This window comes from Colletotrichum karsti, assembly GCF_011947395.1.
Source record: "Colletotrichum karsti strain CkLH20 chromosome Unknown Scaffold28, whole genome shotgun sequence".
Lineage (NCBI taxonomy): Eukaryota > Fungi > Ascomycota > Sordariomycetes > Glomerellales > Glomerellaceae > Colletotrichum > Colletotrichum karsti.
Window position 1 is genome coordinate 1 of NW_024065928.1, and position 67,998 is coordinate 67,998.

The 67,998-nt window shown below is 53.3% G+C and overlaps 18 protein-coding genes across 18 annotated transcripts; 11 read left to right on the forward strand and 7 right to left on the reverse strand.

Annotated features, from left to right (window-relative positions):
* Nucleotides 1-1,044: 1,044 nt before the first annotated feature.
* CkaCkLH20_08363 (uncharacterized protein) lies at nt 1,045-2,285 on the reverse strand (the record flags this gene model as incomplete). The annotated part of the gene is made up of 3 exons (XM_038891078.1): nt 1,045-1,388; nt 1,449-1,777; nt 1,849-2,285. 3 exons carry the CDS (start codon nt 2,283-2,285, stop codon nt 1,045-1,047), a joined length of 1,110 nt encoding a protein of 369 aa, XP_038743452.1.
* Nucleotides 2,286-2,843: 558 nt separating this feature from the next.
* Nucleotides 2,844-4,309, forward strand: CkaCkLH20_08364 (uncharacterized protein; the record flags this gene model as incomplete). Its single annotated transcript, XM_038891079.1, has 2 exons — nt 2,844-3,991; nt 4,078-4,309. The coding sequence occupies 2 exons, from the start codon at nt 2,844-2,846 to the stop codon at nt 4,307-4,309; spliced, it is 1,380 nt and encodes a 459-aa protein (XP_038743453.1).
* A 1-nt stretch (nt 4,310) lies between these two features.
* Nucleotides 4,311-7,234, reverse strand: CkaCkLH20_08365 (uncharacterized protein; the record flags this gene model as incomplete). The annotated part of the gene is made up of 4 exons (XM_038891080.1): nt 4,311-4,561; nt 5,834-6,153; nt 6,234-7,020; nt 7,087-7,234. 4 exons carry the CDS (start codon nt 7,232-7,234, stop codon nt 4,311-4,313), a joined length of 1,506 nt encoding a protein of 501 aa, XP_038743454.1.
* A 2,131-nt stretch (nt 7,235-9,365) lies between these two features.
* On the forward strand, nt 9,366-10,724 carry CkaCkLH20_08366 (3-isopropylmalate dehydrogenase; the record flags this gene model as incomplete). Its single annotated transcript, XM_038891081.1, has 5 exons — nt 9,366-9,416; nt 9,490-9,510; nt 9,576-9,647; nt 9,713-10,433; nt 10,489-10,724. The coding sequence occupies 5 exons, from the start codon at nt 9,366-9,368 to the stop codon at nt 10,722-10,724; spliced, it is 1,101 nt and encodes a 366-aa protein (XP_038743455.1).
* Nucleotides 10,725-11,835: 1,111 nt separating this feature from the next.
* CkaCkLH20_08367 (uncharacterized protein) lies at nt 11,836-12,318 on the reverse strand (the record flags this gene model as incomplete). The annotated part of the gene is made up of 1 exon (XM_038891082.1): nt 11,836-12,318. The coding sequence occupies one exon, from the start codon at nt 12,316-12,318 to the stop codon at nt 11,836-11,838; it is 483 nt and encodes a 160-aa protein (XP_038743456.1).
* Nucleotides 12,319-13,404: 1,086 nt separating this feature from the next.
* On the forward strand, nt 13,405-14,494 carry CkaCkLH20_08368 (uncharacterized protein; the record flags this gene model as incomplete). Its single annotated transcript, XM_038891083.1, has 2 exons — nt 13,405-13,594; nt 13,656-14,494. The coding sequence occupies 2 exons, from the start codon at nt 13,405-13,407 to the stop codon at nt 14,492-14,494; spliced, it is 1,029 nt and encodes a 342-aa protein (XP_038743457.1).
* A 79-nt stretch (nt 14,495-14,573) lies between these two features.
* Nucleotides 14,574-15,560, reverse strand: CkaCkLH20_08369 (class II Aldolase and Adducin domain-containing protein; the record flags this gene model as incomplete). The annotated part of the gene is made up of 3 exons (XM_038891084.1): nt 14,574-14,654; nt 14,713-15,229; nt 15,277-15,560. The coding sequence occupies 3 exons, from the start codon at nt 15,558-15,560 to the stop codon at nt 14,574-14,576; spliced, it is 882 nt and encodes a 293-aa protein (XP_038743458.1).
* Nucleotides 15,561-16,927: 1,367 nt separating this feature from the next.
* CkaCkLH20_08370 (uncharacterized protein) lies at nt 16,928-18,188 on the forward strand (the record flags this gene model as incomplete). The annotated part of the gene is made up of 2 exons (XM_038891085.1): nt 16,928-17,188; nt 17,241-18,188. 2 exons carry the CDS (start codon nt 16,928-16,930, stop codon nt 18,186-18,188), a joined length of 1,209 nt encoding a protein of 402 aa, XP_038743459.1.
* A 46-nt stretch (nt 18,189-18,234) lies between these two features.
* CkaCkLH20_08371 (flavin containing amine oxidoreductase) lies at nt 18,235-19,714 on the reverse strand (the record flags this gene model as incomplete). The annotated part of the gene is made up of 3 exons (XM_038891086.1): nt 18,235-18,992; nt 19,047-19,347; nt 19,397-19,714. 3 exons carry the CDS (start codon nt 19,712-19,714, stop codon nt 18,235-18,237), a joined length of 1,377 nt encoding a protein of 458 aa, XP_038743460.1.
* Nucleotides 19,715-20,677: 963 nt separating this feature from the next.
* Nucleotides 20,678-21,821, forward strand: CkaCkLH20_08372 (uncharacterized protein; the record flags this gene model as incomplete). The annotated part of the gene is made up of 3 exons (XM_038891087.1): nt 20,678-21,057; nt 21,116-21,419; nt 21,468-21,821. 3 exons carry the CDS (start codon nt 20,678-20,680, stop codon nt 21,819-21,821), a joined length of 1,038 nt encoding a protein of 345 aa, XP_038743461.1.
* Nucleotides 21,822-26,641: 4,820 nt separating this feature from the next.
* Nucleotides 26,642-27,936, forward strand: CkaCkLH20_08373 (uncharacterized protein; the record flags this gene model as incomplete). The annotated part of the gene is made up of 3 exons (XM_038891088.1): nt 26,642-26,947; nt 27,002-27,169; nt 27,220-27,936. The coding sequence occupies 3 exons, from the start codon at nt 26,642-26,644 to the stop codon at nt 27,934-27,936; spliced, it is 1,191 nt and encodes a 396-aa protein (XP_038743462.1).
* Nucleotides 27,937-29,200: 1,264 nt separating this feature from the next.
* Nucleotides 29,201-29,824, forward strand: CkaCkLH20_08374 (uncharacterized protein; the record flags this gene model as incomplete). The annotated part of the gene is made up of 1 exon (XM_038891089.1): nt 29,201-29,824. One exon carries the CDS (start codon nt 29,201-29,203, stop codon nt 29,822-29,824), a length of 624 nt encoding a protein of 207 aa, XP_038743463.1.
* Nucleotides 29,825-30,039: 215 nt separating this feature from the next.
* Nucleotides 30,040-31,884, reverse strand: CkaCkLH20_08375 (major facilitator superfamily transporter; the record flags this gene model as incomplete). Its single annotated transcript, XM_038891090.1, has 3 exons — nt 30,040-30,879; nt 30,928-31,444; nt 31,502-31,884. The coding sequence occupies 3 exons, from the start codon at nt 31,882-31,884 to the stop codon at nt 30,040-30,042; spliced, it is 1,740 nt and encodes a 579-aa protein (XP_038743464.1).
* A 692-nt stretch (nt 31,885-32,576) lies between these two features.
* Nucleotides 32,577-34,933, reverse strand: CkaCkLH20_08376 (chromatin remodeling complex subunit; the record flags this gene model as incomplete). Its single annotated transcript, XM_038891091.1, has 3 exons — nt 32,577-34,692; nt 34,757-34,835; nt 34,894-34,933. 3 exons carry the CDS (start codon nt 34,931-34,933, stop codon nt 32,577-32,579), a joined length of 2,235 nt encoding a protein of 744 aa, XP_038743465.1.
* Nucleotides 34,934-36,503: 1,570 nt separating this feature from the next.
* CkaCkLH20_08377 (uncharacterized protein) lies at nt 36,504-37,277 on the forward strand (the record flags this gene model as incomplete). The annotated part of the gene is made up of 1 exon (XM_038891092.1): nt 36,504-37,277. The coding sequence occupies one exon, from the start codon at nt 36,504-36,506 to the stop codon at nt 37,275-37,277; it is 774 nt and encodes a 257-aa protein (XP_038743466.1).
* Nucleotides 37,278-45,170: 7,893 nt separating this feature from the next.
* Nucleotides 45,171-47,107, forward strand: CkaCkLH20_08378 (uncharacterized protein; the record flags this gene model as incomplete). Its single annotated transcript, XM_038891093.1, has 3 exons — nt 45,171-45,432; nt 45,480-46,744; nt 46,796-47,107. 3 exons carry the CDS (start codon nt 45,171-45,173, stop codon nt 47,105-47,107), a joined length of 1,839 nt encoding a protein of 612 aa, XP_038743467.1.
* Nucleotides 47,108-55,753: 8,646 nt separating this feature from the next.
* CkaCkLH20_08379 (uncharacterized protein) lies at nt 55,754-57,995 on the forward strand (the record flags this gene model as incomplete). Its single annotated transcript, XM_038891094.1, has 2 exons — nt 55,754-55,809; nt 55,901-57,995. The coding sequence occupies 2 exons, from the start codon at nt 55,754-55,756 to the stop codon at nt 57,993-57,995; spliced, it is 2,151 nt and encodes a 716-aa protein (XP_038743468.1).
* A 5,962-nt stretch (nt 57,996-63,957) lies between these two features.
* On the forward strand, nt 63,958-67,737 carry CkaCkLH20_08380 (bromodomain and phd finger-containing protein; the record flags this gene model as incomplete). Its single annotated transcript, XM_038891095.1, has 4 exons — nt 63,958-65,436; nt 65,489-66,525; nt 66,576-66,741; nt 66,811-67,737. 4 exons carry the CDS (start codon nt 63,958-63,960, stop codon nt 67,735-67,737), a joined length of 3,609 nt encoding a protein of 1,202 aa, XP_038743469.1.
* Between the last annotated feature and the right edge of the window lie 261 nt (nt 67,738-67,998).

The window sequence follows — 67,998 nt, forward strand, 5'->3', positions numbered from 1 at the left end:
TTAACTAATTACTAAGCCCTTTAAAGACCTATAATTACTTAATTAGACCTATAGAATAACTAATAACTATTACTATTATTATTACCTAACTTACTATTAATATAAACCCCACTATTAGTTAGCTAGCTGTAATATATAGTAAGAAGAGAAAAGCTAGAATATTAAGGAGAAGACCTTTACTACCTTTTATTAAAGTAGCTGTGGGGCGTGAGAATCTGTGGCTAATAGTGTTATAGAGATTTCTATGCCTAGATAAGAGTTATGCCTAGGTATTAAAACTTTATACCTAGGTATTAATTGCCTAAAATAAAACTAAAGTTTTTACTTATTTTAAGCTAAAATTAAGTATCTTATTAAAAATTTTAAAAGTCTACTTAAAAGTATAATAAGAAAGTAGCTTACTTACTTATCTAGCCTACTTGCTTATTAACTACGTTATAGGGAGAAAGAGTCTGGCCGTTTGTGAGTATCCCTAGACGCCGTCACATTGCTCGTGAGGGCCGTGGACTAAGGGCTGTTTTCGTAGGAAGACCTAGGTAGTATGATGTTGACCTTGCTTTTGTCCTTGGGTTCCTGGTCCCAGACCTATCTCTAAGCTGTCTAGGTCTAAGCAGGTCGAGTTTGGATGCGGCGGGCTTGTGGCAGAGGAACTGGGCCTTGGCTGATGTTCCGGCATGGAGTTCAGGGGAATCCTTAAGCCTTCTTCAGCCTCGTCTCCCCATGAGTAGAGAGAGATAGCTACTTGAACAAAGTGCAGCGAGTTTAGACTGTCTATACTGTAGAAAGCTTAACTAAGCAAAAGAGGAAGACAGAGCGTGACGGGGAATCAAACGTCATTGCATTTGTTAAAGAAAATAAAACGACCAAGGCGAAACTTGAGGTATCATAGCAAACAATCAAAAGACCAGTCAAAAAGACCATAACGTGGAATCACTCATCTAGGAGATGCCAGTGACCAACCACCATGTCGAATGTGCCAAAACACCTTGTCCCAAGAACCACCCAACACCGAGGAAAATACACAAACGCACCACCTCGCTATCATTATTGTACTCTTTGGCGGCGGGCATTCCATCGTTGGGTATCCTGCTCATCTTGAGCCTCTCTTTCTTCTTCTTCTTCCTCTTCCTTCTTCTCGTCTTCTTCTTCTCTTTGACGCTTGCAGCAGCGTGGAAACAGTGTCTCCAAGAGGCGCTGCTGGAAAGACAGGTACGGCTCGTACGGAATTTTAGTGACACGGATCTGTATGGACGAGTTCGGTGGGGGACGTATGTGGGGATGCGCGAGCTTGTCGAGGTAGGCGTCGGAAACATCGGCCGTGAAAATTCGCAGGACGGACGTGTCCTGGACGTCGCTGAGAAGAAGACGGACCTGCAAAGCGACAGGGACTAGTTAGTCTGGGCACAGCAAGAGCCGAGGAGAAAGTCTTGGGGGGATGCGAGGTGCACCTGCCTGGAAAGTGTCCCCCGTTGGAGATGGCGAGAGGCGCCGCATGGCCTTGCGCTGGGCCTGGGCAATTGCAATCAGGACAGCGGCGATGTATGGATCCTGCCAGGGACAGACATCGCCGAGTCGGGCGAGGTGTATATTGAGGAGAGAGTGGCCCGGCTTGCTATATCGCGGCAAGAAGCGACGCTTCAGAATGGCGGCACGGCGTTCTCGGAGGTCGTTGGCCTCGAGGAAGACGATCGAAGGGCCGGCCGGGGTAAGCGAATCGGCATAAACGGAACAGGGGATATGTTGGGAGAGTTTTTCGAGGCGGAAAGACACTTTGCTCCTGTCATTTGTGGAATTCATTAGCTGAGACTGCCTGCTAATCAAGAGGGAGGGGTTTAGGAAGAGACGAACGCGACTTGTTTGATTATGAGATCCCTGTTCCTCTGCTGCTGCTTCAATAGACTTCTCATGGCCACATCTCTAGCCACTAAAACGGGGCTCTGAGCAATGCGCCTGGCCCATCTTGCGTGATCTGGGAGGGTTGCATCATGGCTGGTGACTGTGGGCAATTGGGGGGGGGTGGGAGGAGGGGAGAACCCGTTTGGTTCTGCCGTTGGGGAAGGCAGAAGCTTCCGGACGCTGTGTCTCTTGCGCTGGGGTTTTGTGCTGGTCATGGGAAGGGCGTCCATAGCAGTAGCATCAATGATGGCGCAGTCAAGCAGAGTGAGGTGGCGCGATGTCCAGAAGTACGGGTGGACCCAGAGTCTTTCGCGAGGGTACTGCCGCAGAATTTCGTGCACAGAACTGCCCGAGCACTGCAGTTGTGATGGTGATGTCGCTGGCATCATGAGGAGGTAGTGGTTGTGGTGGTGTGTACGGGCAGGGGTGCTTGTTGTCATTTGCTGGTTGTTGCCAGAGGAATGATGACAGAATCCAGCGAGGTGTCGCAGTGTCACAGTGTCACAGTGTCACGTGCCAAGACGGAGTGAACGGCGGTGCAAAGGCACGAAGCCACAGAAGGGCTCAGCCACAACGGCCGGGTGAGCAGCCTTTACCCCTAAGGTGTGTACCCAACCTTGACCTTTAAACAAGAAAACACCAAGCAAGACGACTCTGCCTTCTCTGTATTTGCCTGCCTTCTCTGTATTTGCCTGCCTTCCTTTGAGCTGAGTGAATTTTCTAGGCTGCCGCTTTAGTGTCAACTCATGGACTGCTCCAGAAAAAAAAAGATGCTCAGTTCTGAATCCGTCGGGAGTCTCAGGTATTTATTCACTTTATCCCCATTTCCCACTTTCTCTTCTAACTCAACGTAGTTCCCGGCGGCCTTCTTTTCGCTCTACCTTCACTCTAAGCTGGCTTTCTCCCCTCAAATTTCTCAACTTTACCGCCTCTGTCTCCCGGTCATCATGAATTCTCGGTATATCGACCACGTGACCAACAAATCGGTTCTTGAAAACCTTCCCGGTAGCCCGCCCACTTTGAAAGAGGCCTTGGATGAGAGCACTAGCTCATGGGGCCGCGACCAGCTGCGCGCCTGCCGTGTGATCGTCACCAAGAGTGAGGAGACTCTGCTGCCCGCCATCAGAGAAAACCAAGAGGCCTTCCAGAACACGCGCAAAATCTCCGCTGACATGCCTTCGTGCGGGGATGCTTTGGCCGGCTTCTATTCCGACTATCCCGCGGCACTACGCAATCTCACCAGCCTGATTCACCGAGAGATACCCGGGACGCTTGAGTCTGAGCATGCCTACGTCCGTCAAGACATTGTGAATGGCCGCTTTTGGTCCTTGTTGGATCGCTTCCGGGTCACGTCGCCCAAGACCCTGACCTATGCTGCCGCCCCCGTGGAAGAGTCGCCCGGCGGACTGGGCAGCTCGCCGCCCATCATGGGCCTTAACGAGCCTGCGCCGTTCAGCCATGTCGCTTCCTCGCCATCCATCGGACCGCACGCCAGCCTAGTTATCCCTGGTCTTAACGACAACGACGACAACGGCGTCAACAACGTCAACAACAACGCCTTTGACGCAGATGACAACCCTGGACCACAGCATCTCCCACACACACCCAGGCCTCAACGCTGGACAACCATCCTCAATCCGCCCTGTTACGTGCCGTCCTCCCATCCAAGCTCCGAACCCCCTGTCATGACATCGCCGCACTCCGACTTCGTCCCGCCTAGAGAGTTCTCTGCCGTCGCGTCAGCCACTGAGGACCTCACTGTAAGCCTCATCAGCGAGTTCATCCGTCAGACCCTGCTCTGGGCCCCTCCGCAGCACGGCGCCAGATGCCCGGACCCTGTCGTCGACTTTGACGTCCAGAGACGTAACCTGACGACGCACCTGCCCGGCAGCAATGTCTCCTTCGGCTGTTTTGACGACGGCGGTCTTTACGTCCACCAGTTCGGCCACCTCGGCGTCGGCCGTACCCCGCTGGAAGCAAAGCGAGCCCTCGGCACCGTCGTAGAGGGCAAGCCCAAGTTTGACGACTCGTGGCTGGGCCAGGTCGTTGGCGAGCTGCTCGCAGCCCGTTTCTGTCCGGGTGACAACAGAAGCACGTGAGTACCGGCGCCGCCAACATGAAGGGGGTTGGCCGACTGGCTGATTGGATGACGGCCTTGAGCTGAGCTGAGTCTTTGTTTAGTGTCTTCATCATCGTCGCCGCCCAGACTTATCTGCGCTTCTTTTCGGCCAGCACGACGCCCGAGTACATCGACCAAATCGTGGCGAATGCCGCCGACAGCTCGTCCCCCTTTGACGAGTGCCTCAGAATAGCCGGCACTTGCTGGTTCAACCTGCAGGACAAACACGACCGCGTCCACGCCTTGCGCAACCTTTCGGGCATTGTGACGCTCACAAAGGAATGGATCAAATGAGTTAGAGCAGGCTGGCAACAACGCCGTCGCAGTCCAGGACAACCAATGATAACAGTTGGGATGAATAGGCAGGGAGACGGCTGCGGGTCGTCATATAGTCGGTCGATGGCGCAAGCCGGGCTTCGAGGCTGCGGAGGGACGAGAGGATGTGGAGGCCGCTCTCGATCATGTTGGTAAAGGCGGTGGCTGTCTCGGCTGCGAACGCGACGAGTTCAGCGTCGATGTCGAAGTCGATGTCACTGTAGGGCAGGGCTGTTGGCGGCGAAGATGATGGAATGGACGTGACTTTTTTTATGTTGGAGGACGGCAATGTGGAGGGAAGCCGGTTGTTTTCGGGGTGTTAACTGAGAATACGAATCGATCTTGATGATGCTTAGAATACCTCTGAAGAAAGAAAGGTGTGGACGATGATGATGAGGTGTGCAACCTTACGTCATGGGGATTCATTGTTCATTGATTGGCCAATGCTCCGAATACGTGGATTATGGTGGAGAAATTTATCCATTAGAATCCCATTGATGATGATAGGGTTGAGAAATCCGGATAAATGTGGGTATGAGATGAGAATGCACCAGAACTCAATTTGCTAAGGTACTGAAGTGGACATCTACTCGGGAGAATTGGAAAAGGCCGAGGTAGCTCGCTATGGGCTGGGCACGTCCAGCGCTTCTGGCAACGGAGCTGCTACCATGTCTGGCGCAGGCGTGCAGAAGAGGACGGCACAAAATCGGCCCAGAGCTGCACTATAGGCGCTGAGGTGGTCGCCTTAATAGAATACCCACTGTACTGAGGGAGCTAATAAGGCTGATTGTGACTTATAGTTGGAGCAAGATGTGGATAGGAAATTGAAAAACAAGAAATTATAAAAAAAGGGTGATGAGGTGATAGTAGTGGTGTGTGGTAGGGGGAAGGGCGTGTTATAGTGGAAAGTTAGACTAACCGTTGCCAAACGGAGCTGGCAGATGATTACGGGGATGCTCCGTTTCAGCATATATTAAGGATATTCCGTCCAGACGCTTGCTTTGGGACAGTCATCGTCCGTTGGTTGAGGTAATATGCTTCACCCCTAAGACGATGAGTACCCATAGGTAAGAGTAGTGAGGGCTGGATTAGTAGTTGGGTTGGTGACGACTAGCGAATACCTGGTGTTGTATGTTTTTTTGTTAATTTCTAATCCTCTTTTTAGTGGAACTAGGGACCAGAAACCTTAAGCTGTTGTTAAGCTAGACAGACTGTTGAGAGCCAAGCACTGCGTGTTAAGAGATCGAATAACGCGTTTCTTGAAGTTTTTGGTTGTAGATGTTGAGGATTGTTGATGAGAAGCTAGAAGCTGACGGTTAGTGACTAACTCTTGTCGGCAGGAGCATACGGGTGGCGAACTCGGAGTTGAGAATAACGCCGGCGTCGAAACGGGAAAGACGTTCGCCGATTGAGGATCTCCTGACAGATATCTCAAGGTACCCAAATACTCGAACCACGCTCCCTGGGGGAAATGACCTCACTATCGGCTGTGAAGCTTCCAACCATGGTCCGTCAGTCCAAGTTTCCAGCCGACACCATGACCTTCCTTCAGCAAGTCGTCAACTTCTTCCTGCTGCTTCTTCAAACCCTTCCCATTCTCTAACAACTCCCTGTCGTGCGTGTCTATGACGAAAAAGGCCGGAAGAGTGGAGCTCTTGACGATTCCAAGTCCAGCATTCCTCGCCTGGATAATGGTTACAGCTAACACGATGGTTGAAAGCACGATCTGGGACGATATGAATGCCAGCCACGCCCACCGCACCTTGACGTAAGTCTCGGTGATGAACGCCTCACCCGTCACGTTTGCTGGGTCGGTGGAGAGCCTGTGTAAGCTGTGTTTCCAGGTCGATCCTTTAGCTCGGCTGTCACGGGTTGTTCAGAGTAGGCAAGAGCAGGTACTCACGAGTTCGACAAGCTCCTCGCAACGTTGTTCGTTATATTAGTGACTGCATCTCCCATTTTGTGCTTGGTGTCAGGGGTGTACATCTCATCGAAGGCGCTGAAGAACCGGGACGGCGCTCGGCCTCGCTCACTGCCCGGACTCGATATCTGCGAGAAGGTGCCGTTGAGCGCGTGGTCAAGGCTGTCCCGAAGCAATGGCACCACTCTGCCGCCGTACGGGAACTTCGTGTTGGGCTCTCCAGGGACCTTGAGCCCTGTGAGGTTGATCGGGCTAGAGGTCTGGGTTATGTTGAACAAGAAGTAACCCGAATCGACCGTCGCGTCGATAAGCTCTCGCGACGCGATGTTGTTATGGACTGAGACGTTGTATCTCTGAATGCAAAAGTAGAACATGGCCTCGACGGCGCGGACTCCTTGGTTGTGAACGGAGTAAATAATGCTGAATTCGGAAATTCGAGTCTTGGGTATCTCTGACTCATCAAAGGCAGTGTACATGGGCTGCTGCCCATTGTTGAGGCTTACCATGCCAGAACTGAGAATGCTCAGGTTTGAGTACGCGCCGTTAGGCAGCGAAGCAAACTTGAGGACGTGACTGCTATCTCCATCCCCATAAGTCACATTCAAAAATGCGGTGACGTTCCAAGTCTTGACGCAGACCCCGAGCGTACTGACCACATCCCAGACACACTCGGTGGTGGGGCATCTTGGTTGGTCGAACGGGAACTCCGAATCATGACTGTGACTGAGTCCAGCCTGGATGCTTGCGTCGAACTCTAGTTCGGCGTGAACTGTCAAGCATAGCTATTAGCAGAGCTATCATCCACTGAAATTTGAGATGCATGAATGGTACACACGATAGTAGTACAAGTTGGGTGACCATGAATACAGCTTAACCGCGCGAGGTATGACTGGCTTCGGAAGGGTTGGAGTCAGGCGGGTAGGGTAAGTCACAGTGGACTGCGTCAAAGTTGACGTCAAAATTGCTGTCAAGATGACGATCATCGAAAGTAGGCTTGGGGACCTAGAAAACTTATTAGCCGGAAAAGAGAATGTATAAGCAATTCGATTAGCACTTACCAGCCCTTAGTAGTCTTCACTAACTGGATGCTTCCCCAGACCCCTCGGCTCGCAGCATCGAAATCTTGGAAGTCTCTTAACGGCCTTTCCCTCCGGTACCAAAGCCATTTAAGCTGCGAAAGGCCCTCTGACACTGGTATGATGAACGCGGCTCTGGCGAAGGTCGCCAGTAAAGCAATTACAGTGTTGAGAGTGAGGCCCAGAGGCCATTGGGGCAGAGGCTTGTCGTCGAAGTGACGGAGTACACCAGTCAAAGCGCCTACTGAAGCAATACTTACAAGGCACCAGACTAATTCTTCCCACCAAGACAGGATGACTGTCTTCCACGGTTGTGGATTTGAAGGGATAAGATCGAAGCAGTCGCCAGGAGGTTCTGGCTCAGGATTTCTTCTCTCGCGAATCGTTACCGTTTCTGAAGATCGAACGGAATGAGTATAAGAATGTGGAGACTGGTGAGGGTCGGCATAATTGGCTGTTCCTGACAGCGCAGAAACATCGTCGGACCCAGGCGCGTCTCCTGCCTGGTCGTTATCTGCAGCAGCTCGCCTGGTCGAAGGCGTATTCCCCCTATACTCCTCAAGTTGAATGAGAGGGATCAGGTCGTCCTCCGGGAGTGCCAAAGAATGGTTTACATGCGATGCATGACGTCGAAGTTGGCTGTGCGAGGGAGACGGGACGTTGTCGACATGAGGTAGGCTTTGGCCTTCCTCTGGTGCTTGGGGCACCGGCTTTCTCTTCACTCTCCACCCCTGCCCAAGTGTTCCTTGTTCCATATTTGAGAATAACGAGCAAATAGAAGACACGCTTCCTTGAGTTGATATCGTTGGACATGCAGTGAGCAATGAAGATGGTGACGAAGCCTGAGCAGACGGGAACGTGAATTCTGGGAACTAACCAGCCACCTGAGGGCGTATACGTTACACAAGTAATTTTGCATCGGGTACACCAACCGATTCTACCATGTCAGAAATCAGGCTGTGACTGTCGTCGGAATAGTGAGTGGCACCGTAGACCTTGTGACCAATCAAACAGGCGTAAGCAGGCCAAGACAACTCCAGCCCTCAGCTGATCTCGTAATTGGCAGGCTGGCTGGGTATCGAATAAGTGACCAGGCTGTGGCAGTCGACTTGCAAAGTTGACCTTGAGCGGTGATTGAGAACTGTTTTGCATATGACTGAGGGCGGCTAGGGTTAAGCTATCCCCCGTCCGCGATAGAAGCATTGCTAGCTGGCAGAGTTGGCATGGTGTTTACTCAAAAGAACGTTCTGAGGGTAGTAGAGAAGCACTAGAGGGGACAGTATCTCCATCGCTGTCATCTGTTCGCGGGCACCGAGGAATAGCCTACTTTATGGACTTCATAGACAAGCTGTCATCATTGCCATCGCGCATCTCGGACACCGCGAAGGACTCCACGAAACATACCAGTTCGAAGGACTCAAATTCAACACCAAGCCTCGATTCGGTTTGAGTAGAACAACACCTCGAGAATAATTAGTGAGAAATACCTGTCGCCGGAAACTAGTAAGGAGTCAAGGTCTTCGTAACTGTGGGAAACTGCGCCATGCCACATTTCGGAAAAGCCGGTCCGGCTAGTAATACGGCATCGAAGTCGGCAGGGCATTGCACCACTCGGCCTGATTCCTCCCGAGCCAGGTATGCGAAACAGAAGGAGCACGCCGGAGACAAGACCGGAAGGGGGAATATTAGTGGGTCACCGGGACGAACCGGCGCCGATACAAGCCGAGCGAAGCTCCGATCAGCTTCGTGGGGTGCTGGGACCCAGCGGGGACACAGGCCTGGCTTCAGCTTTAGCAGGCAGTTCAGGGCGAAGCTACCCCTCCGACTTCGGAAGGCGGGGTCGAAACTGCGCCTAACTTTTTCAATCTTGTGCGGGATGCGGGGCAACAGCTCACCTGTTTACCGGACGGACTCATTTCCTTCGTACTGAACCTGACTTGTGTCTTGCTCCTTCTCCTTTACATCTGCTCAATTGCATCTGATACCCTTTCCTTCTTCCAATTCTTCAACACCCATTCCTATTTTCAACAAAGACAAAATGGCGACACACAACATTGTGGTTTTTGGTGGTGACCATTGCGGTCCTGAGGTGAGCTCTCGAATGGGGTAGCTCCGGATTGGCGGAGAGGAATGACGAACGTAGCTAACGAAACTCTGTTCAGGTTGTCGCTGAGGCAGTCAAGGTATGCCTACCGAACCTATCGGAAATCGTAACACCCCGAATCGTGAAGCTGATTTTCGCCCGTAGGTTTTCAAGACAATTGAGACCAACAGCCCCTCCGCTGGCAAGTTCAACCTCCAGGACCAACTCCTTGGTGGTGTAAGTCCCTCCGATCCCGCCCAGCATTCAACCCCTCTTCAGTCGACTGATCAGCAATCCACCAGGCCTCTATCGATGCCACCGGCTCCCCCTTGACCGACGAGGCCCTCGCCGCCGCCAATGCCGCCGACGCCGTCCTCCTCGGTGCTATCGGTGGCCCGAAGTGGGGTACCGGCGCCGTGCGCCCGGAGCAGGGTCTGCTGAAGCTGCGCAAGGAGATGGGAACCTACGGCAACCTGCGCCCTTGCAGCTTCGCCTCCGAGGCTCTCGTCGACTTCTCTCCCCTCAAGGCCGACGTGTGCCGCGGCACCGACATGGTCATCGTCCGTGAGCTTACGGGCGGTATCTACTTCGGTGAGCGCAAGGAGGACACTGGCGATGGCAAGGCCTGGGACAGCGAGCCGTACTCCCGCGAGGAGGTCGAGCGCATTGGCCGTCTGGCTGGTTTCCTGGCCATTGCCCGCGGTGAGAAGACTGTCTGGAGTTTGGACAAGGCCAACGTCCTGGCCACCAGCCGTCTGTGGCGCAAGGTCATCACCGAGCTCTTCGAGAAGGAGTTCCCCCAGCTCAAGATCGAGCACCAGCTCATCGACTCCGCCGCTATGATCCTGGTCAAGAACCCTCGCGCTCTGAACGGTGTTGTTGTCACCAGCAACCTGTTCGGTGACATCATTTCCGACGAGGCCAGCGTTATCCCCGGCAGCATTGGTCTGCTGCCCAGTGCTAGCTTGAGCGGTATCCCCGACGGCAAGGGCAAGTGCAACGGTATCTACGAGCCCATTCACGGTATGTCCACCCCTAAACTGCCTCTGACTTGCCGCGTGCTGACATCAAATTACAGGTTCCGCCCCTGATATCTCTGGCCAGGGCATCGTCAACCCCATCGGTACTATTCTCTCCGTCGCCATGATGCTCCGCTACTCCCTCAACCTGCCCAAGGAGGCCCAGGCCGTCGAGGACGCCGTCAAGGCTGTTATCGACAACGGCCTGCGGACGAAGGACCTCGGCGGCAACGCCGGCACCAAGGAGGTCGGTGATGCGATCGTTGCGGAGTTGACCAAGATTCTCAAGGCATAAGAGGGAGGTCTGTGTTGTGATTTGATGAGAAATGAGATGTTTTAGGCTGATATTGCAAACTGGAAAACGGTAACGGAAAAGCAGATTGGCTTGGCGTGCGGATGTTTGAATAGCTCGCCATGTACCGCGAGAAACTGAGATAGAACAAAGGCTCAGTTGAATGACCGTATTGAGGAGTTCTGCTCTGCGTGACTGCTGTTTCCGTGGCTGGATGATCTCCTGCAATACTGTCCGTCATACTGGATGTTGGCATCACATCCGCGGTTCAAGAAATCAGCCTAGATTCTCTGAGTCTATACGTGTCAGGCAAGGCGGACAGGACTAGTGGACTAGTCTATATACGCTTGGTTCACCGCGCCAGCTGGTCATCAGATCCATATGCATTCGGGCAAAAGTACAACGGACTCGACAAAATACGTAGTACAGGAAACAACTTCTCGTAATGACAAGCATTGCGTATGATATAGGCTAGCTTCACGCTATATCGCATCTCCCACAACAGCCCTGTACTACCGTTGTTTACATCAACTGAGCACAAAGTGGGCCATTGGGTCTCGTCATTGTGTATTGGAAATGTTCCCACCAGTAGCTCACCGTTCACACTGCCTGTTCCGGCTACGTCAACTATCTCGATGACTTGCCAGGCTGATAAATCAATAGTGTCATCTACGAATAATCACACGACGACGACGACGACGACGACGAGAAGTAATGTCAAATCAAGGGCTTCAAAGCTATAATCTTCTTGGCTCCAGTCGTGTGTTGCTTGAGGTTAAGCAGCTCATCCAAAACAAGTCACAGGCAATTTAATGTGCGTCGTCTAATCCTATGTAAGGCATGTTCTGCAATAGCTTTTATACCGAAAGAATCGAGCGCGCGTTATCCTCCGAGCCACACGATACAAATCGCGACCATATGCTCACGAGAGCTGCTAATGATTCGGGTGTCTTCTTTCACAAACCCTTAAATGGACGAATAGCATCGAGGATACAGCGGTAATCTAATTCTATCATAGTTTTGAAGGGCCCGCGAAAGATTCCAGCTCGATATCCAGAACAGTCGTCAATCGAGAGAAGGTATAATAGAATCCCTGATCAATCAGCAATCATATTCAACCAGAGTACCCGGGAAGACTTACCTGAAGCGTGATGATTTCCACAATCTCCCTGTCAGAGAACTCGGATTTCGCCCTTTTCCAGATTTCCTCGCTGACCTGCGGCCCATCGATGATCGCCTCAAGAAACACCAACAGCGTCTGCTCCTGCAAGGTAAAGAGATCGGCAGTCTGTGGCGGTGATCGCAGGAAGAAACCCTTCTGTTTGCCGGCCTGAGCTAGGACGTCACGCTGGGCGTCGGTCACGCCTTCTTTTGTAGACACCGGTACGTGATGCGTCCATTCATACGAAGCACGGAATTTAGAGGTGCTGAGGAGGATGGCCAACTCTCGGTTCTTGCTCGAGAGTTTGAGATCCTTGAATTGAGCTGCCCCGACTTGCGACCATGGGTTGGCTGTGGCTGGGGTGTGTGCGAGTAACTTGAGGATGTTGAGAGGTGCGGTTTTCGGGTCGACGTTGGGGTATGGAAGACGTGCCATTGTGAATTTCTGATGCGGCGATATTGGAAGACAGGAAATCGATATTGTACGTGAGTTGTTGATTTCCCACTCTCCTCCGTAACCCAGATGTTTTATGAAGTGATTCTCAAGCCCCCTTGTTGGGTGCCTCGGCATCTCTCAAAAGCGCAATTGATCTCCGCATGACCTCGACCTCGGCTCGGTGTGGGGTTTTCAGATCCTGGACGAAACTAGTGTTGAGTGGCTGCATCGCAATGAATAAGCTGAGTAGAGGATTAGTGAGCCTTAAGAACGTCGAGTGCCATTCTGAAGTGCTTGGTAATCATGGCTCTTGACCATGCTGCCTTCGTCTTGACTCTTATCCCGTTTCAATGGATATCAGCCTTTCGCGTGACGTATACGTGCACGTTAATCTGTCACCTGCAACATTAGGCAGAGATGTTATGTGCGACCAAGAACTTAGATTTCGCAGACTTATGAGGTTTTGTAACGATCTCTCAAGCCATGTATTCCTGTATCAACCATGGACTTGAAGCCGGAGCATGTTCTGAGACTCCGGACCAGGCCCGATTGCATAGCGGCGATGCGGGGTAAATAGGTCCACTTTTACCGCGAACGCATCGGAGGTCAACCCCGGGGTTACTCTCGCGACGGGAATCCGAATAGGAAACATCGACACATGGCTTCTCAATGCGAATCCTTGGCGATCCGAGAAGAGTTATGACTCCAGTATGCAGATACAAGCGGAGATAAGACACATGTATCGCCGATATCATTCATTTGGATTATTCAGAAGCCATCGCCGGTCGCTTACTCCTGCTCTGTAGGAGTAGGTGCGGGGCATTCTCGCTCTCAACTCCCTCTTTGGAACTGCTTAAGAAATCCTAGCCAATCTTGATTAACTGAATGTCGGCATGTAAATGAGAGCCATTTGAAGTGCGGTACTCCGTTTTTCGAGCATTAGGAATGATTACTCGCACGTGAGATGCACATGAGTTCTTCAACTCTGGACCTTCACCAACCAACATACGGGAAGAAACCGACTCGCAGCTTATCGATACTTTTCTTTTTCCGCCTTCCGCCTTCCGTCTGTCGATCGCGATCATCATGTCCAAGAGCAGAATATTGGTCGTCGGTACAGGAGGAATTGGCACCATATGCGCCTACGCCTTAGAGAAAGGCGGCTTGGCGGAGGTCACGGCTGTGATGCGATCAAACTACGATGCAGCCGTGGAAAATGGGATTGATATTGAATCCGTCCAATGGGGAACAGTGAAAGCTTGGAGGCCAGCAGCCAGTAGGTGCACATGCGGGAATCGACCTAGAACATGCAGCTGATCATAGTTCTCCGCCTGAAGTTGTCAAACACGTCCCAAATGTCTCTGATGGAGACGCAACACCCTTCGATTTCATTCTTGTCACAACGAAGAATATCCCAGACGTTCCGCCCACGGTGGCTGAGATCATCGCCCCAGCTGTGACTCCAGGAAAGACGGCCATCGTCCTGTCTCAAAACGGCATCAACATTGAGAAGCCACTGATATCCCGGTTCCCTACCAACCCTCTTATTAGTGGCGTCATTTACACCGGTGCAAATGAAGTTGCCCACGCGAAAATACGCAGCGACGATCCCGACTGCCAGAAGATCGGTGCCTTTTCATCTCCTGGAGTACCCTCCACTTTCGCCGAAGAAGCTGCAAAGCGCTACGTTAAACTATACAACCCCCACGGCGAGCTGGATATTGTCTACGAGCCCGACGTTGCAGGAGTTCGATGGCGTAAGATTGCTTACAACGCCTCGATGAACCCAGTCTCCTCTATCCTGGGCATGGACACTCCGCGGATGCGAATGAGCCAGCATGTCATTGACGACTTGGTCTTACCCATCGTCCTGGAGATTCGTGCTATTGCCGAAGCTATTGGGGTGACGTTGCAGCCCGACCTCGTCGACGCAGTCATACACCAAGATCCTGATGACACTGCCTTTAAGCCTAGCATGTGCCAGGATTACGAGAAGGGGAATCTGATGGAGATTGAGAATCTTATTGGAGAGCCAATGCGTGAGGGTGAGAGGTTGGGTGTTCCTACTCCTACACTGCGTGTGATTTATGGTATCATGAAGGGTTTGCAGCTGAAGGTGAAGGAGGAGAAGGGTCTTTGGACGCCTGATTTCAAGACGGGAAACCCGTACAATTAGAAAGATACACTAGAAGAGAGACAATTACACTATAGGTTAATTCCAAAACAGCATGATTTACTTCCCCTTCCCCTTCACCTCAGACATCCTTACTCAGTTCCCCGTTGGACTTATAAACCTCGTACTTGAAGTCTGGCTGAAACTCAATATAAAGGGTTGCCTAGATGATATGTATAAGCCACATGCGTCACCATGTAAACGAAATCATCGTTACTCACTGGATCTTGGTAGATCTTGGCGGTATATTCAGCCTCTTGCTCGCTGATGAGATTCTTTGTGAGCCGCGTACTCTCGACCATGATCTGCACCTCGCAGGACTTCTCCATCAGCGTAAATAGATATGCTGCCTCGTCAACAGTGGCTCCCGCCGTGAGGATCCCGTGGTTTTGCAGAATAGCAACCCGGTTTTTTTTGCCGAGAGCTGCGGCAATGTTCTCACTCTCATCCTCTCCGAGAACGATGCCCCCAAAGTTTGAGTAGACTGCCTGGATACCTGAGAAGGTGCACGTATCCTGACTAATGATATCTAACGGGCGACCGAATGTTGACCACGCCTTCCCCGCGGGCGAGTGGGTGTGACAGGCAGCGTTGATGTCTGGGCGGGCTTTGTGAATAGCGCCGTGGATGCGGAAGCCGGCCGTATTGACAGCGACTTTGTTTCCGCCAATGACTTGACCTTCCTCGTTGATGTGGACCATGTCACTTGCTTTGAGCATGCCAAAATGTTCCCCGAAACTTGAAGAGTGTCAGCCGTGTGATGCAAATGTTGTATGACAACTTACGGGTTGATCCAGAAGGTGTTTGGTTGAACTGGATCGCGGACACTGATATGTCCAGCGGTGCCTTCTGTGAAGCCCTTTCGGGCAAAGACTCTGAACGCAGCAGCCATATGTTCCAGTTGCCATTGTCGCTTCTTGTACAAGTCGTCAAACTGCGGAACACCTGGGAATGGATATCCGCCCGTTGTGAAAGTCTGGTCGAGCTTGCCGTCTTCCACGACGGATGGGCTGATTTGGTTCACAGACTCATTTCTGATGGCAACTTGGGTGACAGTAGTGGTAGACATGCTTGACACGATGTGAACGGCAGGTTCAATAGTGTAAAGTTTATCTCATTGACCTTGACTTACGCTTCTGTAGATAAGACTCAACCGAGCCATTTGGATACTTATGCAGGACATCAAAGATAGCACTGATAGCTAGGTGAGTTCTGTGTTCGATGGTCTGATTGATTATCAGGGTCGATATGCTTATCGATCAGAAGATAGGAATGTGGCTAACAAGAGCGAGCAGGGCAATGAGGTCCGAACAACTAGGTAGGGTGGGTCCGGAGTGCGTCTCGTCCTTACCCCGCCCGGATCAGTCCCCGAGTCGGCATCTTGTTAGCATCACCCAGTATTGAGCACGCCTTACAATTCCACTGATTCCTCATCGTTGCTCTCGGTCCTGGTTTTCTTCTCTTTGCTCGTTTAACATACAATTTGGTTCACAACCCTAGTCTCATACGTCGACCTCCTCCATGCCGGGCAACCGTCGCCCCTCTTATCGGCTCAGGAAGCATGCTAAGACTTTCTCCGGTTGTTGGACATGCCGAGCACGCAAAGTCAAGTGCGATGAAGCGAAACCTTGTTGCCGTCAGTGTCGTCGAAAAGGTACCGAGTGTGAGGGTTATGGGGTGAAACTCCAATGGGTGAATGGCAACGGCAGCGAGGACTCGACCTCACCGGCTGCGGCGAGAAGCAAGATAGCGCCTGGTATACACTCAAGACAAACGTATCTGATGTTATTTCTGACGGGTGACTTAGACCCTCACCGACGCATTCTGCCTTACGGTCGAGTGGAACATATCCTCAATACTCTCGACTCTGTCGAGTCTCGCGGGGACGCCACTGACAACGAAGGTGTCTCCCTACTAATCGAGTGCTTCGGAGTGTTCGGCTCAAATACTAAAAATCGTAACGAATACTCTCGGAAAGATGTCCAGCTGGATGATCTTTTCGAAATTGGTCTCACAGACGCTTCATGTGAATTGAGTCACATTCCGGATCTAGAGCAAGACAGTTCGGAAATCGCATCCTGGGACTCTCTGAATCTAAACGTGCTGGATCATTCACAGATTCTCGAGTTTGACATTCCAACCCCCGATTTACCCACAGAAATATCTTGTGTTCCTGATGACTCTACTATCACACCCTGTATCAACTCCCACACCGTCGAGGAAGCTGACGTTCGCGCCTTGACTGCCCATGGTGACGAATCAACATCGCCTTATTTAACCCAAAACCCTACTTCGTCCTCCTGCCTTTCAGTCAACGAAAGATTCTTGATGCACCATTACTCCAAGAGAGTTCTCTACATTTTTTGCGTCATAGACCACGAGAAAAGCCCATGGAAAACAGTTCACCTCCCCAAGCTTCTCGAATCCGCTGGGGAGATGACCATATACGGATCGACTTCTACGATACGAAATGCTCTAACGAGCACACTGCTCGGCATCAGTGCGTTCTTTCTATCCAACGACAACAGCGCAGCATGCAGAACAGATGAAGCCCTCAACTGGAGAGCGGCAGCAAATCGTTACAGATGTCGGACTATCAAACTGCTGAGGGACGCCGCCAACAACGACTTCCACTCCAAGTCAAGGCCTAAATACAAGGATTTTCTGGCGACGACTCTCTCGATGATTACTATGAACGTGAGTCCTGTTTTCCGACGTTTGAGTACACCTTCACTAACAATACTTTGAGGTTATCTCGGGGGACACGGAGACCTGCGGTATTCATTTAGACGGGGCCTTCAATCTCATCAACCAGGCGCGGAAATGGAAGAGCAAGTACTCGCATAAAGCCCAGTCTCTCCATCGCATATACTTCTACTTACGGGCAATCTTCGAAAGCACGGCTCCAAGGCTTCATCGTGCGAGTCGACGGTTCCTGTCTTCTGTCGACACTGTCGATGTTGATACTGACGCTGGTTCGGACGACCAAGATGACGTCTTCTGCCAGAGACTTCTCTACAACCAGATGTTGGGATACAAGTCGACTTTGGACCTAGACCTCGAGACCCGCATCAGCAATTGCGAGAGAATCTACGGCATACCACATACTCTGCTCTTCCTGTTGACCAAAGTCATTGGTCTGATTGACAAATTGTATGACGCGAAGGAGGCGAATCCTACCGCAATCATACCAGATCACCTCGTCGACGAGTGTGACGACTTGGAGAAGAGCATCATGGACTGGCCCACCAACGCATGTCTCGAGCAATGCGCCGCACAGGCGATCTCGACCAAGTCCAAGATCATACACCAACACACCATCGCCTTTCACAACGCGCTCGTGATTTACTTTGCCCAGCACGTGCGCCTAGTCGGTCACCGATTCCTCCTGCCATACGTCACCGCCGTTCTGGAGAGCATGGAAGCCATAGAGAGGCTTAAGTCGGGGACGGAGGCGCTGGCTGCGCCGTTGTACTGGCCGGCTTTCATCGCGGGCAGCGAAGCTTTTGATGAGGGGCTGCAGGCTCGTTTTAGATGCTGGTATGAGCATGTGGAGGTCTACAGGATCGAGGCGCTGAGGACGGGGGTGGGGGTTTTGAAGGAGGTTTGGGAGACTGGCCCTTCGGCGAGGAATAGGACAACGAGCTACTGGCGGGAGATTGTGGAGAGATCAGACGTACGCTTGATGTTGAGTTGAGAGAAGTACGTGTATTTGGATTACCGACTGTCAATATGAGATTCTTCTACAAATGAGCCTTCGGATTGTGTCGAATGGCATCTACAACTTCGCGTGCGCCCTCAGCCCCCGATGTCAGGGCACCTTCCATGTAACCCTTCCAATGGTTCGCATACTCCGTCCCGACGAAGTGTAAGTTTCCCACCGACTTCCCATAGACAGACGCGAACTTGGTATAGTGCCCCAGAGCAGGAATAGGAGCCAGAGCGCCCTGGCTGTACTGCTCATGCTTCCAAATCTGCTCGAATATCTCCAGGGGGCGCCAAAGATCGGAGTCCTTCCCGGCCTTGTAGACAGAAGCCAGCTGATTCAATACTGCATGCCGACGCTCGTGGGCGGGCAGCTTGCTCCATGCCTCACCGGGGTCTCCGTTGATGAAGCACGTCAGCGCATAGTGGCCCTTCTCGGGCACGCTTGAGTTCCGGGCGATACTGATCGGGCCGACGTAGCTGAAGAAGAAACCGTTGTATCCGAGATCTTCCCACCAGGGCTTGTCGTAGAAAAGAATGGCTTTGTTGTAATTTCCAAGCCGGGAAGAGTTGGCGATTTGCTGGACGGGAGCCGGGAGGCTGGGCGTGAACTTGAGGTCCTTCAGCAAGGCACTGGGCACAGATATGATGCACTTTCGTGCTCTGAAAATCTTTCCCGTTGTGGTAGTGACCGCGACCTGTGTGTTATGGTCATGGATCGACGCCACGGGCTCGGAAAGGAAGATGTTCTCCTCCCCAACCAGGCCAGCCATACCGCGAGCGATCTGCATTGTCCCTAGGATAGTTCAGTGAAATGCCAGGCGACGGTATACTGCATTCGTAGACTTACCTCCTTGAAGACGCATATAGTTACCACCAGTCTGATCATCCGCTCGGATGGCGAGAAGACCGTGGTTACTACGGCAGTAATCGATGAAGTAGGCAGCCGATTCCTGCGTGGATTCCAGACCATGCATGGCGCGCGCCCAGATGTTGACCATCTTGGCGGTCTTGTCGTTCGCGCCGAGGTTGCGGACGTATGTGTCGAGCGAGATCTCATCATCCTCGGATCGAGGGGCTTCCTTCCTGGTTGCGACAGTTTCGATATGGTCGCGGATTCTGATCAGGTTCTGCTTCTCTTCTTCTGGAAACTAACAAGGTATCAGCGACGGCATGTGTCGATATTCCGGGGCGACTTACATCAGGCACGATGCCAAAGGGGAACTCGAGCCGCTGGTCCTCTGATACTTGCATGATGGCGACCCCGTCGATGGCTTGCACGGTTGTGTCCAGCCCGAATTGGCGAACGTAGGCCGTGACGCGGGGTTGCAGCTTGTCGTTTATCCAGGCGGCTCCAAGATCGGCGACGCCCTTTCCGGATGCTAGGGGAATGCTCCAGACTTTGCCTCCGACACGGTCTCTTGCCTCGAGAACGACGATGGACAGACCTGCTTGTTTCGCGGAATATGCAGCTTGGAGGCCGGCCATGCCAGCACCGATAACGACGACGTCGAACATAGTGGTGGATTTTTGACGTTGTGGAGAAGTAGACACTATGGTTGGTGACACGGTTGTATGTTGAAGATGAGAATGATGAAGAACACACGACGAAGAGAGTTTATACTGCCAAAAACGGATTATGCAACTGAGAAATTGTGATAAGATAGGACGTCGTCGGCCAGCCGGAACTCAAGACTATTTCTTGCTTGTGTGTTATCAGGATCATCAAACCAAGTGAGAAAAAGAGAGCGAGGGAAGTATTGATTGGGTCACAAAACGACATCGAGACAAGAAAGGCGGTTGCGAACAATCCAAACGATCAACGCGTCTCGTCGGCCCGCCGGACATTGTTCTCCCTACCTTACCAGAGATGCTCTCATGGAGCCAGCAGTGAAACGCTGGACATTGACAACACATAATGATCGAGATAGGAGATAAGATGCTTCTTTTTGCCCGATGCGGCATGATTCCAACTTGAGTTGTGCCGCCAAAATGGTCACGGATGATAGTCCTCGGTCCCAATGTCCTTACTCGGACCTCACTTCTTATATGGGGTACAAGTGAGGCTGCGATTTCGCATGGCCGCCAAATCTAAGTTTGACCGATACGAGCGGGGTCACATCTTGATCGTCAAGTTAAGGCAGAAATACACGTCTGTTTATCTCTGCCGAGACAGCTTCGCGTCCAGTCGGGTTGAGAAACCGTGTCCGCATTCACGAGGTTGGTTCTGATAACCGGATATCACGGACGTGATATCCGCCTCTTCGAGAACCACCTAGAGAAAGATAAGGCATCCGAAGACATCGCCACTGACAGCAAGGAACACCATCTATAAATGATGAAGCAATATCCTCGATGCCTTTAGTAATACCATAAGCTCGAAGATCAACTTTTTCTCACTATCAACTCTAAATATCTACCATAATTATACCTCATTAGAGCACCTGGTTTTCCACCACACATTGCTTGAAACTAACCAAAATGCCCGCCCTCGATATCGAAGCTCCTCAAGTCTCGCCTCCGGAGGCGCCTTATGTCGAAGGACCAAAGGTGAAGAAGCCAACTCGTCCGACGCAGGAAATCCCCGACTTCATCGTCGACGAGGCTCGCACGACGAAGCGTGTCCGTTGGAACGCGAAAGAGCACCTCGCCTTCGAGCCCCCCAAGAACATCGTCACCATGAAGGAAATCGGCCTCGAGGGCCACGGCATCTCGAAGAACGCTGTGTCAGACCCATTCCCGCTCTTCACCAAAGACGCCATGCTGCAGATGCGGGCCGAGCTCTTTGATGACTGGACGCTCGAGAACTGCCGATTCGCGACGGATTTGACGCCGAATTTGATACGAGGCCTGAAACCCGAGTAAGCTCGCGTCTTGAATGGTATGAAGATGTGTGATGGCTTGCTGACGTTCGCGGAGGATGGCTCCTTTCTGCTTCGATGCTTGGCTATCCCCGGAGGTCCTGAGAATCGTGTCGGAGGTCGCCGGGGTTGAACTTGTGCCCGCCTTTGACTACGAGATTGCGAACGTCAACATCTCGATCAACGACCAGAACATCCCGACGGTGGGTTCGGGCGACCAGACATCCTCAGTCGGTTGGCACTACGACAGCTACCCGTTTGTTTGTGTGACCATGGCCTCCGACTGCACCGGCATGGTGGGTGGTGAGACAGCGATCCAGCTGCCAGGCGGAGAGATTAAAAAGGTCAGAGGGCCGGCTATGGTATGTTTCCGTTCACGTATTACCCTTGTCCGGACTGACGACTCCTAGGGTACTGCCGTTGTGATGCAGGGTCGGTACATCCGGCATCAGGCTCTGAAGGCCTTTGGTGGACGTGAGCGCATCGCCATGGTTACTGCGTTCAGACCGAAGTCACCTTTTGTTAGAGACGAGTCTATCCTCACCGGCGTCCGACCTATCAGTTACACGAGCGACTTATATACTCAGTACACTGAATACCGACTGGAAAATCTTGAGGAGCGCATCCGAGGTAAACTCAGGGAAGAGCGCCGCCGAGAAGTGGAGAAACGCCCCTACAACATCGCCAAAACGAGGCAGTTCTTGCAAGAGCAGATAAACTACTTGCAGTCCATGATGGGCCAGATCATCGAGCTGGAGTCTTAGGTCGTGGGTAGAGACTGTAAGATTGGGATCACTTGTATTGTTCTGTTCCTCGTGTTAGACGCATGGTGTTTTTAGGAAGCCATATGACCTTTAACTGCGCATTTGCTCTTCACTTGACATCTGTCTTGATCTTGAAGTTGAGAACGTTTTGAAGATGTTCTACACATTTGACAGGCTATGTTGGGGCATAACTTACAAATATGGTCCCGTTCTAGAGTCTGGCGAGATGGTCAGGCTAATTAGTACTTTCGGAACATGTCTCCGGCACCTAGCATCATCGAATAAGACCCGTTGACAGCTTTGGAAAGACCAAATCGCCGATGTTCCTGCCAAGATGTGCAGAAGCCGGGAATGCTCAGGAACAGTCGGAGAAAAGAGAGAGAGGTCAAGTGGTAGTGGAGCTCTGGCGATCACTCCAGCGGGTCGCTGGTCAAGTGTGATAGGCTTTCTTATGTGACGAAGACCGCATTATTAGGTAGGCATGGATAGTGACAACCTATGATAGTGTGGAGACGAAGAAGTCTAGACTTGGGCCAAGTCGGCGGGAACGGTTGAGCGGCGCAATCACCAAACAAAAGAACATCATTATCTGCTGAGGTGGGTACCGATGCTGACCTCTCGTGGCGATCTGCCTGACGGAGACTTGGTGTCGTGTGCGCAGTGCCTGGAACGACGCAGGCGCTCGTGGCCGGAGAGAACCAGTTCTTGACCAAGTGGCATAACTGGCAATTGGAAAAGCGGAAGAAATGCGAGCGAGAGCTGTAGAGAACGGTCACGTTGCTACCTACCTAGCTAGGCATCCGTACACTGGTGCGTCTTAGCCCTCGTCTGACATTGGTCAGTCAGGAAAGCTGCGTCGTTGAGGGATTTTCCGAAGTCGGCGTTATGGAAGTCCAAGCAGTCAAGAGGCAGAAAAGCAGGCGATTTAGTGTTGATGACGCAAGGCAAGCTGATGCCATGATCCATCCGCAAGGAAGCGGCATAAATTTGAAAGCGCAGAGAGAAAGATGGAGGTTGGGCGGAGACGCTGGAATGGAAGGTACGGAGTACGTACCTTTTCCACTTAAGAATGACCCACTTGTTTAAGGTAAGCGCACAGACTCGGATTAAGGTAAGGTAGGTGCACCCGCGCACGAGCCTAGGAAGGCGCCAGAATCAACATGAGATGGATGGCAGAAGTCACTTTTCCAGACGTGGTAAAATGGGAGAAATAGAACGACGGGAGAACCAGGGCGTGGCTGATGACCAGCTCGCGGATAACTCAGACAATAAGGCTAACGAAGATGGGGTTAAGGGCGGCGGTCGGTACCTGAGGGGGGAAATATGCCGGGAGGGGCGGTGGAGGAGGAGCATCACGATCTGAGGTGGCAGCACCTCGGATTCTCGGGTCCCACTGGGCGGATTCATAAATCGCCCTACGAATACCGACCTTACCTTAGGTACCTTATGCAAATCTCCCGGGAACCCCGCCATCTTATGCTTATTCAAGAGAGACAGTTGGTTTCCTCTGTCAACGTCCGATGCTCGTATAGGCAATTTGGATGCAGTTTTCTGCATTATGCATGCCTGGCAGAAAAAGCACATCTTGTTCGATTCGCATTGTGGCTGCATAATAGGCGTCCAGAGTCTAGACAGTTCGCTGCTTCTGCAGATACAGCAACGGCGAACTGCTGCCCTAATTGTTGGTATTGCTGTCGGGTTTGGGGGCCGGAAACTCTTGCCGTGTCGAAAGCCAAGATCACGGTTGAGTGGACAACAGGGCAGCCATCCCGTCTAACTCAACCTTGTCTTCCTTTCCTTTCTTCTCGCCTGGTGTTTTCCTGCCTGGTTCTTGCTCATCCTTTGGTGAGCTGTTCGTCATTTCTTACAGGCTATCCCCAGTCTAGGATCCAATATTCCACGTCTTCCAGGTTCCCCACACCTCCCACATCACCCACACCACACCGACTTGCGTCGGGCTTAGGCGCCACAACCCACTTCTCTCGACTTCGACCCGTCCTCGACTGCATATTCAACCTGCAGCCAATTTCTGATCAGAGTCTGGGCATCTGTGCCGCACCCGACAAAGCCATCATCACGCCAGCCATCTTGCACGACCGCCGCGGACCACCCGTTGGAAGTATGCCACGCCGCCCCGCCCCGCCCTGTCTGTTGTCGTTCATCCTCCTCTAGGAAGAAGTCAGTCACGAGAGTCGCCCATGTTAGTGGTATCAAGCAGCCATCGTGGTACCGTAGTCGCCCATCCAGATGCCGGTTGTAGGGACAGGCGACGGACGGACGATGGGCTCAATCTCACAACCAAGACAGCGTATGTCTCGGAACGGCCCAACGCTGCGCAACTCCAAGACAACTGAGGATTACCTATCGCGGGGACACAAGAACAAACATACCGACCTCACGAGACTAGGAATAGAGAGACATGGCATGCGAGAACAAAATGCTGTGGATTTCTCACCTGCTGACCGTCAGCAGCTTCAGCTGGGATTTTCGACTTATACATGAGCAAGCCGCGGTGCTACCGAGCTCTGGCTCATTTTCGTGTACCAGGTAGCTTCCAAGGGCCAAGGGCTTGACATCTTTACCATCTCCACCATCCGCTGTGCTAGTCGGCATTGATTTCATTCTCACCACGTCGAGTCCTCAATATTTCAATATTTCGAATCCTGCTGACCAACGCACCATCAGCATCCCCGACCGCAATGGCGTGCTGTGTTCATCGAGCCCATCTACCCACATTAAGCCGCATACTACCTGGGTTCCTTTTCACTTCATAGTATTTTCGCCCGGGTCGGCAAATACTGCTATTTCTGCTAGCAATCACCACATGGGTTCAGTGCGACTGGTGCCAGCTCGGGCGAACCAGGGGTGTTCCGCGGGAAACGTTGAGCCACTCAGGCGGTTGCTGGGAATACTCGGGCAACAGCGGCACTTCTGAGTTTTCCCCCATTTCTTGACGTCGGATTACCCTACTTTACTGTACGCATACTTACCAGGCGTTGGTTGCTCTTGGCGTACTCTGGCGGCAATTTTGTCCAGCTAATCTGAGCCGTTAAGCTGACATCACCAGCCACATCTTGCTACCCGCAGGAAGATGGGAAGCAGCTCAATCACATCCGGTTTCTCGATCCTCCTGGTGCTGACCTGGTTACCATGGACGCGGCTCGTCTACAAAGTTTGCCGACCATGCCAAAGCAAGTTTTGTACCTCGTCCGGACCTGAGCTACATCACTGGTTGGACGCGTTCCTGTACACCAAGCACTTTAGCTGCATCATGCGTTCTTCTATTGGCCCTATTCCGCAAGCTGCAGATCCTTGGCCGTGGTGCCACGACCTGGACACGAGCCCTCCTCTACGCAAGTAGAGGAGCGTTCTGCGTTTGACAACGAGAATCTTTGTGCTTCGCTCCAACCCCCTCCTTGCACAGCCTTTATCGGCAAGTGTAGCAACACAAATGCGGCTAGAAAAAGATGATAGCATCGGCTTAAGGTTATCTATTGTACGAAATAGCGCCTCCAAAGCCTCAACTTGACTTTGACGACTTCAAGATGAGGTCCGCCACGAAAGCCTTGGTCCACAGTAGAGCCGTGTTACTAGCTCTTGACTGCAGCACGTCGACGAGGAGCGTAGCTTTGTTTGCCAACAAACATCATCGTCACTCCTCGGTCTGCAGTGCTGCCTTGCTCGCTGCGCGGACCGGCAAATCAGACGAGACTGACAAAAAGCCCTCGCAAAGCAGCGCTGCCTTTTCATCGCAGCCTGCAGTGAGTCCCTTGGGTCACTATTGGACCGAGCGATCCTGAAGAGCTCACCATAACACCCGAGTTATATTAACCGCGTCGTTGTGTGCCATCATCGTCATAGCCGGCCGTGCCCGACAAGAAACTAGCAATCCATCAAGCATGCGCGGCCAAGCATCGCGTCCGCCTCAACGTTCAGGCGGCATCATTGACAAGGGCCGGGGCGGTCTGCCTGGCCTCTCTGCAGGACGCGATGCCATCGGCCCTAGTCAGCTACCTCGGGTTTTCTTATTCGTCACTGCCATCGACCAAGCTACTAATATGACTGTCAATCTGACATGGGTAGCGTTGAACCTTGTCGAGCCTTCCTGTTGTCGTCGTTCAACCTCGTCTCTTACATGCAGTCGCGCTACGCACACATGAAGGCGTGTGCTTCTCGTCTTGCCTATTGGTAGAGTCTTTTCTGGGATTGTTCGGCCGAGACTGGTCAATCCATCTACTCACGCCTCGGGCGTCATTGGTTCACTCTTACATCGGAGCTGTTCACCAGCCACACATCGAGCTCCAGACTCTCTCCAACAGCTGTTCTGCATCAACAAGATCGCCTTTTCTCGTATCACAGACTTGGCATCTTCTTCCCTGTCCCTCTACCACCCCATCATGGGTCAGACTATGGCCTGTCTGTTGTCCACATGGCCCAGGACTAATGCAAGCCGCAGTGGAGATCGTCGAGAGCTGTTGGTTGATCAAAAATTGTCATCGCAACCTCCGCATTTTCTTTCTTTCTTCCATGCTGGTCGGCAAGCAGGATGCCCGGGCATGCCGGCCGCCAGTTCGGCCTCAAGATATAAGCATACCAGCCATCCCGTCTTCTTCGAACCTTCTCTTCTCGAGTCTCCATCCTCTTGCAGCTCTCTCCAGCCTCTCATCTCATCACCTAGCCAACCACCTCGCTGTGCTGTCAAGTAACTCGTTCGTTAAGGTTACTTAAGAGACTCTCGCTCAAGTCACAACCCTCGCTTCCTCCAACCATCGTTTACAAGGAGTATCTTTCGTTGATTGCTCTCACCTAAACCCGCAACCATGAAGTATACCTCTGCTCTCCTGGCCTTGGCTGCCACCGTCATTGCCACCGATGACTGGGATCACGACAAGGGCAAAGACAAGACCAAGACCATCACTACGGAGATCACCACGACGATAACAACTCTGTGCCCGATCACCAAGACGCACCATGGGCCTGGCACGACCTACTACGAGACGGTCACCGAGACTTCAACTCTGACGACCAAGATTCCAACTGTGATCTATGAGACAGTTCCCGGACCTACTGAGCACGTCACCAAGACTGACACGGACTACACCACGTACACCAGCTGGTGCCCGATTGTATGTTCGCAATTAAAGACGAAAATGCGATGCCCAAGCTAATAGCATTCATAGACCAAGACTGTGACTGGTGATGGCCACACATATGTGACCACCGTGACTGAGCTCTCAACCATCATTGAGAAGAAGCCCACCAAGGTCTACGAGACTGTTCCTGGCCCAACAGCCGTCGTCACCGAGACCGACAAGGAGTTGACCACCATCACCAAGTTCATTCCGCACGTAAGTTAATAATGATGACCCAACTCCAGGACTCTTCTAACTTGAGACAGACCAAGACCATCACCCAGGAGGGGAAGACCTACACCACCACAATTACCGAGACCGAGGTGATCGTGACGAAGGTCCCCACGAAGGTGTACGAGACTGAGAAGCTTCCTGATGTCACCAAGACGGAGAAGGACGTTGAGTACACGACTTTGACCACTCTTTGCCCCGTAACGGAGACGAAGATCGTCGATGGTCACACTGAGACGATTGTGTACACCACGACCTCCACCATCGTGACCAAGGTCCAGACGACAGTGGATGTCTACACCACCCTCAAGACTACCAAGCACGTGGAGACCGAAGTCTACGAGACCATTACGAAGCCCGAGACCACCTACAAGACCGTCGAGCACGGCGAGACGATCTGGGTCACGAGCACGGGCACGAAGAAGATTTACGTCACTGCCCTGAAGACCATCACTGAGGTCATCCCCGTAACCTCAACAAAGCACATCGACGTCACTGTCCCTGTCACTGTTGGAGGCGAGGAGGTCGTCACTCAAAAGTCCTGGGTCTTCGTCACTGTCTCCGGCACCGTCCACCAGACTTTGACCAACGCCCCCTCGACTGTCGTAGTCCCGACAACAAGTGCTGTCACGGTTCCGGGAACGGCTGCGTCAACAGCCCCGGTTGTTGTCCCTACGGCTGCCGCCAACGCCCAGAAGGCTCCTGCTGCGGCCTTCTTGGCCGGCCTCTTCGGCGCCGTCGCCCTTCTGTGAGCACTTGCTCCAGATACACAGGCTACGGGGACGAGGCGAACGTTTCCTTCTTCACTTCCACACGGATCCCCGGACGTAGAAATACGGCTCTGGGGATCTTTCGAATAATGATAATTTCTTGAATGATTTCAACGACAATTCAACGGCTACGACAGCATCACGGATATGAATATACCCAGTCACACTCTTTGACGAAACTTGGGAACGCGGTAAAGGCATCATCGAAGGCGCGAACGGCGATTTCAGGCGGGATACGGTAACGATATCTCTGGGAAGGGATGGTAATTTTGTTTGAAGACGGAGGTCCTACGGCAGCCCGTGGAAACGGGAGAGGCCAATCCAGACAAGGTAGTAGTAGACCTTAAATCATATTCTTGTATATAGATAATTGGAGACCCACGAATGTTGGAAACCAAAGCTTAACGATTGCGGTTGATCTCCTTCGACGTTTTCCACCTCTATCTGCGTATAAGTCCATTTGATTGTTTTCTTCGCACCATCTCCGGTTCTCGTGGTCCTGCGCTCCCCAATGCCAGAGGACAGTGTAATCAAGGCGTCTAAAGCATCAGCCCAACCTTTGCAAAACTTATCCGCGTCTCCAACCTAACTCTTGGGGCCAGAACAACCCGGCTTCTACAGAACTTATCCATAGCTTTAATCTCATGCTGAAGTACAATCATCGCTACGCCCAGGCCCCTAGCGCAACTTCTCCGGAACTTATATCCGCGTGTTCAGAATAGAGAGGACATTGTCATCACGACTTTCAGGATGCAATGTTATGCCAATCGATGGCGCGATATCCGAGAGCTACTCCCCAAACAAGCCAACTATCAGATACTCAGCATCGAACTCGTCAGCAATCGAAATATCCTCGCGCAAAAAGTCATTGAATCTCCCGCCGGCCCTCAGGCCCGCCGTATGAACAATGGTTCAAAGACTTGAGAGACACGATTTCACGAACTACGGACCCGAGTGTCATAGATAGAACGACAACACAAAGCAACACGCGTTTGGAAACCACAAAAAAAATCATACAACAACGACAATGTTCGGCAAGAAAGAACGAAACGGCCTCGACCATGAGCGATGCCATTGTTCGCACCCCTTTGTCATGATACTTGACTGGTCATTGTCGAATTGCATAGTCGACTCGCTGCGATGTATAAGACCGACGGCGAGTCTCTGATTATCCTGTCTCGTATCAACAGCTTCTCGAACAGACCAGACGACCCTCGACAAGCGAACCAACTCCCCCGAACCGAAAATGCCCCTCCGCAAACAAACCCCTCCCGGCGTCCCTTCAGCTCTGTTGACGATCTCCACGAGCTGCCCCTACTGCACCGCAGGCCGCGCCGCCCGAGACCGCAGCAGCCCGCTCAACCGCCTCAGACGTCTCTTCAAGCGCCGCCGCAGCCGCTCCATCGCGTCTCCTTCCTCCGTGTGCCACGCGTGCGGGCTGTCGGGTTTCCTGAACGTTTCTTTCCAGGAGGTGAAGTACGACGTCGAGCGCGGGGTCGTCGTCGACTCCGAGGACCAGCAGCTCGTCGGCCCCGCGAATGAGACCCTGGGCGAGGCGCTGGACGACGACGCCGCGAGCGACTTTACTGTTCGCCTCCACGGTCTCGAAGTGACCGCCTCGAGACGTCCCACCGGCTCGGATCCAGGCTTTGTTGAGGACTGGGTCTCGGGGCAGCGCAGCGACGTCGTCAAGCGGCGGCGCTGGGAGAGATGGCAGCGTTGGTCCCGGCAGAAGCTGGTTCGCGCCAAGCCTAGTAGACGCCGGCCGAAGCAGCGCCGCGCGGGTCTCCTTGTGCCTCGCCAGTTGGAGACCATTCCCGAGGACGAGGAGCCGATTTTCATGCCGCGGCCCCGTCTAATCATTGAGTAAGTCATGTGGGCGTAGTTCATAGTTGAGATGGATACTGCTGTCGATATATATCCTAATCTGGGCTGTTAGCGTATGGAGGCTCGTACATGTGAGTATGCCGCCGTCTCTTTATCATCCACGAAGGAATAATACGGACGAGAGAGGAGAACCGCGCAAAAAGAAGAAATTTAATATTGCAAGCTAAGTATACTTCTCGTTTCTATTGATGTGTATCATTACTGGCGGTCTCTGTAAAGACGACCCGCATCAATGCCCAAACTGGCAATGAGAAGAATGGCGTTAAATGACGCCATCATGTAAAACGGCGCGCCGTTAGACACATTATCAAACATGAAGCCTCCCAGCTTCGTGAGCAGCAGGATCGCTGCTCCGCCGAACCAGGAGTACATGCCAGCGATGGAGCCCTTCAGTCGCACTCGCGACACTGCGTCCACGCTGGCATTATGCTGCAGCAGAGGCGCAGCTTCCGTTGAGGCTTCCATGGCCTCCGCCGAGTCCTCGACCGTGTCAATTTGCTGGGATTTGGGGATGTCTGCGGTAAGAACACCACGGCCGAGGGAGCCCAAGCTGCAGACAATGGCGCCGATCTGACTGATACCGATGAGAATGACCAGAAGGAACACAAATGGGCTACCACCTCTGCCGTCAACATCCTTGAACTCCGGGCTAGGTAACTGAGGGAAGGCAATGTAGCCGACGATTCCGAGGGCAGTCGCGATTATGATAGGAAAGTTGAAGCGGCCCCTTTTTCTGTTCAGGTAGCCGAAGGCAGGCGCAGCAATCAGGCCGAAGAGCTGAGCCACGCCCGACAATGTCGATGCAAGAATGTAGGCAGATCTGCACTCCTTCTTCAATTCTTCATTAGGGTCGTTTGGGTTTCCCTTGCAGTACCCGTTACCAATGAAGAAGGTGTTGATGTACAAAGGAAGGAAGAGGGAGATGGCGACAGTGGATGCGCGGGCAACGAAGCCGCCCAAATACCCCAGGGCGATCTGGGAATCTGTAAACCCAAGAGTGATAGAGTCTCGGAGCAGACGAAAGTATGGCAGAACCTTCTGTTGTCTTATTAGCAAGGTTCCGAAGGTTGCGATTAAGGAACTTACCGGCCGGTGTGGGTGGCCCGATCCGGGCTCGTCGGTGTCGTCTTCGGAGCTACCAGTCTTCTTCAATCCGAGCAGAACGCTCCAGCCCTTACCCTCCTCGCCTTTCAGGTCTCTCAACCCGAAAAAGACAAAAATGGCCACGACGAACGCAACGGCTCCCACAACGTAAAAGCTGTCCGCGACAGCTTCGCTCTGTGGCTTACCCTCGATCTGGCCGAAGCGAGCTGGAAGCGGGAGGAATAGGGACAGCGCAACCAGCGCGCCGCATCCCGTAAAGACCCCAACGTAGCCCGCGAGAGCCGATGGCTTTCCAGCTTTCGCCTCGTCTACATCGCCCGCCGCCTGTCCGTTTCCGCCGATTCCGTGAAAGCGTGCCGGGGTGATGGTCATGTCGGACTCGAGCGACATTGCGACGCTGTTTCGGGGATTGTGGACGGGCTTCGCAACATTCGGTGAGCTGTCGGTCTTGTCGTTATCGTCTGTCAGAGACGGCAAAATAGCCGTTACCATCGTGGCGCTGTGCGATACCGTCAGTCCACTTGTTCCGTCTACAACCTCGGCTGGAGCTACTCACGCGGCAGTCGCGCCGATGGCAAAGAAGATGCGCGCCAGAAGAAGCTGAGGATACACATTGCGCGCCTGGACGAACAGCATCAAGGCAGCGCCAATGACGGCATATCCAATGACGGCCACCCATCTTACGCCGAGCCGATCCGAGATCAATCCCCAAACCGGACATGCGACGAGCGCAACAAGCTCGTCGACGAAGCCGAGAGTGCCGACGATGTCGCCGACGCCATCCTTGACGCCAATTAAGTCGGTAATGACAAACGATACGCTGCTGTTGAGAAAGACGAGAAAGGAAATCGAGAAAAGAGAGATGCCGAGGAGATATGTCACTGCTTGCAGCGTAGTAGTCGCCCCGGAGAAGGGCAGGTAGCGAGACAGAACCGCCATGGCGAATGGTGATTGCAGTGGTGTTGCGCCGAGCAATTGAATTATTCTCCTTGTTGCCGCAGACCACCGTTCGGTCCAAAGCTTACATCTCGCGGCGGGCGGTGCAAGATGTTGAGAGGAGAGGAAAAGAGGTGGGTGTTTTTTTCTGTTTGTTGTTTATCACAAGGGAGATGGTACGGACACAGGGTAGCTGCGGATGCGGGACGGATGAGCATCATACACCCCAAGTACCTAGGTAAGGCCCCTGCTTCTCCGGGCGAGCCGCCTTACATAAGCTTGCCCGCCTACCTAGATGCACTTAGACTCCCACCGCACCGCTAAATTCGCCTTTGGACCGGACATTCGCTACAGCTCGGGGCCCTGAGCCGGAGGAAGGACATAATTAGCATGCTGACTGAATCTGGTGCGACAACGGACTGTTGTGTTTTGATGTCTAAACCCGACTTTCTAAACCCGACTTTCTTATGAAAGTCGGCTAATTGGATCTGGTTTTACCTGCCTAAGCTTGCTCCAAGCTCCCCAAAAAAACTTATCATGACGCCCCAACTCCCGCAGACGAGGCTTTCATGGTCACTTTGCCTCCGTAACAAATGCCAGTAGTTGATTATCCCTATTCAAATCCCCGACTCCGTTGCTGTCCCGAAGTGTATCTTATACTACGACGGTTGGTGATCAATCGCCGTCGAACCCGTTTACCAGGCCCAGAGCACTTTGTGGTGTAGTACACGCGCCCCGAGCCGCTCGAATTCAAACGGTGTGACCCAGGAATCATTCGCCGGGAGTTTGGCAAAGACACTGGCTCCCTTCCAAGTAACAACTTGTTCGTCCATGTCTCTGGCGCTCCTACTGACGAGAATGCGATCGAAAAGATCAGGTCTTCTTGCCTTGAGCTTCTCTTCAAGCACGACAGTGAACTGTGGCGTTTTTGAACCGCCACCGACGACCATGATGCTGCCAAGGTAATCTCGCAGCTTCTTGTCGTCGCCCTTGGCGGCGTTGTTGATACTGGTAAGAATCGCAATGTCCAGCGGCGCCGTCGGCAAGACACTATCACGTTCAATGGCCTGAGCCTTCGCACTGCGCGCTGCAGAATCAACAAACATGCCCGCCGGCGGCTGGGGAGCTGTAGCGCCGTTCGGCCCCGGTGTGCCACCGTTTGGCAGGGGAGGAGCGGGACTTCCGCCGTTGGCACCCTCTCTGTTTGCGCCGAATACAAAGGGGACTGGAGTGTTGACCCCGTCCGGAGCTGGCGACGGAGCGTTGGATCCAGAAGGAGTACCGTTAATGCCGTCGCCCCTTTTGAGGAAGTCAAACGGCTGAAGCTTTTCTTTGATAGGTGTCGACACGTCGTTCTGGGACTGAACGAAGCCATTCGTAGGAGCCGCATTCAAAGATGGCTTCACCAGAGCCAGTACAGCAAACTGCGCAGCCGAGGTCGGGTCGTCCGGGATGTCGACGTCGTAGGCATTATACGACCGGTCAATCAACTTGCGCCTGCTTCTTAACTTCGTACTGTTGTCGAAGATGGCAGGGTCGTAAAAGCCCATGGGAGCGAGAATGACCTCGTCGTACGTCTTGAACTGATACTTGGAGGTCGGCTGGTTCGGCGCTCGTAAGTGAAATTGGTATAGCTGCACGGAGATGTCTGCTTGTGACATGGTGCAATGCTTGATCTTGAGCTCCTCGGCAAGCAAGAAATCGTACCGTCTTCTCAGGTTGATTTCCTGGTAGGGGAAGTTGTCGTAGAGCAGCATCTTCATGAATGTCTCCGTTACATCCCATCCTCCGTACTTCAAGTTGATGCGAGAATCCTCGACGCAAAGCCCGTCCTCAACGCACGTAATGGAGGTCTTCTGGGCTCCAACGTCAACGACACAGGCTTGCGTATATCCGGCTCCAAAGGTAGCCGCCATACTCTCTTGGATGAAGCAAATGCGGTTGAACTCGAACCACGTCATGCAGGACCTGAGGACTTGCTCGACGTAGCGCTTGTCGTAGAGATCAGGAATGACGAAGACACAGCTGTATTGTCTCCACGTGCTGTTCTTAGTGAGCCCGAGTTCCTGTCGGATGGCCTTGTCCAGTAGAGTCTCGAAGTCGTCGAACAGATGTTCGGCATTGGTGTAATCATCCTCGTTCAACACTCCTTGCTGTATCGGCCACCAGAGCTTGAACTTCGGTTGAGAGTCATCTGGAACTCTCTGAGCCTGATTGCCAATGAAGCAGGAGGCAGATGACTTGGGATCTTCCAGGTCATTTATATCGGTCCACTCGATCTGCAAAGGGTCGTTATGGGTCTGGATGATCTCAGGCTCGGTCCGGCGATTGTAGTTCAGTACCAGCTCCTTGGAGTTTGGCAAGACCTTGCGCTTGTTGGCGCGCATATCCAGCTTGAGATCATTGCACATTTTCGCGTACTTCTTGGACCATTCTTCGCCGTATTGCTGATCCTGTGTCTTGGCCTCGAATTGTCGGCGAGGAAGGGCTTCGTGCATCTCCGCCTCGGTCTGTGGGAACTTTGTCGCAAGTGTCATGGGTATCGACTTCGGGAGGGCATCGCTAGCGAAGCCGATGCGAAGATTCTGACTGCCGGGGTGGATGACAATGACCTTTGAAGGGTCCAATCCGGCTGCAGCATCGGTGGGCGCCTCCTCGGGTTGGAGCTCTGGAATGACGAGAGGAACCTCGGCGCGACCACTTTGGGCAAGGGCGCGGTCTCTATCCTTCGCCGCTTGCACGATTCTATCGCGAGTGGCATCGCCCTGCAGTCGCAAAGCAAGGATCTGGTCATCGCGCTTCATGTAATCCCTATCGGTCGCGTCTGTATCAGCATCGTTGTGGTTGAAGGGTCTATCAGTCGTCGGATTCATACGTGTAGTAGTTCTTCTGATTAATCGGCGTGACATCAGGCCAGCTTGTCTGCTTCATGCCATTGTCGGTTCTCTCCAGTCCTGTAGTCTACAATTAGCTTGTTGCTTGCGAGTTCAGACGGAGGCATCCTAAGCTTACCCTCCCGAAGGAGAACCCTTTCGCTGACTTTCCCTACCATTGTGTCGTCTTGCTCCTCGGTTTTGGAGCCGGATGGCGGGCTGGCGTTGTTTTCATGGAATTGTCAATTGCGACCAGAGCAAAATCACCAGCCTCAAGATTCACAACCTCAGCCTCCTACAGCTACCAACCATCGTCCAGTACCGACAGCCCGGTGGTCAGTGCTGGACTGGAGCTAGTCCAATTGTAGCGTGGCTCCTGTGCTTCTCGGGAATTGGTTATTCCAGACCCGACGTACTCATTAGGTAATGACGGCACGGGACCGAGGTGGAAATCGATGGTTTTGCCACAGATATCGTCTATTCCTTCTAGTTTCTTAGACAATAGAGACAGCATTTCGCACAGATCTTTGTCAAACCCACAGCAATGACATATCAACACGTTGCATTGCATCCTCAAGACTTTACTCAACTCTACCACAGAATTGGTCGTCTTGGCACGGCACGGAGAAGCCATGGTGGTGGCGGCTTCAATGGCTACAGTGGCACCGCAACCAAAAGGTCATCCTGGTGGTCTTGCTGCATGGCGTGCACAGCTGGACACAGTTGGGATCAAGTCAGGAATGACACGATTCCGTTCCTTATTCAAAGAAGCTTAGTTTGGCGACTCAACGCGGTCCAAGCACCACCTGGCAGCAGGGCATGTTGCGGCTCCCATTGCGAACAAACCATTGGTCACCAGGTTCTGGCCACCCGCTTCGGCCGTGAATGCCTACGTGCTGTATGCTTCGCAGTTCGACTGTTGCTTGTTTGCATAAGGAACAACTGAGTGGATGAACTTGACACAAGCTCCCGTCGAATCAATGCCCAAACAACACAAGTTGTTGCCAGCATGTCCTGGGAACTCTCGGTGGGAGCTCCTTCCACCTCCAAGTTCGCAGCAGCAGCAGCAGCGTGCAAGTGCACCTCGTCGGTCTGTTAGGTGAGTGATTTTGAGGAGGATTGCGGATACAGACACATCTAGCAATCCAGTCGCGAGCAAAGATGCCCTGTCAAGGTGAGGTGACAATCGGAAGCTTCCTTTCTTCGTCCTAGCGCTCGAAGTCTGCGGGCCATCGTTCATGCTCTTTCTGTCCTTTCCTTTCCTTTCCATTTGTTCTGCCCGCCGAGGCGACGCGACCTGACTTCCCTCTCCGGACCACAAACGTTTCCGAGGCAGGACGGGAACAATCTGAACACACGGCCCCGAGGGAGGCAGGTACCGTGCTACCGTGCCACCCGTGCCTGCCGTTCAGGTCTGTTGTTGCCTTCACCGGCAGCTGCCTCGGCCGCGGCGTGGCGCACCTCGGGTCACCTGACGCGCTCCAACCACCAAAGCAATGACGTCGTCACGTAAGGTTTCGCCTGTCACAGAGGAAACCACACAACGTGCCACGTCTGCTTCATGACTCCGAGCCGATTTCAGAGACGCTTCGTATACGGACGGCCGCGATCTCGCTACATCACTGCAGATTCATCTTGAACCCTCCCCGAAAAAAAAGTATTGACTTCCTGCGCTCTCTTCACACCCGCGCCCAAACCCCACAGCTTAGTGCCTCTCACACACCTTGGCCAAGAGGTCTATCATCAACTATGCCTCCCATCCAAATCCACAGTACCAGCCCAATCAACGCCTCAAAGGCTTCGGGACCGACACCGCAGACCGAGGCGGCACAAGCCCAGGACGTCTCCGATAAACTTACTGGACCACCGCAAAACCAGGTCGGCGCGACCGCGACATCTTCCAACGGCCAGCAGCAATACCCGCCGGCACAGCCTGGGGCCGCCCCGTCTCTCCCTGTTCAGACAGCCTCTGCACAAGCATATTCCATCCCGCGTCCAACTCCAACCAAGACGACAGATGATGTCAGCCAGCCTCCGCTGCCCCAACCAGGCGCCGTCCCCGTGCCCATGGCAGCCAACAAGTCGTCGACGTTGCCTCCGCCTCCGAAGGCGGGCGAGGCCTACCAACCTCCAGCCCCGACGCCCGCAACTCAGGCCACCGTTCCTTACCCTCCTCAGATGGCCATCCCTCCTCCAACCATGTCCGCCCAGCGAGGGTCTTCCACGTCCACCACCACTGCTAATGGACCTCAGATGACTGGACCACGACCCATCCCGCTAGGAGGCGATCCTGCATCTAGCCTTGAACACCCTCCGGGATATCAGCAAGACGTTAGTGCGTCTGAATTCAACAGCCATCAGAGAGCTGCTCACCATGCCGCTGTAGCATCGGCGGCGGAGAGAGGCTCCCAAGCTCCGGCAGACGAGGGTGTATGGGACACGGCAAAGAAGTGGGCAGCAGCAGCCGGTGGTTCTTTGGCCGCAGCCGAGCAGGAGGTCTGGCGGAGGATCAACAAGGACTAGAAGCCCTAGAACAGCCTCAGGTGGTATCTATCATACCAAATCACCTACTTGTTATCAACTGTATCTCTCGAAATCTGCACCCAGCTGGACAATGTTGCTGTGTGAACTCAACCAAGATCGAAGTCGCTGCCTGCCATCGGGTTTTCTCTGCCTACACGGCCAGGTTAAGCTGGTGATAGCTTGTCAGTCTCCAACTTCAAGCATCAGATGCCTAGCCATGTGGCACCTCATCCCTACTCGCTGATTATCTAGGTTGATCCATCTACGATCTTGCACCACCACCTTTAGCGCCTGCTCGCTACCCTTCGCCTTTGTCGCTGAGTCTTCTCTTCACTATCCACTTTGAGGTGGTTCTACCGGAGTTCTTTTTCCCTCCTCGCCCCGAGACTTTTGCCTGCGTCGCGATCTGGCGGAGTAGTACGTCCAAGGGCCAAGAGCCGCGCAAACTATCATCTGCGGGGTGCTATTTGCGTCCTCCGTCCCTTGCGTCAAGTTACACCATTAAGATGCGCCGTCGGCCAGAACTACTAAACTTGTCGAGCTAGTCATCTCCCAACATCCCGTGAGAGAATCGGCCTGGCTCGGACTATGGTAAACATCAAACACATCAGTCTGATAAAACGCCGACTAACATAGCGCACCAGAAAGTTCATCGCTACCCTGCTCGCCCCTATCCCTTGCGGCTGCGGATGGGATCTTGTCAGCCTCCCCCAATGATCCGCCTGATGTCGGGTGCCAATATCGAGCCGAGTCGACAAGCAATCGATGGCGGGGTAGCGTCGCGTCATCATTGGTCTGTGATCTCCATAAGAGCCGAGTTATTGACAGCGACCATGGTTGGACATTTTGGTGTAATTTCCCAAAACGTCCGAGGTTGTCATGCAAGCAACACGGCCGGTCCCTGTCAGCGGCCAGTCCGGAAGACCCACAGAACAACTCATCGAAGGCTCGGTGGAAGCCAACCAGCGGGTACCGTACGATTAGCCTGAGGGAGGCCACCGACCGCGAGAAGTAGCATCTTCGCACAGACGAAAAGGTCAAAGACGGCCCGGCTGAGCAGCTCACGGATTTGCAAATCTGATCTATCGGGAAGGCTGGATCATCGAGTTGCCTTGTGGCGTGTGAAGATCTCGAGACGGAAGTCCGCGACCGAGTATCCTACTCAGGAAGGCAACGCTAAGTTTCACTAACAGTGGACAACTCACAGAGCCTTACGAGAGAGTTTTTGACGGATTGGTCTGCGTGGTTAGCGCCATGCCAACTCTCGTCGTGGTTGGATTGTGGCTAACGGATGAGTCTAACAAGCTTTGGCAGCACACGGATTCTTTCCTGTTGGTGACGATGGATGACGGGAACCACTTTACGCGTGTACATTCCGCGGGATGGCGGCCATTAGAGGCTAGGGCATCGACTCACGCCCGCCATCTGGGATGCGAAGACGGGAGTAGGCGACCATCATAGGCTGACGATTTAAGGCAGTTGTCAAGGAGATCCATGGCCTCGAGGGCTATAGCGGGCTGGTGTTATATGCCAAACGACTCTCCACCAGCTACACGAATGGAAGCCAGAGGCTCGAGGCATTAACATGACGCGTGTTATTGCCGCCAAGTGGCCGTTCAGTCGCTGAATGATTGGGCTTTTTCTGGCAGTTCTCACGTATTTCAGGGGAAGAAGTTGCTTTTCTTATCGTCGTCGACCTTCAGCCGGTTTTGAGCCTTCAAGTATGTGGCTCCCGTCGATGGACCGCGTCGGCCCAGAGTGGCACAGCCTAGGGGTTATTCCAAGGCGGACGGCAGGAACGAATCACAGGGTACGGAAGACGAGGTGGGCGTGGGCGTGGGCGTGGGCGTGGGCGCGGCTCGCCTCAGAGGCGCGTTGAGGAACGGGAGCGCGGGGGCCACTCGTGAGGGGGAGATGGAGGGGGAGGGGTAACCAGTCGCGAAGCCAGATTTGTTGGATCGTCGCGACAAGTGAACCCTCTTGGCCCAAGAACCAGACAGGAGAAGTCTCTTTTCGTCTGCTGTTAGTGTACACGACAGGAAGGTTAAGGTTGTGACGACAACAGGTTAAGGGGAGTGAATAAGCGGACACACGACGGACGACACGCGATCAAAAAGGACAGCTGGCCAAATGGTGCCGAAGACTCTTTCCGGTTCGAAGACTGGACTTGGGGGGTTTGCCGTCCGGAACGGACCAGTTGCCAGACGAGTCTCGCGTCTCATACAAGAGCCCCAAACGTCAGGTAGCTGTGCGGGGGGGTAGGATTTGATTTAATTCGATGTCTATTTGGATTTTTGGGTTTTGGCAGCGTCTGCAGAGAGAGGACGGATTAGATGGAGACGAACCTCACAGACGCACGTCGACGATATGGGATCAAACTGACGGACGGCAGAGAGGGTGTTTGGATAGAGAGGCTGCTGCCGTGACGGTTGTCAATGAGCGAGCGAGACCGAGGACGGCGACCAGTTGATGCCAGCTGTATGACTATGGCGAACGGGTTTTGACACATGAAGTGAGAGGTAAGATGCGGTTAGGTTTACCTAGGCTAACGTGATAGGCGACAAGCGAGGCCGAGACCAGCATCCTCTCACAAATACTTCACCTACAGAATGATGAGTGATGCCCCCGAGGAAGAGCTGAAGAGTATGTTCAGAGAGGTCTAGACTCTCACTGCCTGAATGAGTGACAGCATACAACAGACAAAAAAGCAAAGATAGAGAGGGCCTCTGGCTAGCGCGCGAGAGGTTCGCTGCGCGGGACGTGAATGAGTGAATGAGTGACAGAGACGGAGAGTGAGGAGTGCAGTCAACGGTCAACCCAGTCGAGGGGTTGAAGCGAGACAAGGGTGTGTCGTTCTGCGACAGATCTGAGACAGCTCTGGCCCCTGCAAAACCCCTGACACTGCCCCCGCGTCCCCTCTCAATGGCCTTGCAGTAGTCCGGACCAGAAACCAACGAGTCACGTCACGAGTCAGCGCGGAACGGGTGGGATTCGACACGCTGTACATGGAGCAGAGGAGGAAGGGGAAAAAAAAAAAGTAGGGAAAGGTCCCATTCGGTGCAAGATGCCGTGCCTCAGTGGACTGGAGGTGATAGTGGGTGGACTTGAGTGACTTCGCGATTCACGGCCCAGTGAGGGTGGCAGATGAGGCGAGAGGAGACTCGGATGAGGTATGTCAAAATGGATTGGGCGGAAGATGAGGATGGTGATTTGGTGACTGCATCGAAGAACTGGATGAGATCGACTGACTTGTCCAGTGTTTTGATAGAGTTGGCAACAAGTCAAGGCACATGTCATGCTGCAGTATTCCTACTCTGTGCAGATGGAGATGGAGAGAAGAGAGGTACATGAGATACATCGAGTCTCGGGATGCAGCACAGCAGTTGGAGGCCTGGACGGCCAGGCTCGAAATGCCAACGTTGCAGGCTGCAAGGCACGCACAACGTAACCCACACCACCTTAAACAGCGCCAGGAGATACTTCTGCAGGTACCGAGATACATCCAATGTCTCTTTACCTTGCTCGCCCTACGAATGCTACCGCGGAGAGGTATCCGTACGGCGTCCCTGAAGCCGATGCCGACCAGTGGAAGACTTGACGGTGCAACACCACTGAAGGCACCTTGGTACCCACACACCCGCGACCGCGACCCCCCCAGCCCCACCCCCTGCAGATGCTTACCTCAGCGACAAATCAGATCGCGCCGCCACCCAGCTCAAAGTCAACTTCAAACGTGCCTACTCCGTGCCTTCACCCAACGACGTTGACCACCGCTGGCCCCATCATTGCGCGCCCATATACCCTCCATCACTCATGATATTTGATCAAATCTTGTGAGTGAAAGGGGTGGTGGACTGGCTCAGACGCTGCGCTGCGTTCAATCTTTGGTTGTGGTTCAGGTGCTACTCCTCAGTCCTGCCCACCCATTTCCCGTCCAGTTTCTCTGATCAGGTCAGGTCATCTGGAGAAAGAAAGCCTGCCTGCATGGTCTGGTCTCTCCTTCTCTGTCGTCGCAACGTCTCTGTGCACCCATCGTGTCGTCCTGCTGGAGACGCGATGCCTGTCGCGTGGACACTCTGTCATTCTGTCCGTTCGGCTCGTGCTGCCTATTGCTGGTTTACCACAGAACGCCGGCCACCGGAACCTCTCTCGCAAACCATGTCAGGTCGTCTCCAAACCCACTCGCTATCCTGGCCTGCCATGGCCTGCCAGGGCAAAAGATTCCAATTCTTCGATGGATCGCTTCAGGTCCCCAACAATCGAACAATCGACTGGCCTGGAAACTGGACCTGGAGCTGCACCTGGAACTTCTTCGTCTGACCCCCTCATCCACATGGTCCCGAGGCTCTAGCTTCTGTCCTCTACGGATGCGCATACCTTAGCCTACTCCCTCCTCCTCTCGGCAATACTCCGCTCACGATTCCCCTGCAGCTCCGGAACGACGCCAGACGAGAGAGATATGGAGAGACGAACAGACGGTCATCCACTCATATGCGCCGTAAACTCTTTCACTCCCATAATTTCTCCGATCTCTGCGGATAGCTGTGCACCTGCTTCTGCATACTGCGGCCGCCTAACCTACCTCACATTAAGCTACGCCAAGGCAACCTGACCTCGAGCTAATCAAGCTGGCAAATCAAGCAAAGAAGCAAGCTCTAGCTCACTCATCAGCCGCCGCTGCCAATCCGCGGCCTGTATCTGACTATTGACAGTCGACCACAGCAACCCAAGCTGCGAAGCTACTTATCACCATCTGTGCTGGTTTATGCCTGCTCTTCCGGTCTTCGTCATTGGCACAACCACCGAACAAGAAAAAGAAGCCCGAGGGCGGATCTGCTGGAAAGGATAGGATACCAGGTTCATCATGTGGGGAACCAGGGATCTGACAAAACAGGCACAGGAGTTATCCCTGTCACGCCCTCGCTGCCAAAACAAGAGCCCGACGTCAGGATTCTCTTGCCAAACACTCTCGTTCATGATCTTCCTACCCGAGGCCTGATTGGCCCTGGGGAGTCGTGGCTATTGCTGAAAAACCGTCCAAAAAATCAACATGTACACACACTGCCGCTGCACACACGGGCTAACAGCAGCAGCAGAGCACCAGTGGCATCCACACCAGCTGCTACACAGACATCGCCCGTGGACCCTCCCCATGGCCCCCATACCCCATTGGCCTGGGACGGGTACTGGGCCTGCGGCGGATTTACCTTGCAGACGTGCCGTACTCGGCCTACTGACACTCCAGACAAGTCGAATCGTATCATTCCGATACTTGACTGAGGTTCGTCCGTGAACCCTGGCTCTTGCTTGGGTTTCCGCCGTGAAAAGAGTTGGAACGCAAAACCTGCCCGCCTGAAGAGACGATGGAGAAGGGGGGAGAAACAACAGCACACGACCAGCATCAACAACAACAAAACACCCACAACGACGTAGACCTGGACCAGATCAGACCAAGTCGACTTGGTTTCGGCTCCGGTGCCCACCTCCATACCCATTGCCCAGCGCTCTCGCTCTCCCACCAGAGTCGCAGTTGCCGGCCGTCGGTCAAAAGTCACTAGCCATGATCCATCCCGATGCCTCAGTCGTTCTTCTTTCCGCCCCGAAGGCCTGCCTCCGGCCCTGGAGCCATGTCGCCACATGTGGGTGTATGGGATGAGACAAGCCACCTCCTCGGGAACTATTTCCTTCGGATCGCTAGGGTCCTCGCCAAATCTCAGCCTTGAAGTCCCTAGTCGGAGACCGCCGAAAGTCCCTTCTAGCTCATACGTCGAGTGCGGTTATCGTCGATACAGGACGATAGAGTGGGTGGTGGCTTTGTCGTCCAAGACTGCTCCTGTATTTCGTCACGACGAATTTCTCTGCTACAAATCCACACCTGCACCGCCGCCGCCGGCTGCAAAATATGGCGAGTGAACGGAGACTGGTAGGGGGGCTAAAAGGTCTAGAAGTGGGAGGGCGTTTCTGACAAGGTGAGGCAGGTGTATCCGTATGGAAGTGTGGATGGATGAGCTTCACAACCAAGTGACTTGAGCAAGTGCCAGTGAACGCTCCATACGGACAGGTATATCCTCTTTTTACCTTCTGCTCTTTACTTCCATCCCATAAACTTCTTGTCTGTGGTTGGTTGAACGGTCATTCTGTTCATGGGCTCTTCCCTTCTCGTTGCTCTCAGTCCCCATTTTCTCAGTCTTCTCTCACTCCCCTCCACACCCCCCTTCCTATGGCTCTCAGTCCCTCGGACTCTCCACACCACCATCAGCCCTCTCCTTCTTCTCAAGTCCCTCTTACCGTGATACTGTTGTCTATCCGGACTCTCTCTCGCATTCTCTAGCCCAACTTCAACAATTCCCCATCACGCGTTTTCGCATCGTCGAGTTCGTGCCATGTACTGGCCTACCTCCCAACCTACCTTGCCTTAGTTTGTGAACACGCATCCATCATCTGGGTATAGCCCTGTCGGCCGGTTTGATCCTTGTCCCCCGTCTTCCAAAAACAGCTGGCGGTAGGCCTGTCCCTGGTTCATCGGCATCTCACTCCCACACATCCACATCGACGAGCAGATGTTACCTTGTCCACCACCAAAAAGTCAACCCCTGCAACTCTTGCCCTCTTGGTGAGCCTGGCCAAGCACTTTCTCGCACACCTGCCTCTGCCCCCAAGTTCACAGACTGGAAGAGGTTTGTATCAGGGAATCCGGCTTAGCTCCAACCGACGTTCCGAACCTGACCGTGCTGACCTATTGGTCTGTCCATGGATGATGCCTCTTTTTTCACACTACTTCTTTTATACCTCCAGGATCCGTCTGCACCGCCCCTCGTCTTGCCTTCTTTTTTGCTCTCCTTTCGCGTCCCACTCACCAAGGCCTCACTGCTCATGATTCCCATTGCCAGTCACTCCTTTTTTTTCTGAGCCTTGTTACCTATAATATTTCTTTTCCTATTCGAGGGGGGGCTGCCTCTTCGCATCTATAATATCTACTCCCGGGAGCTGGCTCTCTTCACCTGCCAGAAACCTGGACGGCTAGCCAGCTATCGCGCTCTCAAACCTCTCATCCTCAACATCGAAGCATCAAACGAGTTGCTAGTTATTGCAAACTCACTACGCTCCTTTTACTCGCTCGCCTTTGGGGATTGCTCGCATACATACATATACAAACAACCGACCACACCCCAACATACTCACTCGCGCATCCCACATATACATACTGTCTAGTTGAGGACGGGAATCCCTACCGTCAACAACAACCACTAGCCTCATCGCGAGGACCCGCTGTCCCTAACGCTCATCGCCATCCACTCGTGGACGAGGAAGAGACCGGAAAGGAAAACCAAAGGGGTAAAGCAGAAAGAGAGAGGAGCCTAGAAGGGAAAGGGAAGAAAAATCTACGCGTTACTTACAAGCCCGCTCAACAAACAACCCATCTACGCCGCCCGTCCATTACTCGCCCAAGTCCGGAGATTATTTTGTGCCTCTCCGCTCAGGTTGGCTACTGCGCCAGATTCTTCCAAGTAAGTTCCATGGAAGCCCTCTTTCGGCCTGTCGGATCGCGCTCGTCGATACGTGGGCAGTGTGGGCCCCCCGACTGCCGTCAGATACAACTGCCACCCTTGGTGTCCCTCGTCCGAGGATCAATGCTAACAACCCACCGTCCCCGTTCAGCATCAACCCAATAATTGATTAACCGCACGCTCCCTTGTTCGGGTTCCTGTCTAAGCACCATGGACTCTGGTCAGGCACAGCTGTAGGCCCCATCCCGTCCCTGCAGCCTCCGACATACATGACTTACAAGTACACTTTAGTCGGCAACAAATACAGACACCTTCCTTCACCTTCAACCCCAACAACAAGTTCAGAAGAGACGTCCCGCCGCCACGCACAACGCACATCCTCAACATGAACGGTAATGATATGCCCATCAAACAAGAGGGCGTGGGAGCACCCGCCGGTGTATGGACGACCCCGACGTCTCAAGGCATGCGGCCTCGACCTGCGACCATCCACGAGGGCTTCTCTTACAGTATGAGCGACGACTACGGCACACTTCCATCATGGGATTCATCGCCTCTTCCCATGCAGCAAACCCCAAGCGACGCCATGTCCCGCCCCGTCTCGGTCCATCAACAAGACTTCTATCCCGTGACCACGATGGAGAACAGTGAGTCGATTCATCAGAGGTTACCTCACGTGCTAATCTAGTGGCAGCCTGGCAACAAAAGCCTTGCGAGGACAACTTTGAGTTCCAAGGATTGGACACAGAGATGATTGGGCAGGCTTACACGACTGACGAGGCCATTCCCGTTCTCGATCTGAGGTACGGCCAACAGAATGACAGCGAGTTCAACTTCGACTGCGGTCCCAACCCGAGACGCATGTCTGGATCATCATTCACCATGTCGACGTCGGGCGCTCTGTCCGACATGCCATCGTACGAAGACTTCTCTGCCGCTCTATCGGAAGCGCCGTCATTCAGCTCAGACTACCCGCCTCCATCAAACCGCAACTCCTTGATGTCGTCGACGCAACTGTCTCCCGTGGCATCCCCGCGAATGACGCCTCAAAGCCGATCTGAACTCGTCAGGACACAGAGCCGCGGTCGAGCCTCGCCGTCACCCCGCCCGGGCATGCGATCGGCCCCGTACAGCGTTGAGCGTGGAACGACCAAGAGATGGTCGACTGGATCATACGGAACCCAGCAGCAAAACCGTAACCGTCAGACCCCGTTCGTCTTCCATCCTGGCCACGATGCGTTTGGTGCGCACCAGCGAATGTCTTCGAGACACTCTTCGCCCACAATCCAACACAACCAGGTCCCTCTGAACTTCACCAACCTGCAAGCCGCTCAGCAGCACCCCTTCATGATGGCTGGCCCGCCGCAATTCCAGAGAAACAGCATGAACAGCATGCTTCTTCCGTCTCAATTGCCGTCCAACGGATTCCCGCATCCCGATGCTCATCACTTCGAGGCTCCGCCTCCGCTGCTGTCTCATGGACTCTTCCGCATGCTTCAGTCCAACGCCGACCCGCACTCCCTACACAGCCATTATACCGACTTGTCTGACCCGCCCGACCTGTTCGCTTCCCTTCACGAGGAGCAGGTGCCGCCGCCTCCCGAGGACATGAACCCTTCCGATCCTGATCTCGTCCCCCACGAGCAGGAACTTCGCTTCGAGGGCGATCTCTACACGCCTAGATGGGTTCGCGGCCACGGCAACAAGCGCGAAGGATGGTGCGGTATTTGCAAGCCCGGTCGCTGGTTGGTCCTCAAGAACTCGGCTTTCTGGTACGACAAGTCTTTCACCCACGGCATCAGCGCCGCGACGGGCAACCCGTTCCAGGAGCCTCAGGAGACCAGAAGAATGGACGGCAATCCCGACGTGTGGGAAGGACTTTGCGGAAGCTGCAACGACTGGATTGCGCTCGTCAGCAGCAAGAAGAAGGGTACTACATGGTTCAGACATGCGTACAAGGTAAGACATCACCGGCTCACTTGGTTTAGTTAACTCCTAACATGTTGTCAGTGCCACACTCACCCCAAGATCAAGGACGCACCTAAGCGTCGCCGGGAAAGCAGCCACAACCGCAACTTGGCTGCGTCGCAGATGGCCAAGCCTAAGGTCGAGCCCCAACAGCCTCCTCCCATGCCACAGCAAACCCCGATCACGCCTCAGTCAGCCGTCTCCGTCACGAGCACGCCGACGTCAGCGCAGATGCAGCATCAACAACAACACCTTCAACAGGTGCCTCCGATGCCGCAGATGAGCCAAGGGCAAATGCAAGGCCAACAGAGGGGCGTCATTAACCCCATGGAAGGCATGCCAGGCATGATCTAGGCCAGCTACTGACTGTCCACTCTTGATCTTGGTCTTTTCTTTTCTCTGCACTTTGTACACACGACTGATACCACCTATTCCTGTATTTTCCTTTGTTACTCGATCTCCCCGCCGCAGCGCGTGCTGTGGTATCCGATACATTTTCCAAAACGAAACGCCGTCACGAAAATTTCTATTTTCCCACTCAGCCGTTTCTTTTCCACCTTTTTCCATCATCACGAATTCAACGGAATACGCAAATCTTATCTATATAGAATGGGCATCACGGGGATACCTCTGGAGGATGGGAAATCTTTTCACGGTGTTTGTTGAAACCAAAAAACGGGAGGGGAGGAAATCACACAAAAATGAAACGCCCCCAGATGAGAAAAAATGGAAGGACAATGTCATGACGATTCCACACACTTCACACGCGCGAAACATCCAAAATTCTACCACACTTTTACCTCTCGATTCCCCATACTTCCCACACTTACCAAGTCGCAACACTTGGGAATATTTCCTTTCCTTTTTCGCGCTGGTCTCGTTACTGAAAATTTCATGCGTTTATGCCCCAACAAGAGGAGGATACCCTACATTACTCGCCACATCAAACACGCACACCACCACCACCACCCACTGCAGGAGAGAGCAAATCTCGATAATGGACAGTGTCGGATTCTTCTTTTTTTTGCGCTCGTGTTTTTCTTACCAACCAATCGGAAGAGGAAATCAGGGGGGGGGGCAGTTCTGTTCGTCGCTTTGCTTTGCCGCAGTTCTTCTTTTCTGATTTCGTTGGATACGCAAATCTCGTCGTGTCTTCTTCTTCTTCCCCCTTTTTTTACGGTTCTCCTCTTCCACAACTTAATCGTAGATAGTTAAAATCTCCTGCCGGGTATCGAGGTTTTTCATGTATTTGATTCTATTTCTTGTTCCAAGTTTTTTTTGCTCGATGTTTGAGGAGGACATACCATATGATATCACAAGAGGAGGAAAAGGTGGGAATTCTTCACTTCGCTGGGATGTATCTTTTCTCCCTCCTTCTTCTCTAACTCTTCTTTTTCTGGGATGGAGGAGAGAGAAAGAGGAACGAATGACATCACTGGCGAATTTCGGGATGGGGGGGGAGGGAGGGATGGACAGGCGTCCTGAAGATGGGAAAATGGGATATGGGTTTTCGTGTTGGAACCGCGGGCAGTGTAGTTAGATTTTTTAGTTTTACCCCGTAACCGCAGAATGAGGAACACACGGTCATTTCAGACATTGTTCTCCTACTCAGTGACCACTGACTCAAAGATTTTCACATATACGATAATAGGAGGTTTTCCAATTTGAGGATTGTGATCTTGACGCGCCCAGTTGACTGACGTAAGACTTGCACGTATTGACGAGGGTGTTGGCGGTATACACCGAAGACTTGACGCAGTTCTCGCCTCTATCGCAAGTTTCCATGACAGGAGCAAGAGCCGTTCAACAACACCACCAGTAACCGGAAGCTATAGGCGGCCGGCAAGCAGTCCGCGGTGGTTCTCCTTCCTCCCCCTTAGCTGGAGCGGGCCTTTGTATGACTCTTCAACCCCGCCCTTAGTCGGCACGTGCTAAACACCACAATCCCGGACGTGAATCGCGACGGGCAGGGCCAGTCCGAGTCGAACGAAGAAGGGCTTCGAAGAACAAGCAGCACATGGAAAGAGAAGGAAAAAGGGGGGCCGCGGGGACGGGGATGGAGGACAGTCCCCTCTTCTTTTGCGCCGTTGTTTGCTGCGAACGACGGCTCAGGGGGGGGAGTTGATGACGGGCATTTTGCGTCTGTCAGGGGGAGGGAAGGAAAAGGGTCGTCGTGGTGGCATTCGACTGGTTCGTGGTGTCCGTTTTCGAAGTCCCGGCGGCCTTTTTCGTGGTGGGCATCAGCTTCGCGGGATCCGGGGACAAGGATGGGATACCGGGGAGAGAGAGAGAGGAGAAGGAAGGTCAGGGTTGATGACGAGGCGGAGAGGGGCCCCCGAAGGGCCGATGTGAAGATCGGTGGAGGTGTTGGTTGGCCGAGAATGTGGGCACGGCGTGGGAGTCGGGGGTCGTCCCTCTTTTCCCCCCTTCTCGTCGTCTTCCCGAAAAGGGCATGGTTCAGGAACGGGCATCTGCCGACGACGGGGGGGTTGTAGTATAGCACGAATCCCACGATGTGGACGTCTCTCCCAAAGAGGCGTAGACGCTGTTCATGCGAAGCGGGCGACGGGGGGACTGTAGGCATGTGGGTGGGATGCCTGTCGACACCGGGAAAATAGATAGATGGCTCAGGGGTAGGATGCGGAATAGAGAACATCGGACCAGGAACCAAACGAAACTAGAGGAGCCAAGCCAGAAAGCCGGCTTGCCCGGTGAGGTGGAAGATGGAAGACAAGACCTGACGGGGTTCTGCGGTGGTGGAGGCGCGCGGAGGAGAAGACGTCGTCTCGTTCGCTTCGGCTGCCCGTCGCCGATGATGACTGAAGCGGGAGGCATAAAGAATGGCTGCTATGCCTGAACACCATGCGGATGCGTCTTGAGGGGTTTTTTCTTCTTCAGTAGAGGCGGTTCAGGTCCGGCCGGGGCTGGCGGGACGGCGCTTGGGTGTTTGAACGTGAGTATGATGTTGCGCGTCTGCGGTCCTCTGAGGGCTTCAGACATGATTCGACAAGGGCCTCGATATGCGCCTAGAGAAACAAAACGGCGGCAGTATGTCTTGTAAAGTTGGGTTGACGGCGGTTACTGCGACGCAGTATCTGCGCGAGTTTGGACGATCCAGGAATGCCATCTTACTCGGCCAACAACGGCCTCTGTCCAAGAACCCCATACAAGACTGACAGAGTTGCAGCAACCTCGTTTCCAGGAAGGCCGGGTTCCTGGGGTTGCGGGCGAGAAAGCTTCGGTGTCGGAGACCAGCCCGGCTACCCCTCTCGCCGGAGGAGGCCGTATGCGCTTCCCGGGTCTCCCAGGGCTATTTGCAAACTTTTCCCCTGGCGCTTTCTTTTACGGTTGTTTCGATTCGATGGGCAACCCGGAGGAAGATCTTTTTTGGCAACGAGACGAAGAGAGACTTTGTGACGGCGTGCGGTACGAGAAAGGATCCATCGGGGCGTGTGCAATCTCCCAAATTCATGCGTCTCGACCGGGAGGCCCCGCCGATAGGTATCCCGAGAAAGCAAACGCAAAGGTCCTCTCTCCTGTTCCGGTGGACAACCATGATAGGCAGGCGATCGTGCTTATTGTTGCCCTACGGCGGGTAGCTGCAAGGACCAGGGAGAGCTTCGGTTCCAAGGTGGTGGTATTGCTGGATGTTCTTTTGTCTTTCCATCATGTCCACTTGGCGGCGGCGTTGAAGTCGTAACAGGACGTTGGTGTGCGCCAAGTCATTGGGGTAGAGGGGATGAGATATCCCCCGGCAGCACAAGGGGCGTATCTGTATTCGTACGCAGACCCAGGGGACTGGTGAGAAAGATAGGACTGATGTAGGACCCCGGTCCTGGCGCGGAATCTTGAGGATTATCGAGTGTTACTGTTGAGGTGCTGGATGATGTTGAGGTGTCTCGTATGGCGTGACGAGCAAGAGCGAAGATGTACTTGAAGAGCTGAAGCGCAGCCATGGCTGATAGAGACGAGCTTGCAGGTACGTCGAAGTATGCAGAAACTCTTTCTGTACCGCAATTGAGCCATCCAATGGCATCTTGCTGCAACCACTTAAGCCCCTTGCAGCACCAGTACTAGCAGGTATTTGTTTGACGAATGGCGAGCCAATCGTGAGGTATCAAGACACGTGCTTTCAAGACGCAAGTTGGGTACACTGCAGCTGTTACTGAAAGTTCTCGGCCAGTCGATCTCCGACCAGCATCGACTTTCGCAGTGAGCTATTTCTGCCCCTGAAGTTGACAGAAACCCGTCATAGAGTTGAGTGGCCATCAGGCCTCGATTGGCCTGGGTTGAAGTAACCCGCATATGTGGCGTTGGGAGCTGACCAACATCGACTCTTCACCGGCTTGAATGACATCGTCCCGAATGATAGCCGTCGCTAGCATCCGTCATCTCGGCGCATAGGTGCAGACCGAGCTGAATTAGACCCTGTCGGAGGCCGTGGAGATCACGAAGGAGTTACCACAATGGGTTATCGGTCTACCTAGGCAGTGGGAGTAAAAGAAGCAGCAGTCGATTACCCCTTGCGAGTTGCTGACATTGCAGCCAACATTTTGCAGCTTCCAATCGCAGTGGCTGCTGACATACGAGACGCACAAATGTTTGAGCTGCGTCGTCCGATGAGTGCAGATTGATCATGTCTTGAGCGATTGAGAGTCGACAGGATTAGTCACTTCTTCATCAAGTCGGTGGGTTTTGGGTGCCAAAGTTCGTCTGATGACTGATCGTGGGTTATGAATAGCTGCGTTGGTTCATGAGTGCAACCGAGATGCAGTACGAAATTCAATTGAGACCCATGCGTTCGGGTTTCCTGGCCGAGTATCGGAACCGATGAGGCAGAGTTCAGGTGTAAACAGACATACAGGCTTGGAGACTGTACATTCAAAATCGGAACAAACGTCGGGACCGAAGAGACGTTGACGATGCAGATTGACGGTGAACGGAAACCCTGTGAGACAAGCCTGCAAGTGACGAAATTCCGAGGCATTGACCGACGCAAACCAAGTGGCCGCGACTCGTTTCCGGAAACCTCAAGAAATGGGGCGTGTCTGGTCACTGGTTTGAGAAACTCGCGCCCTATGCGGCTGGGGTTTCCGGGCAAGATCGGAGAAGATTCCGGGGCAGAAAATCGCGAAGCGAGACGTGTGAATGATCTGCCGAGCAGGTCGAGACTTGAGAGGAAACAAGTGGTGAGCTGGTTGACGATGGTCTTGGCAATGTCGTGAATCGACAGGACTGAGACACCTCAGTTGCTGTTAGCGCCTGCATCTGTCAAACATCTGGCCATGCGCGTGCCTCGTGTGCTGATTTCAACGACGCATATGGATGTCTGCTAGAGAGCCGCAGCCCGCACCAAGCATACATGGGCTTTGAACGAAACCGAGCGATGGAAAGGGTTGCCAACTTCGAGCATCGATTGTATGATGTTTGTTGCGGGCTGCTGGCCTGTGTGAGGAACTTGGGGGACCACTGCTTCATCACCAAACAGCTCAGACATGTTTCTTGACAGCGCATGGTCTGTTCGACGCTGGTCGCAACGCGTTGTTAAGGGTATGTCAGGCCAGGAGGCGAGAAAGACACGTTCAGCCTAGACACTGAACTAATAGTTTTCAGAACAGGCCCGCCAATATCAGCCTTGAAATAATCGACAACTGTTTCGTAGTGTCCCTGGCCGGCTATCCATTCGGCAGTCGCTTGTCGTCCATTCGCTGTCTGAAACTGCAGGCAGGCGAAGGTGAGTGAGGTTTAGGGAAGTGGGAGAGAACATGGAGGCAAGGCTCGTGATTCCGGACAGAGGCTTCGGTAACGAGTCGACTTCGGGTAATGTGATTGATCTCCCTTCCCGTGGTGCCCGTTGTCTCTCCAACCGATCGATCTGGTGTTGGAAGATGCCAAAGTCGATTCTGTGAAGTTTCAGTGCACTAGGGGAGCACAACCCCTTGCCCGACTGAGCTACAGCCTAGGCTGGTGAAGCTGGGCCCGAAACAGTGGAGATCTCCCGCCGGGCTGCTTTGCCTCATTCGTCTTTGCCAGGGCGATGGTGCTCAATATGGTAACGGGTTGGTGAGCACAAGTGGCATCACCACCTTGGTGTCTGTCGTCGTTGCGATCCAATGGCGGGGAAGTGATACGGCAGGTCGAACGAGTTCCAGAGCCAGTGCTAGCCCTCTCTTCCCTATCTCCTTGGCGCAGACATTCCATGCCTTGAGATCCGTTGCAATGCGGGAGAAGCACGAACCGGGCTAGTCTCGTAGCGCAGCGCCGGGTTGACTCACACCTGTCGCTTACATGCTTCGGGAGCTTTGGCGGCCAGTCCAAATGTCTGCCAGGAGGGGTTGCTGGGTCATCTTTGAAGGATGTGGAATGAATCGACAGGTGGCTGTGGGAAATGGTTGATGAAGGAGTGAAGATACGGCTTAATTGCTGCAGCACGCCTGTGGAAAGCTGTCTGTCTCACTGGCAGGGCTGCAGTGCCAGCTGCACGAACCTTCCGTCATCAACGCATCGAGTCAACGGGAATCTACCTTGCCTTGAGAAGGCGCGGAGCATCGTTCTTGTGTCTGCAAGGCACGGTTAAGCCGACAATGAGTGGCCACTGGCAGCTGCCATCTCGTCAAGTCGCAGCTGTCTTCGTCAGTGGCCGCTGCTCGCTCGGCCTATTGTCATCTGCCTAGACATTTCCGCATGGACTTACAGCACAATTACGGCCCAGCTAGGCTTGGTGCTCTGCAGACCGTTCCTGTTTCCCTGTCTTCGGAGAGGACTCTCCCTAGGAATCTTACCCAGATGTTCCAATTTTCCCCGCCTTACGGTGCATCAGTTGCGAAAGATATGGCTGCGTTTGGAGAAGTACCTTGCATAAGGTGTCGTCAAATCCCTTCTACATCATATTTGGGCATTTCGCTTGCTGTGTAGCCGAGCCGTTGCGACCAGCAACCGCCTAAGCAACTCGAATTAGGTACTGACTAAGAGACGGCTCAGCAGCTGAGGCAACCGGCCTCCCGTGGTTACATCTACTTGTTTTTGGCTCTATTCCAAGCTGAGGAGATCTGTATCTATCCGTAGGAAAGTCTCGGAGCTTGTTGGAAAGAAGATGCCGAATCAGAGCACGTTAGATCAATCTCAGGCCACCTCAGGGCAAAGTCGTTTGTCCATATGGCTGCTGATGTGCATATCTCAACCACAAGTAACCTCGACCACCCCCGAGACAGGCTCATGCCGTGGAGGAACATCCTTGGAAGCCCTTTCTTCAGTCCCATAGAGTTCATCGCATGCCAATACTAGCTGCGCTCTATTGCAGTAGCTTCAGCAGTAACAGACAGTACTTTGGTGTTAGCCGCCGTCCGGTAAAGCACCAATTTCAGCACGAGACCCTGCCAACCCTCGTCCAATTGCGCCATAGTTGGCACTCAACCGCATTGATTCGCATACCTTATGCCGATGCTTTATCCATGAAATCGATACTTTGCCATGTGTAGGTTGGATACGGGCAACGCTCAGACGACGACGCCACGTTCGACGCCGGCTGAAGCTTAGATGGCCTCCTATCATCCCGTCTCTGCCAAACCTTGAAACCTGGACTACGTGAAGAAGCGCCTGGTGGTGTGGCCAGGAGGATAAACATCTTGACATGCTGCCACCACCTCTCAGCATCTGTGCGAGAAACAGCTCACTGGATCTGGCATCCATCTGAACACTGCTGGCCGTCAGTGCGTACGAGCCGGCCCTCCGATCAGAGCCTGCCTGACCTCATGTTGCCCGGATGCTCAGAACCCTTCCAACCTCCCTAGCTGAGCCACTCGACACTAGATCCCAAGGTTCCCCTCCATGTTTTAGTCCATCAACGTCAGAAGAGAGACCCCAGAGACGAAGGATCTGGTTCTAGACTTGAGGCATGTGGCTTCGGCGAGAGAAGCGTCGTCTTCTTTAATTGAACTGGCAAATATTTCGGTAGCTAATACCATCAACCAGGGTATCCCCTAGCAGTACGATGATTAAGGTGCCTGTTTCCGAATCGCGCCTTGAAATATCAGCACTCTCGTCACACACACTGCGCTGTGCTTCGCTGGACAGTGCTGCTCTGTAGCCCCCTTCCGCCAATGAAGTGGTGTTGTCGGCTGATACGTACCCATGATGACCTTAACTCGAGGTACTTTGTGCACTCGAATTGCCCAAATTTTTTTTGGCAAACCCCATCGACGAGTCTCCAACGAGGGAAGACGGTCTCTACCAACTACCAACTACCACCTTAGCTTGATCTACGTACTTCTTACTTGCCATCACTGCTGCAGGTACTTTTCGAGGTTACCTGTTGCTACCTTCGTTCCCTTCTAGGCATGATCCGTACTTCGTACCACCACTTTAATTGATCATCCATTCTCCCCTTCCCCGTCCACTTCCCCGGTTGGCGATTGGTTCCTTGGACGCTCCTTTCCTCTTCCTCACATCTTGTGCTGCCTTTCCACAATCTTGCGCTCTGCTAGAAACGCTATCCTGACGGTCGAGGCTCCTACGCTTTCCTGTCTTACGACCATACGACTGAATATTCGTCTTCTGTAACCTCTCTTGCGCTGGTATGCTCTCTCTCTCTCTCTCACTCCTAGCCGCATCTCGGACCTCCTCCCTGTTGGCTGTCTTTGCCTCCTGCAACTCCCAACCTCCTAACCTCGGGCTTTGGGAACATCTTTTTTGCTCACGCGAGTCTTTGACCTTTAGTTTAATGGTGTTCTTATGATTCTACGGCCCCACGAGCTTCTGTAATGATCAATGATATACGAGCCTGAAGCCGCCCCCGCCAGATACGCTACCGACGTTCACGAGCCGACACTTCGACAACCCTGCGCCTAACCTACTTCCCCCTTCAATACGGCAGTTGCGACCCAATTCCGATACTTTGGCGCACCGAGAACACATCTGCACTATCCAACTTCAATAATCCCGTTTGCGAAGGTGGTTCTGTCATGTCCGAGTTAGGGTTGTGTGAACTACAGTAGAATTGCTATGAGTGGGGATCAGCTGGCTTCCAGGCAAGATTTCTACCAACCCACCTCGCTCACGTTGGTCTTCTGCCTCCCGCCAGGCCCAAAGATCCAACAGGCCGCATTTCTACCAGAACTCTCCAAGGCTAACTTGAATTTGTGCTTGCAGCTTTGGAAACCCAAACGCTCAGCCGCCCACACCCAAGCAGACCCCAACCTCCGCCGTTTTCCCGAGTCCTGTCTTCGAAACTCCCAAGCAGCGGCAAGGCCCCTTCGACGACGCCGGCGGCTGGACACCTCGATTTGCAGAGGACTATTCAGTCTTCAACACTACGCCGGGCAATTTGAGAGGCTCCCAAGGCTCCTTTGCCGATTTTACATCCTCAACGACGACATACCCCCCTTCCGCCGGTCTCAAGAGACCCTTGTCCGCCGAAAGCCTCGCTACTCAGATTGCGTCCCATGCCAATCACCTCTCGCCCAACCCGAACTTACCCTTGCCGCCAGTTGACCCTTCTCGACGACTGCACTCCTCATCCAAGCCCCCGACTGAACGACCCGAGTTTCCTGGTCGAGAGGACGGCCCAGCCAGCCCCGAAGCAGCTTCGCAAGATAGGAGGATACTGAAGGAGACGAGAGATACAGAAGGCACCGCAGATCTCAACGGGCAAACAGCCACGCCTCCGCCATCTTCTCACAAAGGTGGGCGGAAGCTTGCGCCGAAGCTCCAGGTCGTCAACATGCAAAATGACCATGGCTACGGCCAGCCAGACTTTTCCGGGACCCCACAGCAGCCTAATATGGCGTTTGTAGCTGCCACCACCGACATGTTCGGCTATCCCATGTCCGCACCGGCATCCGCAGCAGCGAGCTTCTGGGACCCAGGCGCCGATATGTCGGGAATGGACATTGATTTCTCCTTCGGTTCTAATGTTTTCCAGCCGAGCCATCGTCACATGCCATCCTTCGACGCCTCCCAGATGTTCCAGGAGGTTGCGTCCCTGCCGATAGCCAATAACCAAGAAAGTGCTCAACCAGTCAAGCGGAGCCGGCCACTGGCTCCCAAGCCTGCTATGTCCAATGTCCATTCCAGCTCTGCGGATATCTCCATGGCCTCCTTCACCACCTCGGCAGACGATCCGTTTGGCATCGTTAGCCCCGGTGCAGGAGTGGATCCAGGCCTACTGTTCAGTCGACCGTCCTCTTCGAACATGGAGACCAATATCCCGGTGACACAAGGATCCGCTCAATTCGCCCTTGCGGCTGCGGCTGCGGAAACTCAATCGAGAGCGCCTATGCGAGGCGGGGACATCCGCCGCTCCCTCAGTTCCAAGGAGCTGGCACCCAGTAGAATGCCCGACCATATGTCAGGAAGCTCACCTACCAAATCACACGGACGTCCCAATGGGCTTCAACGCAGCGTTAGTGAAAACCGTGGTCGTCGCGGCTTGCCAAAGGCTTTGCCTACGTTAGCCCCGGCCATTCAACCTAGGCCGCAGGTCAGTCATGGTCCAATCATCGGTCCAAATCGGCCCCCTAGTCGACCTTCAGGCAGGATATCACCTCTCAAGCAGCAGCATTCCCGACTCTCAAGTCTGACGTCGATTCCTGAAGCCTCGAGTCCCCGCACCAGGACGTCCGTCAAGTTCACCATCGACTCAAAAGGCAGAGCAAGAGCTGAGACCACCGTGGTGGTTGACGACCCTAGGTCAAGTAGTGCACAAAGAAGACCTGTCACAAGAGAAATGCCTCGAAGGGAGAAGAGCTGGGATTCAGATGACGACGAGTCTTCGACTGACGACGAACCGATCATCATTCCCAGCCGAAACACGTCTTTCGCACTTCCAGACCCTCGGAAGCCGACGTCGTCTTCCATGTTCCACTCATCCCGAAGAAGCGTGAGCGAACACAGCTCAAGCAGTCATGGTGCGTCAACTTCGCAACATGACGCTGAGAGCGAAGCGGAGACGGTGATGAATGATGCACATGGAAAAGGTGGCGACGCCGCGAGCGAGCTGCGGAAATTGGTCGAGAGTCGCCAAAAGCGGGTTCCTCAAGTGCCCAGCAGTCATCGATCGCAGCGTTTCGCGTCCGGCAGCTTCGGAAACTTCCCAGGAGGATTGGCGTCGCCAGACGCACTGACTGAGGCAAGCTTGCCATCGCCGACAAAGACGACGTACAACGTGCGATGTGTCTGCAGGAATAGCGCGGACAGACCAGGAGAATACATGGTCCAGTGGTATGACATTTCCACCTCGGCATAAAGTAGCATGACTGACACCCAACAGCGAATCCTGCGAGATGTGGCTTCACGGTTCTTGCATCAACATATCTCGGCGAACTCTTCCGAGTGTATATATCTGTGCTTTCTGTTCCAACACCCCCAACATGCGAGGTGGCCGACTCCGCGGTAATGGTCCGGTGCTTGGGTCGTCCGGGGCAAGCCCTCTGGCTCGTAAATCTTTTCGGTAGCTCGCGGCCAGTCGAACTCTCAAAGTAATAACTCGTCTCACGGCGCACCAGTAAAGGTTCGCAAGGAGGAAAAGAAAAAGTCTAGAAAGAAAACGGGGCAATCCGCCGTCAGGTCATCTTGGACACTGGCGAGTACATATAACACCCCAGGTACAAACTTGCGACTTAATGACAACAAACATGAGATGACAGCCATTTTCCTATGAAGAGTGACAGGACATTAAGATTTAAACAAAGCCAAATCTTTGCCATTGGGCGGATATCAAGAGTATTTGACTTCAAGGGAAGTATCCAACCTGTGTCATGTCAAGTGTTCGTCTCGCACGGAGAAAACCTCCCCGCCGCTCCTCGTTTGTCAGCGGTCAGTTCGGATAGGGCGATGAGGTCGCATCTTGAAGTGAATGTGAGACCCACGGATAAGTTCCGCAGAAGTCGCAGGCCTCGCTGCCGTCTCTCACTCGTAAATTGTCCTTCCAGCCTGGCGCCCGGCACCCACTGCTTGGCCGTCCAGGCCCCCCCATATCTGGTTGTTCGTGTATGACGGGATTGGGGCTCGGTCTGGAATCGGATTCTGTCCTCGTGGCGGCAGCGATAGGTGAGGGGGGTTGCTGCGTCTTGCAGTGAGGGTTGAGACAAGCCTGCCGGATGAGTTCCGCAGAAGTTGCGGTGTCATCCCGACCCCCGGTGGGCGTGACTTTTGCGGAACTTATTCTCAGGTCTAATGTTGCATATGCTGAATTGTAACATGCTGCAAATATGTTTGGTCATCGACAGGTCAACGACAATGTGTTGCTCGCCACAAGCCTGTCCAGTACTAATGACAACGCATACCCGGGATATGTTGAAAACCCCGTAGTAGAACTGCTTTCTTGTCTCGTTAGGAAGACGTTGGTCAAGATTGGTAAAAGCGATACCACTTGGACCCTTGGTGGGCGTAGCCCAACGTAAGGCGGTCACACTGCTGTCTGTGTGAAGTTTGTCTGGCTCTCTGGTGACTACCTATATGTCTTTCTCCTCGGTATCTCTCTTGATCGCTGATGTTATGAGTACATGCTTTAAGCTATGAGAAAAAAGCGCATGTCGATGCCGTATTTGAGTATACGAGAGATGACTCTGCTCATCTTTAGCTGGAATATGACTTTATAAGATGACTGAGCTGTGGATAGTGTGATAACCATATGTCTGCATTTCTTCACGCCCCGTGCCAGTAATGTGTTAAAAGCATCGAATCTTGATAGCTCGTCAAATAATGATTGGAAGACGACGAGTCTGACTTCTCAATGTCCCTAGGGCTCTCGTCCCAGCGGCGATCCGGCCCATCTCAACCATCGGTGATGTCTTGAATTTGACGCACGCACACTAGTTTTGGACAATGATTGTGGAACACACGAATAAACCCAAGAAGGAAGTGCTGAAGGACGACACTAGAGATAGGTGATGAACGAGTCTGTGATTTGGCCAGCTGAAAGATCACCTCCCAAGGATAGTAGACTGACTGGCCGATCTTCAATCATTTAGAGTGCCTATATCAAGGATAAGCTCAGCGACACTTCCGAAGTCGTTGATGGCCCTGGTGGTTGTCTTGACGTCAGGCGAGTGCTTTTATATCATTTCTTCCATCATACTTGTGCTATGGAATTGTAGAAACTGTCGGATCAAGGCTGGTGACGAGATGCTGATCGTGCGCATCCGTCTTTGCCGTGACGATCTTGCGAGTGGCAACCTCTGCGTTTTATCGGCAGTGTTCGTCGCGTTGAACGTGGCGGCGACATTAACTATGAAGACACCAAAATTCTTGACCCTCTGGGAAGCGGGATCGCGGTGTAGTTACCGCGAAGGGGTTGCCCCTGCTCCTTTGACCGAGTACTTAAGGTTGCGCATCCGCTGACAATGTTCCTGATGAATCGAGAAACGCATCTTCGCCTCATTCCCATAGACAGGTTTGACTTTACATTGGGTGCGACCCTGGGCATTGTGTTCCGGACCAACCTCGTCAGCGTCGTCTCCTGTCGAACTGTGATCCATTTCATTTCGGCTGTCTGCTTCAGTCATGATGTATTCGAATGGAATAACACAATAGCAAGAGGAGTGAAGACAGAGGAGCAGAACATTACTTTCTGTGATGTTTAATTGAGCTCATACTCGATCGCCAGTGACCGAAGCGGCTATGGCTTTGGCCGTCGAAGGAAGTCGACCTTTGGGTGCCCGGGCGACGAAGACTCTGGAAGCACATACCGCTCGACTTGCCCGTATTTGATTATGTCTTTGGACGAGATTTTGTACATCATATCAACTTTACAGCATGACTAGGCTGGGTCGTGGTTGTTGATCGCGAACCTCTAATCGACAACGAGAAGGAGTAGGGTATCAAAACTGTACTGGGTTTCCTTACACCCATCGACAGCGTTCTAGAAACTTGGCCCCGAAGCAAAGGGGATGGTCCTAGAATGAAGCTGCCGTGAGCGTCATCGACGCATTGTATTCTCTGGTTTCTTTTTAAATGGACCAGACCGTAGCGTGTTTACTCTGTTCTTCACAGAGTGCGATCCGGTCGTTGTCGAATTTCATTCGCGACGTCATGGGCATGGCTGAGGCTCTCGTGGCTTTTGCCGTGGGTCTACCTGTGGCAGGCGTGCGAATAGTTTTCACTGGGCTTCTACTGAAAAGGTAGACGCCGGCGAATACATCGGCGACAGCGACGACGGATTATACAGACGACGAGGCTGAGAATGGTTTCATCGGTCGTCTTTATGTCGCTTGCCGCCGAGCGACAGTGAAGATCTCAGGACAATAATGAAAGATATTGCGCTGATTAAGAGCACAAATAACTTGCGAGGTTACTTTTTTAAAGACGAAATTCATGGCCCATAACTGATGCGCCGAGGATTACTGCAGGGGGCTATATAAGAAAGTGTGCCATTGGCAAGATGCAACAAACGTGAGGAAGTCGATGTAACCAGGCTTCCTGTCTCCAAGATTGCTGTGCTGACTTTGACTTCATGTTGGCTCCTCGAAAACGGGCAGAGGCATAATAAGCGAAAGGGAATGAGGGATAGAGACAAATTCTGCGCGACAACAACGAGCTCAGTTTTGGCAGTTTCGGTGGGAAATTGGAGGGTCCCGAACGCCGGCGGTGCCGACATTTACATCCGCTCAGAGTGTAGAAATAGCCTAGATATTTCTAAGGCAGACCGCCATCCTTCAGAAGCATCAGGAAACTATGAGTTACCTTGAAAACATGCCCATAGGAAAAGACTTGGGTTTCCTCGGAAATGGGCTCGTGGTGACTGTGGATGAATGCTTCGAAGCAATAAAGTCAAGCTTTACGCTGACTCGAATGGTTCGCTAAAGAGAAATGCGGTCAGCGAGGAACATGACAGTCCAATGCCATTACTTTACTGTCATAATTACTATTACGAGAGCGAGTCGGGTCCAAACTTTCAGTGGCAATTCCAAATTATTGCAGACAGAAAACGAAAACGGCCTACGAGGGGCAGATTCTTGGATAAGTTCGTCTGAAGGTGCCGTGCTGCGAGGAGGTGAGTATCCCGGAAAAGCCGCCGTGCCGGACAGCAGATGCGCCGCCCTGGACTTCGCAAGTACTGGCCAGCAATTCTCGTGCTATCAAAAACTTGGAGCGAAGAGAGGGGTGAGATGAGCTGGCACCAGCCATTCGATGATGTATTCGGGGTTCCACAGGTGCAAAATTGGCGGAGGTTTTCCCCACCACCGACCCAGACCGACTCGCCGATGTCCAACGGGATCCCACACGATGCGATCATGGGGGATTGCGCAAGTCGCCTTCACTTTGGATGAGGAAAATACAATGTCGGTACGCGGCAACAACATGCGTCCAGGATGTTCAAACCTATATTGCAGGTCAATCTGGCGATGCCACTGTAGCGGTCTTGAGATGAACCCTGAGTGGTGAATACCAAACTTACGACCTCTCGTCTCGTCTAGTGGTTCTTTTCGCGCACAAAGACTGCGGAATTTCTGTGAGAAATGCGAATCTCGGTTACGGTGGTTAAATTGCGCAGCTGGAGAACACCATGCTTTGGACGAAGGCTGTCGGAGTTTGGCTGTAAGTGACAGCGTAAAAGTCGGCGACGGATGTATTGGCGACAGAGGGAAATCCAGAAATTGACAGAAATCCATTGCAGCGAATCAAGATGGCTTGGCTGGTGTCGTCAGCGAAGTTGATTCGTGGAGAGTTCCTTCGGTGTGGTGTGGAATCTCGACGGTCGGGATGGGGGTGATCACAAATGAGGGCAGAACTTGAGTCCACAAACGACGACCAGGAACAAATGAGCGCAGCTGGACCTTCCATCGTGTGTGTTCGACAATTGGGTAAGTAGCGGTGTACGTCGAATCAACCAGTGGGTAGAAGTCCCTGGGTGGGATCGGATCGACTCAGGGTCGAGTCCAGGTCCAACAATGATTAAGCTCCGAGGTTGCCAAATGGGGAATGTCGCAGGCGACACCAGTCAAAGCTAAATCGATCAGATCTTTGACAACAAAACAGCTCGCTGACGTCGGACCCTGAATAACGGTTTGTGTCAAACAGGGAGGCCATGTGGTGGTGTGTTAGCGGTGGCCGATCGAGGAGGGGCGGCAAGGCACATTGGCCGCCGCTTGGCCGCCTCGGGAAGGGACCCGGAAATGTGGGGAGCTATCCCGGGAGGAAGATGCGGTGACGTCCAGTTTAATGCCGGTCGCGAGACTCGAGAATGGAGGCGTTTGTGAACTTGAAGAAGTAACGCGCTGAAATGCGCCGCGTGATCTTTTGGGCTTGAAAGCTAGCAACAAGCTGGATCTCTCGAATAAACCGGCGCGGTGTCAGCCACCGCGCCTAAATGAGATTGAGCACAATCGCGTTTCCTTTATCAGCCGCCGAGATCAGCGGATATTGTTCAGGAGCTTTAGATTTTTCGCCTCGGCGCAAACGGTTGCAGAACATTTACTACCTTCGGAGCAATTACTCATGGTAGAGTTGATTGCGGCAGCCGATCGCAAAGACATATGGGTTAGGTGAGTCAATCGCCAAGGGCGACGAGACGAACGTCGAATTATCGCACTGACGAGTGACGGAGTAAACGCCGAGGAATGATATGCGATGGGATGGTCCTTGGTGTCGACCGTCGAAAGTCTGACTTTCCAGGTTTAAGGAAGGTATCGGTAAGGTAGAGTGGCTGCACGACAGTTGGTGACAAGGGACAGTGGCCCGCCAGGAATGTCAATTCGATCTGATAAGAACCGGCTAAATGGGCCAATCAAAATGCATGGAGTAGGTGCTAGTGCGGAGGTAGATGCGGGTGCGGCTGCCCCCCTCCAAAAATGTCGAACCCAACAGGCACCCGTGGGCCCCAAGGCCCCCCAAGGCCCTTGTTTGATACCAGCAGATGACTAATGGCGCGTGCCCCCTGCGGCTAACAATGGAAGTCAGGTCCGTGCGTTTCAACTTCACGCGTTCTCTGTTTTTCGCAGGAGTAACTCTGAGCCGCCAGTTCGACGTCACCCCGTCTCCTGATGATCTGTTCAACTCGATTCCAGCTCAGCATCGCTTTCAGAACTTCACTGTAACCTTCTTGCGTGCCGGAGAATAGTGCGCCCAACGGTTTCGCCAATGCCCCGCCCCTTCCTTCAGCCGCACTACGACTCCGCGCGCCACCTCCTCCTGACGCGGTGATTCTCGACGCTCTCCCCTCCGAGCCATTGAAACGATCCGAAAACTTCAGAATATAATCGCAAGTCATGGCGCCAAAACCTTCTACACCGCGCCGTCCTCCTACCGGCCGCAAAAGGGGACGTCCTCCCGGAACAACCAATGCCGCTCGCTTTGCGCGCGACCTAGTCGACTCCCCCGCAGATACTCCTTCCGCCCGACCATCGCGCGAGCTCGCCACACCCGTCGTAGTCCCCCAAACCGAACCGCCGCCAAAGAGAAGGCGATACATTCCGGGCGGTGCTGGAGGTGGGGGACGCTTCATCGATGACGATGGAACCCAGACCCCTATCGCAGTGCGCAGACAGCCAAGGGAGCCGCGCAGCGTATCTGCTCTGGTTCCTAGACGAGAACGAAGCGCAAGAATACGAACCGCCGCAGACCGAGACGATATGGAGTTCAGCTCTGCTGCTGCTGTCGCAGCGGCTGTTGCCGAAAACGAAGGATACAAGCCCAGAGAGGAGCGAGGCTGGGAGGAGTTCCATCCCAAGCTCGATATTGAAGCTACCTTTATGGTCTTCCGCTCCGAGGAAGTCGATGGACTGCCTCTCCCACCCGCAAAATCACCACCCTCCACTCCGCTTGTTGCCCGACCTTCTACGCCGATGAACGGCTCGAGTACTCCCCTTAAAGAGATGAACCCAGCTTCGACTGGCAATACGCCAGCCCCTCAAACAAACTCATACTTCGCCGTCACCAATGGAGCCGACACTCCCCAAAAACGACGAACCAGGCCAACTCGAGAATCCGTATCTTTCCTCAGCCGAGATTTAGCTCCAGTCTCGACTCCGAAAGTACCTCAAGTTTTACCGATTCGAAACCAAACACCCAAGGAACGTCTTGACCTGAAAGCACCCTCATACCGCAGATCAGACCAGGTCGAACAATTTGAGAGCAAGAGTTTTGGCCAGGCACGATACGTCGACAAGTCGATGATGAACGTGGGATATCAAGAAACCGACCGGTATATCCGACCAGATGGCAGACTTATCAAGGCCACCGAGTCAAACCTGGAAGAAGACATGGATCAGTCAACTATCAAGCCTGATGGTGAAGTCGCGATTCCCGCGTCCGGCACGAATGTCGGTCGTGTCGAATATGACATGGACGAACAGGACGACCAGTGGCTCGAAGTGTACAACAAAGAGCAACGCAAGGCTCACGATCTCGAAATTGTCACACGCGAGGTGTTCGAGATCGCAATTACCAAAATCGAGAAGGAATGGCATGCGCTGGAGAAGAGGATACCCAAGCCAAACCCCAAACCACCGCAGACGCATCGCCCACGCTCTAGTTCAGCCGCGGCCGTTAATGGCGAGCCCCAAGTTGGCGAAGAGCAAGATAGCAAGTGCGCAATCTGCGATGATGGGGACTGCGAAAACACGAACGCCATTGTATTCTGCGACGGCTGCGATCTGGCAGTCCACCAAGAGTGTTATGGAGTTCCCTTCATCCCTGAGGGTCAGTGGCTCTGTCGGAAGTGCCAGCTTATTGGACGAGGTGTTCCGGTAAGTCTTCTTCTTGGTTTCATTTTCCGCAGCATACTAACTCAGTTGATAGACGTGCATATTCTGCCCCAACACAGATGGCGCCTTCAAACAAACAAACTCGTCCAAGTGGGCTCATTTGCTTTGCGCAATGTGGATTCCAGAAGTGTCCTTGGGCAATGCGACTTTCATGGAACCTGTCATGGATGTGGAGAAGGTGCCAAAGACACGCTGGAAGTTGAATTGCTACATTTGCAATCAGAAGATGGGCGCTTGCATACAGTGCAGTAACAAATCCTGCTACCAGGCGTTTCATGTCACCTGCGCAAGGCGGTCGCGGCTTTTTCTTAAGATGAAGAACAGCCACGGAGCCCTTGCAGTTCTTGACAACAGCATGGTACTCAAGGCTTTTTGCGACAAGCACTGCCCACCAGACTACGCCAAGGACAACGGAGTCGCACAGGCGGCTCGCGAGGCTAAGAAGTTCTACAAACGCGCCATGAAAGGACGCATCTGGGCGGATAGTCAGGCAACGGCCCACGCCATAGCTGCCAACCACAGCCGTGCGCTAACGGAGCACCCACCTGATGAGAGTCAGATGACTGGAGCGAAATTCGCTTCCTATGTCGCCGGTGGAGATAAGAAGAAGGGACAGGCTACCAAGCAGATCTGGAAGCTGCCGTCGGGCGCTCCTATCATTCCTCAAGCGGTCTTCGATATTGTCGAGCAAGCATTGTCTCGGTTTCCGTTCCGAAAGCGCAAAGACTTTGTCAGCGAAGCATGTCGCTACTGGACGTTGAAGCGCGAAGCCCGCCGTGGCGCCGCACTCCTCAAGCGTTTGCAATTGCAGATGGAGACCTTCTCTTCAATGGAGCTCACGAGGCGTAACTTTGCCCAAATGGGTCCCCCAGGCAAAGCAAGACTTCAAAGGCGAATCGAATTCGCCGAGACATTACTTCAAGACCTATTGGAGTTGAAGACCCTGTCTGAGCGGGTTGTCGAGAGAGAGCAAGAGAAGCTCGAGGCGGCAGAGCTCGAGCAAGAATTCGTGGACACCTGCTACTTCCCCATCGCCAAGCAATTGGTGCCAGTGGTGGAGAGGGCCATGTTGTAAGTCAATTACAAACCACGTTCGTTTACATGGCTAACCAAGACTGCAGTCTGGACAAGAACATCTTCAAAGAAGGCCTTTTGGAACTTCAAGAAAAGCTCGAGTTGCGTTTCTACACGAATACGCTGGTCTTCACCCACGACCTGTGCGAAGTCATCAATGTGGGCATCAACACGGAACCTCCAGTCCTCGAGGAGTCGGCACCTCTTTCGCCTGTAAAACAGAACTTTCACGATCCTAGGCAAAGAAAAGCGCTTGGGAAACGAATACTGAAAGATGTCCAGCCTCGCCTTGAGGCGGCCTTGCAGACGGAGGCCGAGATCACGCACAAGCCTGTGGAAACCTTGATCAAGGAACTGGAAGGCATGTTGGAAGCTAGTATCGAGTTCCGCCAGCCGTCAATCACAGTATCCCGCACAGAAGAAAGCACGGAGCCCAGCCAAGATACTATCATGGTGGACGCAGCCGACGAGCCACAGCTGCAGCCGCAGCCGCAGCCAGAACAAGAGCCGGAGCCGGAGCCGGATCAGGATCCAAAGCCGGATGATGACCTGCAGATCACCGTTGCAAACGAAGAGGAAACGGCGAAGCCTCAAGAAGAAGACATAATGGCACCTCCTGAGGATGACGAGATGGACATCGATGCCGAAGGCGAAGACGATGATGAGGGCAATATCGAGGTCAACACGTCTACATTGGAGAAGCAGAACGACGTGCATTCATCGAATTCGTCTGTGGCAGGCCATGAAGGCAATGGCAAGGCGGCAGAAAAGTCGGATGGTGCGATACCAGCTACGATGCCGCCGTCAGATACCCCTCCAGAAACCAACGGCTACGTATCCATGAGCAGGCCATCGCAACCCGCGCCTCCGACACCACCGCAATCTAATGGCAGCCTGGGCAACGAGTCTACAGACCCGCTCTCTGAGGGCGGCGTGCCGTGGTACTTCAAGGAGTTCAAGCCTAAGGGCACCACGATCATCGAAGAGCAGTGGACGGGCCGCGAAGCCATTCGTAGTCTCAGCGAGGACTTGACCGATATGGACGAACAAGAGCTTGAGGGTCTCGCCTTCGACGTTGAGGACAGCACTATCACTGCTTCGCCCACGGTCAGCGGCGAGGTCACTGCCGATACCATCGTCAGCAAAGCCAAGACCAACAACAGGGTGCGTAAACGCACGAGCGCCCGATCTGCTGCCAGACGACGCTGAGCAATTTTCCCTTTTACCTCGCCACCCGTTGCGGACGGGAGAGCGACTGTACGCGCGTAACGAACTTGTGTTTTTACGAAATTGTACTTGTATACCTAACTTTTTATTTTCTCTTTTCCCCCGACACGGCACGATCGACACTTTTCTCCACGAGACGAACTGCTCTCATGAACAGACCCCCGACCCCTTTTACTACACTTTAACTACCCACGCGTGACTATAGCTTCGTCTTGAGCTTTTTTACGTTCTAGTGCTTCCTCT